This window comes from Leiobunum rupestre, chromosome 3 (assembly GCF_980474605.1).
Source record: "Leiobunum rupestre chromosome 3, qqLeiRupe1.1.hap1, whole genome shotgun sequence".
Taxonomy (NCBI): Eukaryota; Metazoa; Arthropoda; class Arachnida; order Opiliones; family Sclerosomatidae; genus Leiobunum; species Leiobunum rupestre.
Window position 1 is genome coordinate 36,242,993 of NC_143386.1, and position 72,089 is coordinate 36,315,081.

General features: G+C 36.4%; 1 protein-coding gene across 1 annotated transcript; it reads left to right on the plus strand.

Annotated features, from left to right (window-relative positions):
• The first annotated feature begins 7,070 nt into the window (after positions 1-7,070).
• LOC149951610 (solute carrier family 22 member 3-like) lies at positions 7,071-55,883 on the plus strand. Its single transcript, XM_090169619.1, has 7 exons — positions 7,071-7,265; positions 8,775-8,878; positions 9,061-9,215; positions 9,289-9,460; positions 9,833-9,983; positions 10,405-10,502; positions 55,676-55,883. The coding sequence occupies exons 1-7, from the start codon at positions 7,071-7,073 to the stop codon at positions 55,881-55,883; spliced, it is 1,083 nt and encodes a 360-aa protein (XP_090025745.1).
• The last annotated feature ends 16,206 nt before the right edge of the window (positions 55,884-72,089 follow it).

The window sequence follows — 72,089 nt, forward strand, 5'->3', positions numbered from 1 at the left end:
ATCCGAACGCTGACCTTACATTGTAATAGTTGTCGTGACTTGTATAAGACATGACACATTTATAGCCCGACCAACGACCAACTTGCCCTGTAGCAAAAAGAGTCGATTTTGGGTCCTGGTCCAAATACCGACTCTAAAAATCCAAAACGTTTTAGAGATAATTCCGCGTAAGTATGTTTTTGGTCGCTTTAAAAAAATCGGTATGGTGACCCAACATTTTGTACCACTTACCGACTCAATAAGTATTAAACGTTTTTGAGATCATTCCGCTTAAGAAAGTTTTTAAAGTCGGTATGACGACCTTAAATAGCTGTCGTGACTTGAACAAGACATGAGAAATTTATAGCCCAACCAGCGGCCGACTTATATCCGACATTTTATTGGCCAATTAATCGCGCAAAACTGTGAAAGTTTGCGATTTAATAAAACAAATTGAAATATTTTTTTAAAAACTTCTTTTCTGTACTCTATTTTTTCCAAAAAGATCATATATTCAATCTGAAAATGTTTGCTTTTTTAAAAATATCTCAACTCGAGTAGGTTACATTCGTATAATTAAATATGTTAGGTGAGATATTATTAATGAAGATTTATTTGTTACTTTCTCTAAATCCCAAGAAAATATAAAACTCCGCACCCTAGATTTGAGAGCTTTCCTATTAACGGTTATGTAGTGAAGTGATTACCCACTTCCGTGGCCTCCGAAAAATCGGCCTCCATCAGTTATTCTTTGTTTTACTTCCGTTCATGGGACTGCACCAACTTTATATATATATAGCTATATTTACGACCTTACTTGGTAATTTAAAAATATCTAAAAGGAAGTCAGCCCAACGCCGTTAGGCAGTTGGTCCAGTGCCATTTGGTAGTCGGTTTAGAGTCAAACAGTCAAGGTCGGCCGACCGTAGGCGGCTCCTGATGCGGCTAGGACATTTCGACCAGATTCACTTTTAAAATTGATAACTTTACTTTTAGTCGGATATACGTTGTATATTGGCAGGGTGGTGGTTATAATTGTTCCTTGTCTTTTTTTCGATGATTCTACTTGTCCTTGTGATCTTTTATACAATACGTATTTGTACTTATTCCGGTCCATTATCCCATGGACCACGCGAATTTTTTAACGTGGCGGTTTTTATAAATGGTCGTTGGCTTCTTGTCGATAATCCGATACGTCGTATTACTTACGGTCCATTATAAAATGGATAGCTCTACTTTCTAGCGAAACCAGTGGGTTATTTGACGAGGTGGTTGATTTTTTGGTTCTTTGTGTTCATATCATTGATGCTACGTTCCCTGAGTTGAATTCTACGACCCGTTGCTTTTCTATCATTATCTAATGGATAATTCCACTTTCTTAAGAAACCAGTGGGTGTTTCGGCGGGACGGTGGCTATAAATTTTCTTTGTCTTTCTAGCGATGATGTTTGGCTAAAATTTGTCGTTTTCTTCTTCTCGATGATTATAAGTAATTTGGAGATTGTTTCATTTTAAGTTGGTTAAGTCTACATTATTTCGGACTCTGCGGGTATTTCCAATCAAGCCGATTTGGATAAAGAAATTGAAGATAACGAAGAGACCAAGGACAAGATCTAAGATGTAAAGATGAAGCTGCACAGAAATTAAGAGTGGAAAGTGGCTTTCAGCCCAATACTTACCCAATTAACTCAACCAACGCAACACCCAGTACGCATGGTAGTACCGAAAATTAGCATACCTAATTTTACCGGCGACAAATCTAAATGGAAATATTTTTAGGGACCATTCGGGGCGTCACTGCACAACACGCACCTGGCCGCCCCCATCAAATTAACCTTCCCCAAATCATTATTGGGAGGTACCGCCACGCACGTCAATGCCGGCATGAGCGCTACGCCGGACAACTATGAGGCCACGGTGAAGAAGCTTAACAAATGTTTCCCCCAGAAAAAAGACTGGGTCGACGCACAAAAAATAATCTCCGCGATCTATCGCGGATTTATATCGAATCGTCCAAAGACGTAGAAGGGTTGGGCAAGCTCTACAACAAATGCGAAGTAGAGACACGCTGTCTTGAAAACGTAGGAGGTGGACCGGAAAATACGGTGTTTTTATAATTCCGATTCTATTGCGCATGATGCCGAACGATCTTACCCTGGAATTCAGCCGCAAGAAGGAAGACGATTCGAGTGAGGAAGATTAAGAAGTAACGAACCTTCTTGATTTCTTAAGGAATAAATCGAAAGCCACGAATGAGCCTCCACTTACTCCAAACGCAAAGACAAGACTGCCCCCGACGATAAACGATTTGCCAAGGGCTCACCACATTAGTCGTAGGTTCCCAACACTCTAGCATATTGTGCGAAAAAGATCCCAAACTTGTCGATTGCATCGAAGTAAAAGACTTGGCATCGATGAAATACATTTAACGTAAGAAAAACATATTTTTCAAATGCTTGGTTGGGACGCACCGTTCGAAGAATAGTCCTAACGACGTCAAGTGCGCTAGATTCGGAAGATGGCATAATGAAGTTATGCACGAAGATTTCGCCAATTTCGTCAAATCTAGAGAGACCGCAAAAGATAATTCTGCGAAGGATAACCCCTCGAAAGAAAGTAACACAAACGTCACTTCAGTATCTACATCCTGGAACGACGAGTCAAAAAGCATTTAACTTCAAACGGGAACAGCCATTCTAATTTGGACGAGCGGCCGAGAAGTATCAGTTCGCTGCTTCATAGACAGCGGAAGCGAGGTCACCTTTATACGTCAAGACTTTATCAAATCAAAAGGATTAGAAAATGTCCAAGTAAAGACTCATCGAGTCCACGTCTTCGGGATAACCTTGCTAAAAATAATAACGTTCGATAGAATCAAAATATCCTTGAGGAATCCGATTAACGGTATCCAAATTGCCATAGAAGCATTGAAAACGGAAACCATTAGCTCCGCCAATTTAAAGGGATCCGGAGACGAATTTTAAGATAATCTGCACATCGAAGGACTCCAGCTAGCGGACGAAAAAACGGAATAGCTTAGGGAATGCAGTAACGAAGTTGTCATCCTCATCAGTATGGAATATTATTGGCGTATCGCGACCGGAAAGACAAAACGATTAAACGAAGACCTCATGCTTATGGCCACGCTCCTGGGATGGGTGGTTTCCGGCCCAAATTTGACCTCTGCAGTTTCGTGCCTACATTTTTGGATGCAGATTACCACCGTGAAACACGTAGCAATTCAAGGCACAACCGAAAGTAACTAAAACGATAATACGAATGTATACAAACTACTAAAGAACGTTTGGGAACTTGAAACCATAGGTATTAAAGACGCCGATGGAATGTCCCTCTCTAATTCCGAAGAATCGGTCGTAAAGAAGTTTGGAAGACAAATATGTTGAACAACAACCGATATGAAGTTCGATTACCGTGGAAGGACGAACGAGTAAAAGACCTTCCATCAAACTATAAGAACGCCAAAGGAAGACTACATTCGCTTTTTAGACGTTTAAACGAGATCCGACTCTCTTCGTAACATACGAGGAAATCTTCCAAGACTACGCGAAGTATTATACGTGAAGTCTCTTACCTCGAAGAAAAAAAGACGGACACTTTTACCTGCCGCATCAACCTGTGGTGCGAGAAAAGAGATCCACGACAGAAATTACGAATCGTGTTCGATGGATCTTCGCACGAAAAGGATGAAATGATGAAATATTAACCATTCTTAAAGAGGCCAAAGTGGTAATCAACCCTCGCCCCCTTCCGTGCGTAAATAGCGACATGAATGATCCAATCCTATTGATACCGGGACATTTTCTCATAGGAGGCCGTCCAGCGTGCCTGCCAGATCAAAATTTGAAAGACCTTACTAATGAACCCACACGTAAACAATTAACGATGCGTTGGAAACTTCGACAAAGCCTAATGAAACAATTTTGGAACCAATGAAAAGTGCCGACAAAGTGAAAACGACCGCGGATCCAGAATTCAAACGAGGCAATTTCGTCATGTTATCAGACGAAAGGCTCTTAATGGGGTCAGAGTGTGCAATAACTGGTGGCTTTACCGGGGAATCGGGGTTTAGCTCTTGTAACTCGTAAGGGCGGTGGTGCACTGGGAGAGGTTAGCTCTGATAAAACGGTCCTATCTCCACCTCCGACTTCGGTCAGGTATGGGCTGGAAACTGGGTTTCGGCTCAGGCTAACAAAGAGGGTCCAGGCAAGCTGGCCACCTCGGAGGATTGATTAGCATGCTGTGGGGTGACGGGACTCCGTATAAGGCGCAGTGGTCGTTTTTCCCGGCATTTTGGGGCAACATCGGGTGTCCGGTGCCAGGTTATGTCAACCGCTGAACTAAATCGGCAATAAACACCTCGGGTACTCTCCTTGTTAGTAGTAGTACATCGCGGAGGAATCTAAAAATAGATATATAAACGTAGTAATTTTAATTGTAGAACTTTTATTTTAATTGTAAGTTTAATTCAAACGTGAGAAAAACTCATAGCATGACAAATGCCTTTTTCGCGTCCGCTCGGACAAACCAGAAAGGTTAAAAGATTCTAAAAAAAATGCACGCGGAATTTTGTACTAACGCTAAAATCAATAATAAAAGTTATTTCATTCTTATTCTTTAAAAGAGCAGCATTATAATTTTACTCACACGAACGCCAAAAATTAACAAAACTACCATAACAATAAAGGGGTTCTGATCAAAATAAGCGAAAGTCTACAAAAAAGCTGTATTCAGAGCTGAAGCTAAAGCTCTTGCAAAAACGATGTGGAACAAAATACTTCAACACATGAGTGCTGCTAGTAAATCCCTTCAAAATTCAGAATAGTGTCTATCAACTAGCGTTATTAACCCTTTGGGATCTCTGATGATATTTCAAAGATCAGAAATTAGAGATGGTTTCACTAAAACTGAAAAACAAGCTGCAATATTGGTTGACGGTAATTGTAATGACAAAGATCAACAGAAGCGCAAGAAGAAACGCAAAACCTTTTATGATAAAAATGCAGAAAATGCTTAATTTTTGAGTAAACGGGAGAACTTTGTTGTTAATACCGTCGATGTTAATAGCGATACTTTAACCATGGAACTCAAGACCAGAATTTAATCTTATAAAGATGATATTGACCCTGACAATACCAGATATGAACTTCTTAATTTTTTAGTATTTGCTAAGGAAAACCGCCTCCAGTTGCCAACAAAAATGTTTGAGAATTTAGTTGAATAAAATCTACATTTACGAATGTTGAAAATCGGTTAGGTAATTATTATACTATTCGCATCAGGAGAACGTTTTTTCGCTGTAAAGATAATTAAAACGAATTTAATAATCTCCGTTGCTCAAGAGCGACCACATAATTTAGCTTTTTTTCATACAGATTTTAAGTAAACGGAAAAGTTTGGTTTTAACGAAATAATATATTCATTTGTTAAAATAAAACTTACACAGAAACTGATGTAAAGTATTCGAAAAAACGAAGCTAAAAACCAAATACATGTACTAAATAATTTAAATAAACTAATAGAAAATGAATTTGTTTGATAAATTTGATATTCAACTCTTTACTTAAACCATTTTTTACGTTCATAAATAAATCACATTGCGCCTAGGGTCCCAAGAGATATAGACGCGCATCACACTTCTCGTGTAGTAAACGACCTAATTACAATCATATAACTATTAAAACTCAATACAAAACTAAATGAACATATCTATCAAATCATAAGAAGAGTATAGTGAAACAGTTCAACATATCAGCTGTATAAAGGCACATAATATTGGTAAAGATAACATTATAGGTTAAATTAGTTTGCGTTGCCAATTTCAAATTTAAAGTATAAATTTTAAACATTTTAAAATATAAAATGAATCACGACGGATACTTCATGGTTTAAAACATTTTAATCTTAAAATTTATAAAAACGATAGCTTTCGGGTCGAAACCCCTATGTACAATTAACCAATTTGCCGTTTGGACAGGGCCGTGCTTAGGGGGTGGCGAGCCGGGCGGTCGCCCAGGGCCGCTAAAATTTTAACATAGGGATGCATATACCGGAGGGCCGCTACAGCCACATTGTGTCAGTTTCGCCCATGCATTTCGCCCGGGGCCCCGAGACCTCTAAGCACGGCCCTGCGTTTGGAAGTCTATGTATGTATACAAATCTTCCTTTAACTTTATGTACTCACTAGTTAGATTTTCTTTCCGTTTACGGGTGTCTTTTAGTCCTTCTTGAAGAATAAACCTGACTATCCATCGTGTTTCATTTTATAATTTTAGTAATGTAAGTTGAAATTTAATCAAATTAAAATTAAATAAGATGTTCAGTACTTAACGTTACGACTACTTTTCCATTAAGTGTGAAATTTGATTTGCAATTTAACACACTTCAAAACATTATCTAATCTCAGGTTTAAGTTTAATATTAAACTTTATACAGGGTGTTACGGATAAGAGTACCGAAACTTTCTATATGCATTCTATGGGTCTCTATGAGTAAAAAATGTCCAATAAACAGGGGTCCTAAAGCTCGGTTCTAAAGTGCTTCGTTTCAGAGATATGGCATCCCAAAAAACTGCCCCCAAAAACCGGACACAGCCTTAAATCTGGCAAACAATAATTTCCTTGAACCAAATTGTTTTCATTAAACTATCAATTGTTTTTTATCCATGAGGCGAGAAACTTTAATAACAAGTGGCAAAAGTTCATTAATGTCCTTTTAGAAGTAAAATGAGTAAAAACCTGTCTTTGTTTGCCTTGAAGTCGGATCCGAAGTTTCAAGAAGATTAGTCAAGAAATGGAGCCGTGTATAAAGTACAAACGAACAGACAAGCTTAGTATTTTATTTAGAAAGATTGGTTCCACGGCCTGTTAGGTTAAGATAATATAAGTGCACTCCATAGTTATCAATTCAATATGTTTAACGACTATTTCAGTAAACCTTTGGATAATTTGTTAATTATTCTTTAAAGTTGACTCTCATAAGACGCCAACTGATATCACCGAAATAATTGGAGACTTTGGACTATATCAAAAACTTTTCACGCTTTGGATCACCGTATTTGGAATCTTAATAGCTATGACCACAATGTGCATTACCCTGATGACTCCCCAAATGGAATATCAATGTACTGATCCATATTTTGAATACAACCAAAATCAATGCCAAATGACAGTAAGCACAACATCACCGAGCGTAACTCAGACGATACTGTGCCATCATTGGACATACAACGGCAGCGATTTCGAGAAAGATTCGACATTAATTGAAAAGGTTATCTATATTAATCGATAAACCCGTGCTAATAGACGTGAGATATTAAGTTAAATGTCTCTTATTTATGTAAGAATGAATCCAAGTGAGCTTAGGTATATAGTCTTTGTATTTGTAATTTTCTCATCATAGTGGGTTCTACTCTGGAACCAGAGAAATACATCAAAGAAAATAGATAGAAGGTTAATTAAGCCTTAATGATAAAATCAGTAAATAACAAAGATTGTTTCAATCCAGTGAAGATTTATTAAATATTAAAACGATAAATATTGCTTTCGAATTGATAATCTTAAAGCGTTTAATATTTATATTAGAATTGTAGCTTCGAGGAATTTTAAATAATTCAAAATATTATCATCGTGCTCTTCTAGTGTGAAGCGATATCTCTAACATACATAATAGCATGGATTTATTTATATTCAACCATGGTTATAGATCTCCTGTGAAACTAGCGCCATCACGTTCAAAAAAGGCTGAGCTTTTATACACTACCCACAGTGGCGTCACCTGATACGGTCGTCTGCCTAAGATTTCGCGTCCCCAAATATTTTGAGTCCGTTTGATAAGAGTAATTACGAGTAAGAAAAACGCGAAAGTTGCGCGTGATATTAGTTTAAATTAATCTAAAATAAATTTAGTGAGTGAAGAATTAACCCAAAAGGTTATTGCTAGGTTAGGACTTGATAAGGAGCAAGAAGTTTTAAAACCACCAAGGCTCAAACATCTAGACCATTTTGTTTTACGTTCGTTAACAGAAGCGAATGAGAAACCCAGTCTAGACTGTGATACTTAACAATCAAGTATTTTGACTAAATTTGAAATGATATTTCAAAAATTAAAACAGAATTCCTAGCTGTAGCCAAAGACTTCAAATGATGCTTAGCCTAGGCCCGATAAGTTACGTAAATGAACTAATGATAGATTCTTAAAACTATCAGAAGAGGTGGTAAGAATGGCTTTCAAAAGATTCATTTTTAAACTAGTCATATTATTAGTAGAAACGGACATTTTAAAAGCACTTTTTAAACCATTATTTATATTAAAAACGAAACGCAAACATAGACGCCAAATAGACTCATTGTAACTCCAGAGCACGATCGGAATTTTTCGCGTCATTTCCTTTCACCTCCGATAGTCGTTGTGACGTTAAACGGCAGAAAGTCCAGCCTTATATTAAAAATGATGGTACCAGGTATATAACCTACTGTTCTATATTCATGGTTGAATATGAATAAATTCATGAATAGTAGTTTCGGAATTCATTGGAAATTTCTTGCGATATCCTAAAAATATCGACTAGTTCTAAAAATATTATTTATATATGAGAAAATTCAGACCGATATTAATGAACAAAATATTACTTTTTATTACTGACATTTTATTAATTATTGAAGAACAGAAACTTCGGTAAAGGTTATTTGGATAATTTGAAACTCAAGTGGCGATGAAAGGTAAAATTTCGGCTCCATACATACTGGTATATAATGTCCTTTTTTCTTATCTTTACAGTTTGATCTAGTTTGCGAAAGAGAGTGGTATATATCTGTTTCCAGTTCGGCCCACAAATTGGGTGATTTATTAATTGGAATGTCTGCTTCTTACCTTTGCGACAGGTGAACCCACTATTTGTTTCATACAGGGCAGCAGGGTGTAGCCTGGTTTAACTCTGAATGACTTAAATGTGACCGTTTGCATGTGGAGGTGTGTGTGCGAGTGTGTTTTCCGATCTGCACAATTTCTATGTGTAGCGTCAAAAATAGTTCGCCAGTTTTGGACATTTTCCTTCAATTTGTAGATTTGGAAGACGACCAATATGTTTAGTGAGTCTCATTCCCGGGGCAATTGTAGTGCTCATGTTGGTTTTCGCGAAGGACGTCGAGCTCTACATCGTGACAAAGTTCTTCTGCGGATTTACTGGACTGTCAGTTAATTACGTGCTTATGGTTATTTGTAAGTTTATCTTATTCCAAAAGCCTAGCATCGTAAGGACCGTGATTGTTCATGTTTGTGATTTGGTGTTTAGTGATGGAGATTAGCACAGAGAAAAATCGAGGATTCTTTGGCATCTTGGCGGGCACTTTCGGATTCTCGATAGGGTACACTCTGCTGCCGGGTCTCTACTATTACATTCGAAACGAACATCACTTTCACATCTTCTTAGCCTGCTTGTTTGGCATTGTTGTTTTATTTTCCTGGTATGAAGTTTCACATTCCATTATTAAAATATTACTATACAAAAAGAACACTATGCAAAATATTTAATTCGAGCAATTATTTAGAGCTGGTGGCATTATTTGTGAGTCAGAAGAAAGTTTATGACCACACAAAATCGTGGAAGAATCCGAGATCACCTACTTCAAAATTAATTTTGCACGCGAAATAAAATAACACTATAACAGTACGACGAAAAATTATAACATCACTTGCCACAAATCATTTTCGGAAAAATGTTTACATTTCAATCAAAAAGGAATTTACAATACATAATAGTTCATTAGTTGAAGAAAATAAAAGAAAAAGCTTTTGTGTTTCAATTTTTTTTAAATGGGACATTGCTTTTCTTAAAGGCTCGTTCCTGAATCTCCAAGATGGCTGTTAGTGGAACAGAAAAAGGAAAAGTGCTTCAACTTAATCAAATGGATTAGAAAATTGAACCGCCTTCCCATACGCGAAAATCAAATAAATGTTGACCTTGAAGTAATAAACAACGAAATTCAGGTTGGCATTAAGCTTAATTTCATATATTTATATATATTTTAAAATATCATTGTCTTTTGAAGACATTAAAATTTTATTTTCTTCCAAATTCAGCTTAATAAATAAAATACACAATTGCCAATAACTAGGCTTATATTAAGCTTTAGAGAAATAAATGCAGAAAGCTTCTTCATCCAATAAGCCTTTTAAATTATCAACACTAACTATCTCACGAAAATGACTCTCAGAGATTTAGTTACAGGAAATATCACAGTTTAGAGAGCATTCGCATAGAAATACAACAGTATTTCCCTAACTAAAGCTTAGTTTTTCCAACTCGTCGGTCAATTTTATTACAATATTACCCCCGTAACATTAACTCCACACTCAAACCAGAAAATCCTAAATTCTTGTCAAGATATTAATTGTTTGTTTCGAACAGATTCAAGTCAAGAACTCTAATTATGCTGGAATCAGAATTTTTCAAATATTTAGTGGCAAAGAAATGACAAAAAGATCGTTGATTATATTTTTAGGCTGGTAAGTATTATGATTATTTAAAAACTGTATTGTACTTTATACCATGAAAAGGAAAGCTTAAAGCACGTCATGTAAAACTTGAAATTGTAGTTAATATCGATATATTTTTGGCACTAATTAGATCTGTACAGGATAACTCATGGATATTTTTTTAAACGTTTTCAAATTTCAACCATTGTTAAAATAGATGGCTATAGATGCCACTTTTATGTATTTTCGGGGTGTAAAAAAATCGCATATTTCAAATGTAGCGCACTAAAATGCTCTTATTCTTCGTGATGAAATCGGCACTCGACATTTGGACACCGCCTTTAAACACCGAGGACATTTTTAAACAGCGAATTTAGATTAATTACTGAGCGTGGATTTCTTTGTTGGAGTTTTACCTAGTGATATCGTATCGATCTTATTACGCAAATACTTCCAATATACATAGTACTAAATCTCTTCTCAATTGGGCATCTACATATTACAAAATTTATATAATTTGATGAGCACTTTCCAAGATGTTTACCAACTTTCAACTTGCTAAAACGAGGAGGTATTTAAGAGGAATAATGTTATATTTTGTAGGTTCGTTTATTTGGTCATTTTGAAACCTGCTTCCCACGTTGAATATCGGTACAGTCTTAGATATTTTAGGACAAAAGGTATTTCGTCATTTTAAAACATCAGGTTCAATATCGGTACTATCCAATTGGGACCATAGTTATTTGGTCCATTTGAAAGCTCTTTCCAACGTTAAATTTCGGTACTATCCTAATTAAAAGAACGTTTGTAATTTATCATTTTTAAATCTCCTACCCACGTTCAATTTCGGTACTATCGCCGTTATTAAAGGTTCGAAATTATTTGGTAATTTTGAAATCTCTTTCTCGTGTTCGATTCCTGCACTTTCTTAGTTAATAAAGGATCCTAGTTATTTGGTTATTTAGAAACCTCCTTCCCACGTACCATTTCGGTACTATTGTAGTTATTATAGAATTGTAGTTATTTGGTCATTTTGAAATCTCTTTCCCAGTTCAATTTCGGTACTATCTTATGCAATAATAATAAAATAATAATAATCAGCTAGGCTAATAATCTATTATTTAAAAACTGATGACAAACTATCGTCATTGAGAAAATCAGGTGCCCAAGGTATTAATGGGAAGCTTAATTACCTGCGTGATTAATTGAATGAATACGTCCTACAATTAGGTATAACAGAAGCTAAACATCGGCTGAAGAAACCCAATAAGAAAGAAAAGCTCCAAGAACGGTGTTGTGGCTTGGTCTCCTGTCAGGATAGCGAACACTAAACAAATCACTAACTCTATGAGCATATACGATCAGCATCTAAGTAATACAATTCTACTATAAAAGCGCGCTGTTCACGAGAATAAAGTGGCATAATTGATTAGACTCAAAATAGTTCCACAATGGATTTAAAACGGAAAGATTTTATATACTGATTACAAAACCGACTTTTGTACAAAAGCGAACCGAAATGTTTTATTCGTAGGCCAAATAATACAAAATTGAGCCTTAAACTATTGGCCTCAACTAATTTTTGGATGAGTAAAAATATCCTTTTGTTTAAAAAAAAATGAAACATGTAAGCGATTTTTGACATTTACCTACAAAACTCTTAAAATCTATTGTCTTCTATGACGAGTTGACTTTGTTCATCACCTCGTATCTCCTTGAAAAATTGGTCTTTTTCAATGAAACCAACTTTATTATACAATTTTGAAAATTCTCTACAACTTTCGCATTGAAGGTATTCTTCTAGCATCCCCCCTTAAAATAATTTTTGAAAAACTTGAAAATATTTTCCGATTTTTCTGAAAATATTAATGTTAAGCGTTCTCAAATTTAAAATAATACCCTAAAAATTTTTCAACTTTAACTCTTGTAGTTTTAGAGAAAAATATCCAGTCACAGCAGTTCCGGCTACCCTGGTTAATCACTATCTTAAACTTTCTGGCCGTAGAAGTTGAGACTTAAGAGGTCCATTAAACACAATTGTGTAGATTGATATTTAACATTTAAGCTTTAAGATCAAATCTTTTTTTGGGTAATGCTAATTTTCACAAAAAAAGGTTTCTGGTAGGAATACTTTTTCCATTTACGTGTAATTCCATTAATTCAGGTGGTCGGGTAATACTGAGTTCGAGGAAGGTGGCAAGCCCTTCATTCTACGCTCTCTACACTTAAGCCATGGTCACACTATAGGTTAGAACCCAGATAAGGTCGGTTTGAATGCCAGTTTTGGAGAAGATCAAAATGTCTGATTTCGTCAGGAAATAATTTCGTATAATTACCCCAGCATCTTCAGTTCTTGTAAGCAAAATCCCAGCAGCGTTCAAAAACTGCTACAATGAAGGTTCCGAAGATTTGGATCGATTTATCTCCATTTATTAATCTTGATCGAAAACGGGGCTTCGGGTTAATTTTCTTCCTGAAGCGAACTACCTTTCCAGTTTTTGACTGGAACCGCCAATTGTAAATTATTTCAGAAACCAAAATTGGTTTAAAGCCAATCAACTATATACGCCACCAACCACCGTCAAGGAGAATTGTTTTTAAAGAATAAAAATATTTTGTAGGTTATCACACGGCGCGAATGTTTCTGGTAGTTTCGGCCAGATTTTGCATTATGTGCAGCTACAATTTTCTGCATACGTACACGCCAGAGCTGTTTCCGGTGAATTTACGATCCACTGGGGTTGGAATCGCATCCGGAATTGCTTCTGTGGGAACCATTTTGGCGCCCTTTTTAATTCAAGTCGTAAGTGCCAATCCTATTCGATAAAAATAGTATTAAATGTTGAATGGTTTGGTCTTTCAGACTGAGTTTACAAGCCTGTCGGTGACGTTTGGAATATTCGGTATTTCCGCTATAACCATATCGATGGTATCAATTCGGCAAGCACCGGTGTCAAATACCACTGCCAACTTTGATCACGAGTGTGTACAATCGAAGTTGGTCTTACAACTTACAAACACACACATATTTAAAATAAAATTTAATAAGGAAGTATTTTGATAGAAGAAAGTTATGAATCCTAAGTGAAAAGAGACTTAAAACGGTTTTAAAATTCACTATTTATTTAAAAATCCAACGTTTCGGAGGAACTGTTCCTCCTTCTTCAGGGATTTTTACAAGTCTTCACTTCTATGAATCCTAAGCTTAAAAATATGGGTCAGAGAGTTCTCTTATAATTTTGAAAATAAGTAAAATCAAAATTATATTTTTGTGTCACGTTTCCGTTGTCTGTAGTGAATAACAAACGACTAGCCGGATGTGACAATTGTGTCGTCGGTTACGGTTTGCTGAACAACGACGGAATTGGTTTGTGTTAAGGTAGTGTTTTAATAATTTTATTATAAAAAGAAAGATATTAAATCATTCAAAAATTAAAGTTCAGCATTTCGGTAATTATTTTTTCAAAATAAACTTTTTGTTTGAAGATAATATTATGGTTTTGAGGTAATAAACGCATCTAGTCAGTTATATATTTTTATTAAGGTAGAATAGATATTTATGAATAAATCTTAGATGTTGACCAAATTGCATTTTTAAGCAAGGAGTATTCAACCACTGAAATGGAAATATCCCACCTCTGTGTTCTATCGGCTTGTTAGAAATATTGAACGAAAGTGTCCGTTAAGTGGGCCCTGCGTCTTCATTGAAATCTGACGCAGCTTTTTTTAAATTCGAAAATGTCAGCTATTTCTTCCCAAATAGGTTGATAGCTAAAATTCCGACTATTTCTGAATAAACACATTTTAACCTCAATTCGCTTCAACATTTTTCAATTTGGATGATACTTCAAGGCTGGACTGAGTTAAAATATTCGAATCTATAAGTTCTATTTCTGAGAGTTTTCTTTTGTCATTAACCATTTCAAAAATTTTCATCCGGAAACGGGCACTTACATTAAATTAAAAGCGAATCTTTTTCTTTCCTGATATTCGATAAAAAATTGCAGGTATTTCGTCAAATATAACTTGTTTCTTCATTAAAATATGTTACAAAATCGTCTTTCTTTTTTCTTGTTATTCAGGTTGTTAACTAAAAAATGGACCAGGGCGAATATCTCAAAATGTGTTTTAGCTACGATTTTGAAATTTTAGGGTGTTATAGAGCGCTCAGGGGTTCAACCAACTATGAAAATTTCTATGACCTTGAACCATATCTTCAAGGTCGTTCAAAACTTAACTTGAGAACCGTAAGAGTTACGAAGTTGGTTCCAATTAGAAAAGTGTTCCCCGTCTCATTTTATGGCTACCTAGCTTTGACTCGACCTGATTTTCGAAATAGGAAGTTGAGCAATGTTAGGCCAAAATCAAGAAGGTCGTTAAGTTGATAACGTGTGGAAGACGAGTTTTGGGAGCTGAAATTTTCAAACTAATGACCCTCAAACACGATGAGGTTGTCTAATAAATTTCAGTACTCTAACAAGAGTACTTTTAAAGGTATCAGTTGAACACCGTCTTTAACACGTTATCAACTTAACGACCTTCTTGATTTTGGCCTAACATTGCTCAACTTTCTATTTCGTAAATCAGATCGAGTCAAAGCTAGTTAGCCATAAAATGTGACGGGGAACACCTTTCTAATTGGAACCAACTTTGTAGCTCTTACGGTTCTCAAGTTAATTTTCGAACGACCTTGAAGACATGGTTCATGGTCATCGACATTTTCATAGTTGGTTGACCCCCTGAGCGCTCTATAACACCCTAAAATTTCAAAATCGTAGCTAAAACAGAATATGAGATATTCGACCTGGTCCATTTTTTAGTTAACACCCTGTAGAGTCTCAATAGTTCTTTTTATTAAATAACGTGGCATTCTTGTTTAAATGTTGCTCTTACACCTCCGTCTCTTACTTTCAGAAGTCTACGAGCGCGCGCTACAGTCGCGAGGAATTAGGTTTTTATAGCGCACGTGCAAATCGCAGGTGCGAAGAATATTTGAGGTCGGCGTTTGGATAAAAATTAACCGTTTATTTGGATAATATCCATAAACAATAATTATCCAAAAAATAATCAGTTATTTTTGGCTTTTTCCCATATTAAATCGTTTCTATCCAAGGATAATATCCATGGATAAACGGTTAACCGCAATTTTTATGATTAATCGAAATTTTGCCAGTTAATTTATCTGCTCCGCCGATCTCTAAAGAATATTCTAATCATAGATATAGGAAACTTATATAAAGGTCTAGATAAAATATTTCAAAGGGAGTTAATACGGAAGTGACAGCTAGCAGAAACGCGTAATTTCTGCAGGTTATCGTTATAAGGCGCTATCTATCGGCAAGAAAGCTCGTGCTATCGTCGCGAGAGCCATTGTCTCCTGCTTAAAAATTATACTAAAAGTCACCAAACAGATGGTGTCTAAAGACTACAGCCTGCGGAAAGGTCAAGCACTTACTGCTAAAATGCTAAGAGAGCTCCCGCTCTTGGTCACGTGCGTTCCTCGGTGCCTGCTAGGTGTCAATTCCGTATTTTATGTTAGGCTTAGACGCCCCGAAATTTATCTAGACCTTTATATACATTGCTTATATCTATGATTCTATTAAGCTGGTTCTCGTGACGTAAGAGCAACATTTTAACAAGCTGGGCAAGACCGCTCTTTATTTTATAAAATCAACTGTTACATCAGTAATTAATCAATAAACCAGAGTTCTTGAAGTATCGCCACTGCGACAACCGACTCCCAAAACTTCGCTCGTTACTGATTTTATAATTAGCGTTAAGAAGTTAATTAACTTTTTTTTAAATTATCCTATAACACTTTCTCTTTGGTAGACGGGACCCAAAACCACCTGCCCCCTTATTAACATTTATAATAATTATCTCCGTCTATTATTCAGTATTCAATGAAGCCTGACGATCGTTTTGACGCTATTAAATACCAGCGATTCGGTTTCAATAATTTGGACTTAATTTTTTAATAGTCGACCTTGTCAAAAATTATCGTTTTATATTTGAATAGAAAGCTAACAATTATACACATCGTAAATATATTTTAAAAATTATAAAAGGTAACCATTAGGTTGCTATAAAACACAAAAAGCAAAATTTATCTGATATCAATTTTTTTATACAATACCGAGCAAAATGTTTTTAACCGATAAATTATTGACCTTGAAACAATTACTCATTAAAAGTTTTAGCAGAACCAAAAATATATATATTTAACAACTTCAACAATCTTCTGTTATTATTGTTGAAGCTGTGATGTGTCGTTTCCTTGATTTATGAAATGCTTATAAAATACGATAAAATGTATAATTAGAATAAACATGCTTTCCATGTCACCATTTTCAGTATGTGCAATATGGTAAAACATTTATTTAAATACTGTCAACTAACCTTCGTCAAATAATACATTGTTTTAAGGGTGTTCCCGTTCATGTCAACAGTAGGAACAATAGGGGAGTTCTTCTGATAAGTGGCTCCGAGTATACAGCACCACGCATCGGGTAAAAACGGAAACTATATCGATGTAACCGCCACACATTGCACAAAGAAATGAAAAATTCTTCTACTAGTTTAATCGGAGAGCAGGCCCCCCCTGCTCTCCGATAAACCAAATCACACACACACGCGCACACACTCCCTCAGACGCACACCTTTTAACAAAAATATATTACGAGATCAAAGAAGGGGTTGGGGAGTTAAAAACAGGCGAAATCAGTGGTGGCGCCAGGAATTTCCACCAGGGTAGGCAAACCAAATAAATCCCCCCCCCCCAGCCTAAGTTTTTTTCAACGAAATGCTTCAATAAAAAAACTTTTGTTGTACTTGGTGTCTGGAACAAATTTTACAATGAAAGACTCAAATATCTTTTTCATGATACATTTTATCTAAGGAGTGAATGAGATTGGCCTATTTCCTCTTTTAGCGAATTCGTCTACTACCTGCATAGGGTTTTCTCTAAGTACTTTGCAATACTCCCGATTTATTGAGAGTAAACTGAGATTAGGTAATCGATTTTCTGCCATAGTTGTACGGGTGAAGCATTTTATTCGATGTAATGCGCTAAAAGTACGTTCACAAGTTGCACTCGAAACTGGTATACACAATATTACGGTGAAAATGTTTATTAAATCGGGAAATTTAGATTTTGGAATATTTTTGGCCACCGGAATTTGGAATTTTAATGCTTGAATATTAAATAGAAATCGAGAGAGTGACTCACAAAAAGAAATTACTTCTTCCTCATTTAGGAAATGATCGCTGTTTAGGGGCTGAGGCTTTTAGTGATTTATACAAAGACTTATTACTAAGTTAGCCTTTTGCTCATTTCACAATCGAATTTATCATTAATTAAAAAAAACGCCATTTTAAACATTGACCATTTCGATCTCCAGTAGTGCTTTACAGAATCACTGTGTTTTCTGTTAGCAAACCTTTTACGTTTTTTTATTTCAATGGGCCTGTTTTGGTCTGGTATAGTTACAGATAAGCTTTCGCTTAATTTATTCGAATCGTTCCAAATTTTATCAAATTTGTTCTGATTACTCATATCATTTAGTTCACAATTAGTGGCTTCGCACAAATCTACTGCTCTTGAGTATGCTAATTTTCCAATTCTGCAAATATTCTGATAACAAATGGTTTTTGCTAAAATAACTAGCAGAACCAAATTGTTAAAATCAGTTAACTGAGTTATATATCCCTTGCATTCCACGGTGTCGTGAACAGCGAAATAAAAGACGCGAACTTTTCCGACATAAAAACCGGTAAACCTTTTTCCTCTTATTTCAAAACAGAACTGGCCGTTAATTTATTTTTACACGCGCAAAAAATAACACCTTTTTTAACAGCAACCAAAAACTCACTTTCACGCGCGCGTGCGCTATATAAACATTTGAAAACGAATATAGGTACCTGTACTATACAAAATTACGATGTTTACAACCGAACATTCCGCCCGCCTTGAAATAACGAATTTCAAATGAGATAGTAAAAGTCCGAAAAGTTACATTTGCATACATAAATAACCCTTAGTAAACAGTTTGAATACAATTAAAATCAGTCTAGTGGTAACTGGCATAATTTAACTACGGGTCTTTTCAGTGATTTGTCAGATTTTCTGACAGTTACGACGCGAACTTGATTGTCTTGTCCTGGATGAAGTTCAGTGATTCTTGCCATTCTCCACTTGGTTGGAGGTAAATCTTCATCTTTGAGCAAGACCAAGTCGCCGACTCGTAGATTCGGTTTTGGTGTAGTCCACTTTGGACGTTGTTGAAGGCGAGAGAGGAATTCATTTCGCCAACGGTTCCAAAAGTGCTGCAGTACTTATTGGCCCAATTGCCAACGTGACAGGCGGTTGACGTTTTCAGAAGTGAGATCTGGTTCGGGTATTGCGGTGAGCGCATCTCCGATTAGGAAATGTCCAGGTGTCAACGCATTGAAGTCGTTTGGATCCGAGCTTAACGCCGTTAAAGGACGTGAATTTAAGCAAGCTTCGATTTGGCAAAGAAGCGTTTGCATTTCTTCAAAGTTTAGAACCATGGTGCCAAGAACTCGTTTCAGATGATACTTGACGGACTTCACCCCGGCTTCCCAGAGGCCTCCAAGATGTGGCGCTGCAGGCGGGTTGAAGTGCCAATTAATTCCTTCGTCTGCGAGCCATCGTGACACTTGATCGTTGTTGTTTGTAGAGACTATGAATTTGATGAATGTTTTCATCTCTCGATCGGCTCCTGTAAAGTTGGTTCCACAGTCGCTGTAAATGTCGGCGCATTTTCCTCGTCGAGCAACAAAGCGTTTCAATGCTGCCAGAAATGCTTCGGTGGTCATGTCACTGACAAGTTCAAGATGAATTGATCTTGTGGTAAAGCAAGCGAAGACGGCAATGTATCCCTTAAACCTGAGGTGACTTCGTCCCTTCATTAGTTTAAGGGTAAATGGTCCTGCGTAGTCGACTCCACACTTCAAAAATGGCCGAGCAGGATTTACTCTCGCGGGTGGTAAATCGCCCATAAGTTGCTTTACAGTGACTGCCTGCTGTCGTACACATGAAACACATCTTCTGATATGGAAACGTATGGCATCACGAAGACCGACGATCCAATAACGTTTCTGTAAGACAGAAGTTAGTAGTTGAGCTCCTCCGTGAAAATGTTTTTCGTGCTCGTGTTGTATTAGAAGTTCTGTTAATTTGCTCTGTCTCGGTAACAGTGCCGGATGCCTTTGTTCGTATGGTAAGTTGGAGTGGCAAAGTCTGCCACCAACTCTAAGAATCCCATCTTGATCGATGTACGGACGCATCGAAAGGATTTTACTTTTCCGTGGTAATTCCTTGTTTTGTTTAAGGCAAGCTATCTCTTCGTTAAAATGGGATAGCGCCTTATCGTTCTCTTCCTTCGATAAAGGTCCAGTAATCCTCAATTCTGTCGCATTTCGCGAATTGAAGACAAAACGTAGAATGTAGGCGGTGATATGAATGAGTTTTTTAAGCGCTGAAAATTTGGAAAGGAGCGTGAAATCCATTTGATGATGTGTTACTAACGAAATAATTCGTCTTTCCTCGGATAAACATTCATTTGGCTCTGAGAGTTCATGTAGTTCTTGCGTTGTTGCGGCGAAAATAAGGCACTGCGGTCCATGCCACCAGAGACCATGATTTCCCAGTTCGCTAGCGGATATTCCTCGAGAAGCGCAATCTGCAGGGTTGCTGTCTCCTGAAATGTGATGCCATTGCGCTCTCGGTAGTTTCTCGTGGATTTCTGACACTCGATTGGCTACGAACGTTTTCCAACGTTGCGGTGGAGCTTTCAACCAAGCTAGGACGATTGTTGAGTCCGACCAGCAATGAACATCAGCTATATCCAATCTCAATGACTCCCTGATCAGTTGAATCAGAGAAGCCAAAAGTAATGCACCAGATAATTCCAGTCTCGGAAGTGTGATTTGTTTGAGCGGAGCGACTCTTGTTTTCGCAGCGATCAGTTGTATTTTGATTTGTCCGTTGTTATTCACCGTCTTCAGGTATACGGCAGCTGCGTACGCTTTCTCCGATGCGTCACAAAATCCATGCAGGCTAATGTCTGTAGCATTAGCTTGCGAAATGTGCCGTTGAACCGTAATGTTTTCAATTTCTGGTAAATCGGTTCGAAACGACCTCCATTTAGCTTCAAGTGGTTGGGGAAGTTGCTCATCCCAATTCAATTTTAGCTGCCACATTTCCTGTAACATCAGTTTCGCTCGAACGGTTACTGGTGCCAACAGTCCCAGAGGATCGAATATCCTTGCTGTATCCGAAAGAATCGTACGTTTAGTGATTGAACTTCTTGACGCTGGAGAAGTAACCATAAACGAGAAATTATCAGCCGAAGGAGTCCAATATAGGCCGAGAGTCTTGACTGATTCGTCGTTCTCGATGCATAGTGGCTTTTGTAAATCCTTCATGTTGGCTGGTAGTGTATCCAATAATGCAGCTTCATTCGACGCCCATTTCCTTATTTCAAATCCTGCTTGAGATGTAGCTTGAATGATTTCTGACTGAAGTCTTAAAACGTTCTCAATCGATTCGTCTCCTGTCATTAGATCGTCCATGTAGAAGTCATTTTGTAAAGCCGAAGATGCCAACGGAAGTGTCTCTTTCACGTCATGGCCGAGTTGCTTCAAGACTTTAGTTGCTAGGTATGGCGCTGATGCGGTTCCATATGTAACCGTTAGCAAACGGTATTCGAGCAAGGGTTCGTGTGAGTTGTTTCGCCAAACAATTCTTTGAAGATCGGAGTCGTCTGGATGTACTCTAATTTGACGAAACATTTTGGCAAGGTCTGCTTTCATTACAATGCGATGTTGACGAAAGCGAATAAGGAGGTTGACCAAATCATCTTGTTGTTTTGGCCCCACTAGCAGATGATTGTTTAGGGAAACTCCAGTTGTAGATTTGGCAGAGGCGTCGAACACTACACGAACTCTCGTGGTGGTACTGTCTTCTTTGAATACCGCATGATGAGGCACGTAGTAAGATGGATTGGTTTCGATTTTTATTTCATTCGAGGGAATGAGTTCCATATGTCCAAGGGCAATGTATTCCCCCATGAACTTGCGGTACTCCTCATAGAGATTCGGGTTAACACGTAGACGTCGTTCTAAGTGAGAGAATCGACGGATTGCCATTTGTTTAGAATCTCCAAGTTTTGGTGCATCGTTTATCTTTGGTAATCGTACAGTGAATCTTCCTGTAGAGTCACGTGTATGTGATTCTTCAAAGTTCTTTTCACATTGAATTTCTGTTGGAGATAGTATTCTTCGAGGCTGGATGTCTTCTAGCTCCCAAAGATGTTTCAAATCTGCTTCCAATGTACAATGGTGGACCTTTATTTTCGAACTTCTTCCGGCCATCAGCAATGGACCGGAAACTGCCCATCCGAAAAGAGTATTAAAGGCACCTGGAAGACCTTCTTTCCCCTTGCAAATGCCATCTTGTAAGAGCTCTAGATACACGTCAGCACCTAGTAAAATATCCACTTGTCCAGGGCTATGAAAAGTTGGATCAGCAAGTGTTAAGCCTTTCAAGTGTAGACAATTTCCAGGATCGAACGGACTGTTAGGTAAATAATCCGTGACCTTTTTCAGGACGATTGCCTCGACGATGACCTCCGACGTGTTAATGATATTTGACTGAATATTCACCATGACACTGCCTTGAGAGGTGTTCATTCCGGTTGCTCCAATTCCGTCAACTGAGACGTTGAAACGTGTTCGCTTCAATCTTAGTTTCCTCGTGAATTGTTCCGTGATGAAACTGGCTTGAGAACCCGAGTCCAGAAGCGCTCGGGCTGGATAAAGTTGCTCGTCAAGTCCCTTGACTTGGACCATTGCGGTTGCCAAGATAACTTGGGTTGATCCAATTATTTCACGAGATGGGCATGAAACTACACCGGAGGTTGCCTTCGTCTTCGTTAATTCCTTCTCTTGATGTAGAAGTGTGTTATGTCGTGCGTTGCATTTCCTACAATGACCAGATTTGCAGTCATTGCTTTGATGACCGGTTCGTAAGCAATTGAAACACATGGCACTCCTCTTGACCATGTTCCAACGCTCGTCCGAAGATGCATTCAGAAAATTGGTACATTTGTATACAGAGTGTGTTTCGTTGCAAAAGTGACACGTCTCGCTCAGAGCACCATGATGAGCCTTTGTACTCGGTCTCTGATGTAATGGAGGCTTCGACTTGATTGCAGTAGTTGTAGGCGGAGCTGCTGCTAAGGCTCTGGCCCGTTGTTCAAGAAATGTAACGAGATCCTCGAAAGTTGGTCTTTCGGTCCCCCTCAGGGAAAGTTCCCATTGTCGGCGAGATTCTGAATCCAGTTTTTCCTTTACAAGATGAAGTAGTATGGAGTCCCAATGTTGTACTGGTTCTTTGAGAACCTTGAGCGCCCTTATGCATTCGGCGGTGGTATCGATGAGCGTTCGTAAAGCGGATGAAGATTCTTGGATGACGTTAGTTTGACTGAAGAGACGTTTTACGTGTACATCAATGATTTCCCGGGTATTGTTGAACCGATTGTTTAAGATATCCCAAGCTTCCAGATAATTAGCATCAGTTACCGGAATAGATTGAACTAGGAGCGCTGCTTCGTTTCGTAATGATGACTTCAAATACTGAAACTTCTGAGCTCCGGTGAGCGATTCGTTGTTGTGTACGGTGGCCGTGAAGAGATCATGAAATGGAAGCCAATCGACGTAACCACCGCTGAATGATGAAGTTCCAGCTTCGGTAAACGTACATCACTAGCTGGTCTGACTTGTCTCACTGGAATGTTTGCTGCTCTTTCATTCGATTCAGTGACGAGTAGGATTGTCAGATCTTCGAGTCGAGCGATTAGGGGGTTGTATTCATCTTCGTGATCCGCGAAATCGTCGTCGTCGGGATCGATATTTGCAACTACGGCATCGTGAACCTCATCCAAGTCTTTCGAAAGTTTTTCCACCTTGTCTACATACAGCTTCAAGGCGACGTCAGATAGATTCGTTGCTGTTTGACCCACCGCATTTTCAATCCTGGTGATCTGTCCCTTGATAGCTGCTCTTCTCCTCACCAGAACATCCATGATGACTTATGTTGATTCGTTTACGATGGGGATATGATCGATGGTTTAAACGGTTTCCAACGGAGAATCCACGCTAATTTTCACTGTCTCTCACGGAAAGATAGCCGATTCGATGATTAGTTGAGGAACATAATCAAGTTGACGAATGTATCCGGCTCGACGGACCAAAAAATGTCGTGAACAGCGAAATAAAAGACGCGAACTTTTCCGACATAAAAACCGGTAAACCTTTTTCCTCTTATTTCAAAACAGAACTGGCCGTTAATTTATATATAAACATTTGAAAACGAATATAGGTACCTGTACTATACAAAATTACGATGTGTACAACCGAACACACGGTCTCTGCTGGTTTACCATTGTCGACGATATTTTCCAGGGCTAATATAACGGAATCTAATCTACTTCTTAAATAACTAGTTCGTTTTCTTTTACTGGACCACCTATTGGGGCAGCTCTGTGGAATTTTCAAAATTACTTTAAATACAAGTTATATCTGAGAATTTATAAAATATTCCCTTCTAACGTCGTAAGTGTGGAGTTACACTGGAAGTTGAAAATCGCTTGCAGTAATCCAAGCAACTCCCTAACTTCGGAAATACCGAACAGCAATCTATTAATACCAAATTGAGCTTATGAGCCAAACGATGTACGTAATGTATGGACATGGTCCACCAACAGCTTCTTCAATGCGTGCTCGTACTCTCCTTATGTCCCCAAACATAACACTTGCACCATCGTAGCTTTGACCAACGCATTTTCTTAATGTTAGTTCACTGTCTGTTAACATCTTTACGATGGCTGTTGTAATTGATTCGACATGAAACTTATGAAGATCGACAAATCCTAAAAACTTTTCCTTAACTAAGCTTTTAAAAGTATACCTTAAGCACGCACTTAATTGTTATATACCTCCTTTATCTCTTGATTCGTCTGCTATCACAGCTTAATACCCCGCTGAGCTATTTATCTCGGCAAATATCATCCTTTAAACCATAGTGCTACTTATTTCAATAAGTTCATTTTGTACGCTATTATTAATTTATTTCGCGTTATTCGGCATGCTGTCCATTTTCTTTTTAAATCTGGACTAAATTTTTTCACCAATTCTAAAATTTCTTACAAGCTATAGGTGGCGCAATATCCGGAGTTAAAACTGTAAAGAGAGGTGTACCGCGAGGGAGTATACTAGGTTCAACCCTGTTCAATACATACACGAGTGATATTAATCAACACTTGCCCCTAAGTATGTCAAAGGAATATGCCGATGATAATGCACTCTTAAATTCATCGAGGACCTAAGGAATGATCTACAGTGTGAAGCAAAAAGCCTCAAATCTATTCTCACTTCTAGGACACTAATACTTAATGAAAAAAACGGAGTTCATGATCTTCTGTCCAAATGGAAAATCTTTTAATCAAGATTACTATCCCAAGATCAATGGGACTGAAATTAAGAGAGTAAATCACTAAAAATATCTTGGTGTCATTATAGACGATACGCTCTCATGGCATAAATATATTAACCACATCATCAAGAAAACTAACAGCAGACTCGGAATCCTTAGACCACTATATACGTTCTTAGATTCTGACACCTTAAGTTTATTATACAGATCAATGATATAACCAATTTTTTCGTATGGTGATATCTTTTATAACTCAGCAAAGGAGTCTGATTTAAAGAGACTTCAGGTGGCGCATAATAATGGTGTCCGATTTGTGGCTAAAAAGAAAAAGCGTTCATCAGCCACAGAGGCACGCGAACATCTGGAAACGTTAACACTATAGGAACAATATCATTTAAACATTATCACGCTCATGTGCAAAATTTATCATAATAATTGCCCGGAGTACCTCTTCAATCACTTTAAAAAACCATCCGATGTGCATAAATATCAAACCCGCGGTGCAAATCAAAATATTTATGTTGAAAATCCAAAAGCCTCCTTGCACGCAAAAAGTACAAAAACTCGTGGTATAACTTTATGGAACAACTTGACCTCTGAATTAAAAAAAATAAATAATTATAAAAAATTAAGAGATGAACTTAGAAAATATGTTGCAGCAATGAACCAAATACAAACAAATCATGAAGTTTAATTTGAGTGCAGGACCTCTTTGTAAATCAGCTATGCTGAAAGAGATATCCAAATAAAAGCCTACTATTATTATTATTATTTTTAGGCCTATAAAACATTAATACTTTGCTCAAACGCTATTACCCTAGCTGTGTTACATCCGGTTTTTTTAAAGGGCAACGCAAGTGACCATGCAGGGGGGTAAATTATCTTATAGATAAAAAGAACGACTGCTCATGCGCTATCTGTCATAGCCTTTCCCTCTGTAAAAAAAGCAGAACCATATTTGCCGAATTTATTTTGTATAAATGCGCCTCTCGCGGTATTTACGCAAAATCCACGCATTATTTAGTCGCGAAAATGGCCGAGGAAAGTGAAGTCTCCGTGCTTACCAACAAATCGGATCCTAAACTTCTACAAAATAAATGTAATAAAAAAAGTTGGCACGGCGGATTCTGGGAACGAATGATAAAGAGTGATGAGGATGTTCTGAGGAGGTCGTTAGGTAACGCCAGTCTAGAATACGAAGAATTGGAAACGATACTTCTAGAAATCGAGGCTATGGTCAATTCTCGACCCATTTGTTTCATTTATCCCGATTGGGGGGGGAATCAACTCCTTTGACTCCTTCACACTTTTGAGTGGGTAAAAGGTAAACCGCGCTTCCTTCCCAAGGTTTTAAAGAAGATGAACTAGTGCCCGTTCATAAGCAAGACTTCAAGCGACGAGAAAGATATTGGCAAACATTAGTAGATCGATTTTGGGTGCGATGGCAGAAAAATTATCTTTTAGAACTGAGATCAGCCCATCACATGGCAAAACGAAAGAGTTGACCATCAACTACGTTGTGTTAATTGAGGAGGCAAAAATGCCTCGACTTATGTGGAAACTTGCAGTTGTAGAATCTCTAAAGAAGAGTAGAGACAGTGTTGTTCGTTCAGGTTTGGTTAGATTACCCAATCGCAGCCGTATGAGGTGCCCAGTTCAAAAATTATATAATCTAGAATTTTAATGTTGAACTACAACGTAGTTCAAGGCGGAAGTGTAAAATATTTGCAAAATTTTTGTATTATTTTGATTGTATGTTAAATTTTAATTCTAATAATTGTTTAAAAATTGTTGGGTTTTGGATTAGGGATTTTTTCATGTGTTGTTATTGTAAATGCGACTTTTGGAATTGTTGAGGATTGTTTTTTTTTGTTCGCGTCCATCTTTTTTCTCTCTTTTGTAAGTACGTATCTTGTAACTTGCAGTGTCGTCATGTCGCGCGGGGCTTGGTCAGGCGGCCGAAAACTTTTCCACTGCTCTGGAGTGTATCCCTTGTCGTCACTGGCCAAGCCCGAGTTAGGAAATGTTTTAGAGTATAAGGAAGGAAGGGGGGGGGGGGGGTATTTTCTTTTTGGAAGTCATCAAAAATAGAAAGCGAGAAGAGCTCCTTCGTGCGGGCGGAGGGAGAGTAAGAGTAAAGTTTTTTTTTTAATTAAAATTGGTCAAGTTATTTTTAGTAGAATAAGTGTGTCATCACTGCAAACGACGATGTCCGTCATGTTAAGAGTAGGTGTTTCTTTTAAAGTCTGACCAGGGGCGGTTTGGGCAGGTGGGCTGGTGAGAGTTATCTCACGGGGCCGCGACCAAAATTACCCTTTAGTTCGACTTGGGACCGCAAGCCTTCAGTACCCACTTCGCGAAAAAGTCTGACTCTTGTACGCTATAAACGTTAATATTGCTCAGTGTTTCTCTCAGAAACGTTTCCTCGGGGAAGGTAACTAGGCTCAGGGTGGTTTTTACCAGACAAACGTGTGTGTGATGTCCATTGGCAAGCTTTTAACGCCCGGGAGGTGAGATGACTGAAAGAAACCCAGATAATGCTTATTCAAACTAAATACATAATTACCTTCGTTTTCACTCTTTGTACCTGGTATATCTTTTTATCGATGCTTTAAAATATAACTACCAAAACAAGAAAGATACAGATAAGGAAAGTCGCAGATATAGTACCTCAAAAAAAGAGATAACAAAGGGCAATAATTTAGATACATAAGATACATTATTTGCAAACAGATACGAAAAAAAAAGGTATGTGTAAGAGTTTTTTATTTATCTGTGTTTGCCTGAAAATTGGTAGTATCTTTTACCCGCAATTGTATCTTGTTCCTAAAAAAAAGTACCTAAATCGTAGCTAGATCTGTATCTAGATATCGTATATCTAGATATCGCTGAACACTGGTAGTGACGCGTACCATGGCGGAACAAGTCGAGCTTTTCACTTTAGAAGCGCCAAAGATACGAGCTAAAACATCTGTTTTAGACTGCACTTGAACGACCTGTAAGATTTCTGAATGACCGACTGAAATTTTCAAAAAGAGCCACCTAAGATTAGCGTTATGACTCTTTTAACATTTCACTAGAATCCCCTGCCCAATCTATTGCTGGGCAGTTCATATTCCATATTATTATTCCACTTAATTATTGTTTTCGCCTAAACGTCCTATTCCAGTTTCCACCAAAGTTGTTCGAAGCGTACCCCATAGACAAAATATACATAGACTGTAAGGCTCTATGAAGCTCAATGTTTTTGTTATTTCGCTAGCCGCCTTGTTTTCGAGGCGTGAATATTGACAAACAAGACATCGGGTACCAAGGGTTATATCCAGGTAGAAACGGTGTGTAGATTGTTGACATCAAATTCATTTGTAATAGAAAACAAATACTAAATAAAGATTTAGTTTTATCAATTTAAAATGTTGAAAATCGATAAAATGTAGGTAATTGTTTGTCTTTCATTATTCTTTTCTGACAGACAATCATAGTAAACTCCTTCAATGTTAGCTCTAGCACATTTCTGGTTCCAAAATTATAAAATGTATAGTACCACATGGTCAGCTTGTTTATTTCACCCCTTTTGAAATTATTCAAAATTTCAAAGATTTTTTTAAACAAAGGTGGTTAAATTTGGGTAAATATCACATTTTAGGTAAATTACCAATTTTGGGTAAATGTCCCATTTTGGGTAAATTACCAATTTTGGGTAAATTACCAATTTTGGGTAAATTACCAATTTTGGGTAAATGTCCCATTTTGGGTAAATTACCAATTTTGGGTAAATTACCAATTTTGGGTAAATTACCAATTTTGGGTAAATGTCCCATTTTGGGTAAATGTCCCATTTTGGGTAAATGTCCCATTTTGGGTAAATGTCCCATTTTGGGTAAATATCTAAATTAGCGTATTTAAATTTGAGTAATAATTTGGGTAAGTAGGTAAATTTGTGTTACTATTTTGATTCAGGTAAGTAGGTAAATTTGTGTTACTATTTTGATTCAGGTAAGTATGTAAATTTTGGAAAATACTTTAATTCAGGTAAATACTTTAATTCAGGTAAATACTTTAATTCAGGTAAATACTTTAATTCAGGTAAATACTTTAATTCAGGTAAATACTTTAATTCAGGTAAATACTTTAATTCAGGTAAATACTTTAATTCAGGTAAATACTTTAATTCAGGTAAATACTTTAATTCAGGTAAATACTTTAATTCAGGTAAATACTTTAATTCAGGTAAAAACTTTAATTCAGGTAAATACTTTAATTCAGGTAAATACTTTAATTCAGGTAAATACTTTAATTCAGGTAAATACTTTAATTCAGGTAAATACTTTAATTCAGGTAAATACTTTAATTCAGGTAAATACTTTAATTCAGGTAAATACTTTAATTCAGGTAAATACTTTAATTCAGGTAAATACTTTAATTCAGGTAAATACTTTAATTCAGGTAAATACTTTAATTCAGGTAAATACTTTAATTCAGGTAAATACTTTAATTCAGGTAAATACTTTAATTCAGGTAAATACTTTAATTCAGGTAAATACTTTAATTCAAGTAAATACTTTAATTCAGGTAAATACTTTAATTCAGGTAAATACTTTAATTCAGGTAAATACTTTAATTCAGGTAAATACTTTAATTCAGGTAAATACTTTAATTCAGGTAAATACTTTAATTCAGGTAAATACTTTAATTCAGGTAAATACTTTAATTCAGGTAAATACTTTAATTCAGGTAAATACTTTAATTCAGGTAAATACTTTAATTCAGGTAAATACTTTAATTCAGGTAAATACTTTAATTCAGGTAAATACTTTAATTCAGGTAAATACTTTAATTCAGGTAAATACTTTAATTCAGGTAAATACTTTAATTCAGGTAAATACTTTAATTCAGGTAAATACTTTAATTCAGGTAAATACTTTAATTCAGGTAAATACTTTAATTCAGGTAAATACTTTAATTCAGGTAAATACTTTAATTCAGGTAAATACTTTAATTCAGGTAAATACTTTAATTCAGGTAAATACTTTAATTCAGGTAAATACTTTAATTCAGGTAAATACTTTAATTCAGGTAAATACTTTAATTCAGGTAAATACTTTAATTCAGGTAAATACTTTAATTCAGGTAAATACTTTAATTCAGGTAAATACTTTAATTCAGGTAAATACTTTAATTCAGGTAAATACTTTAATTCAGGTAAATACTTTAATTCAGGTAAATACTTTAATTCAGGTAAATACTTTAATTCAGGTAAATACTTTAATTCAGGTAAATACTTTAATTCAGGTAAATACTTTAATTCAGGTAAATACTTTAATTCAGGTAAATACTTTAATTCGGATAAATATTTTAATTCAGGTAAATACTTAAATTGAATTTAGGTAAGAATTCGGGTGGGTATTTAAATTTGGGTAAATATCAGAATTCGGGTAAATATCTAAATTTGGGGTCATTATATGACAAATCGACCAAATGTTTTGGAATTTCCCACCCTACCTTTTTAAATTTTGATACAAATTAGTCTTAGGGTAAAAATCTAAATTAAAATGGGATAATTGGGTAAATTCACTATACATATCTAAATTCAGGTAAATTGGGTAAATTCATATGAGATGTCTAAATTTGGGTAGATTGATCAGGTACTGTAAATTGGTAAATTCATATCTAATTTCTAAATTAGATATTTACCCTAAATTAAATATTTTACACGTACTTAATAAAGCGTTTCGAATTAAATAATCTGTTAAAATTTTATCCAATTTACAGAACCTGATAAATCTACCCAAATTTAGATATTTGATATGAATTTACCCATTTTACCTGAATTTAGATATTAATAGTAAAATTACCCAATTTACCCATTTTATTTTAGATTTTTACCCAAATTTAATCGGCTTTAACGCCCAGTATAACCCTTATGACTAATTTTAATCCACCTTGTCTAAAAAGGTAGGGTAGAAAATTCCAAAACCTTGGGTCAATTAGTCGTGGAATGACCCTAAATTTAGAATTTTACCAAAATTTAGATATTTACCCGAATTCAGATATGTACCCAAATTTAAATACTTACCTAAATTTAAATACTTATCTAAATTCCATTTAAATATTTAAATTTAAATATTTATCAAAATTTAAATATTTACCCAAATTATTACCCAAATTTCTATATTTATCCAAAATTGGTCATTTATCCAAAATTGGTCATTTATCCAAAATTGGTCATTTATCCGAAATTGGTCATTTATCCAAAATTGGTCATTTATCCGAAATTGGTCATTTATCCAAAATTGGTCATTTATCCAAAATTGGTCATTTATCCGAAATTGGTCATTTATCCAAAATTGGTCATTTATCCGAAATTGGTCATTTATCCAAAATTGGTCATTTATCCAAAATTGGTCATTTATCCAAAATTGGTCATTTATCCAAAATTGGTCATTTATCCAAAATTGGTCATTTATCCAAAATTGGTCATTTATCCAAAATTGGTCATTTATCCAAAATTGGTCATTTATCCAAAATTGGTCATTTATCCAAAATTGGTCATTTATCCAAAATTGGTCATTTATCCAAAATTGGTCATTTATCCAAAATTGGTCATTTATCCAAAATTGGTCATTTATCCAAAATTGGTCATTTATCCAAAATTGGTCATTTATCCAAAATTGGTCATTTATCCAAAATTGGTCATTTATCCAAAATTGGTCATTTATCCAAAATTGGTCATTTATCCAAAATTGGTCATTTATCCAAAATTGGTCATTTATCCAAAATTGGTCATTTATCCAAAATTGGTCATTTATCCAAAATTGGTCATTTATCCAAAATTGGTCATTTATCCAAAATTGGTCATTTATCCAAAATTGGTCATTTATCCAAAATTGGTCATTTATCCAAAATTGGTCATTTATCCAAAATTGGTCATTTATCCAAAATTGGTCATTTATCCAAAATTGGTCATTTATCCAAAATTGGTCATTTATCCAAAATTGGTCATTTATCCAAAATTGGTCATTTATCCAAAATTGGTCATTTATCCAAAATTGGTCATTTATCCAAAATTGGTCATTTATCCAAAATTGGTCATTTATCCGAAATTGGTCATTTATCCAAAATTGGTCATTTATCCAAAATTGGTCATTTATCCAAAATTGGTCATTTATCCAAAATTGGTCATTTATCCAAAATTGGTCATTTATCCAAAATTGGTCATTTATCCAAAATTGGTCATTTATCCAAAATTGGTCATTTATCCAAAATTGGTCATTTATCCAAAATTGGTCATTTATCCAAAATTGGTCATTTATCCAAAATTGGTCATTTATCCAAAATTGGTCATTTATCCAAAATTGGTCATTTATCCAAAATTGGTCATTTATCCAAAATTGGTCATTTATCCAAAATTGGTCATTTATCCAAAATTGGTCATTTATCCAAAATTGGTCATTTATGCAAAATTGGTCATTTATGCAAAATTGGTCATTTATCCAAAATTGGTCATTTATCCAAAATTGGTCATTTATGCAAAATTGGTCATTTATCCAAAATTGGTCATTTATCCAAAATTGGTCATTTATCCAAAATTGGTCATTTATCCAAAATTGGTCATTTATCCAAAATTGGTCATTTATCCAAAATTGGTCATTTATCCAAAATTGGTCATTTATCCGAAATGAGTCATTTACCCAAAATGAGACATTTACTCAAAATGAGACATTTATCCAAAATGAGTCATTTACCCAAAATGAGTCATTTACCCAAAATGAGACATTTACTCAAAATGAGACATTTATCCAAAATGAGACATTTACTCAAAATGAGACATTTACCCAAAATGAGACATTTACCCAAAATGAGACATTTACCCAAAATGAGACATTTACCCAAAATGAGACATTTACCCAAAATGAGACATTTACCCAAAATGAGACATTTACCCAAAATGAGACATTTACCCAAAATGAGACATTTACCCAAAATGAGACATTTACCCAAAATGAGACATTTACCCAAAATGAGACATTTACCCAAAATGAGACATTTACCCAAAATGAGACATTTACCCAAAATGAGACATTTACCCAAAATGAGACATTTACCCAAAATGAGACATTTACCCAAAATGAGACATTTACCCAAAATGAGACATTTACCCAAAATGAGACATTTACCCAAAATGAGACATTTACCCAAAATGAGACATTTACCCAAAATGAGACATTTACCCAAAATGAGACATTTACCCAAAATGAGACATTTACCCAAAATGAGACATTTACCCAAAATGAGACATTTACCCAAAATGAGACATTTACCCAAAATGAGACATTTACCCAAAATGAGACATTTACCCAAAATGAGACATTTACCCAAAATGAGACATTTACCCAAAATGAGACATTTACCCAAAATGAGACATTTACCCAAAATGAGACATTTACCCAAAATGAGACATTTACCCAAAATGAGACATTTACCCAAAATGAGACATTTACCCAAAATGAGACATTTACCCAAAATGAGACATTTACCCAAAATGAGACATTTACCCAAAATGAGACATTTACCCAAAATGAGACATTTACCCAAAATGAGACATTTACCCAAAATGAGACATTTACCCAAAATGAGACATTTACCCAAAATGAGACATTTACCCAAAATGAGACATTTACCCAAAATGAGACATTTACCCAAAATGAGACATTTACCCAAAATGAGACATTTACCCAAAATGAGACATTTACCCAAAATGAGACATTTACCCAAAATGAGACATTTACCCAAAATGAGACATTTACCCAAAATGAGACATTTACCCAAAATGAGACATTTACCCAAAATGAGACATTTACCCAAAATGAGACATTTACCCAAAATGAGACATTTACCCAAAATGAGACATTTACCCAAAATGAGACATTTACCCAAAATGAGACATTTACCCAAAATGAGACATTTACCCAAAATGAGACATTTACCCAAAATGAGACATTTACCCAAAATGAGACATTTACCCAAAATGAGACATTTACCCAAAATGAGACATTTACCCAAAATGAGACATTTACCCAAAATGAGACATTTACCCAAAATGAGACATTTACCCAAAATGAGACATTTACCCAAAATGAGACATTTACCCAAAATGAGACATTTACCCAAAATGAGACATTTACCCAAAATGAGACATTTACCCAAAATGAGACATTTACCCAAAATGAGACATTTACCCAAAATGAGACATTTACCCAAAATGAGACATTTACCCAAAATGAGACATTTACCCAAAATGAGACATTTACCCAAAATGAGACATTTACCCAAAATGAGACATTTACCCAAAATGAGACATTTACCCAAAATGAGACATTTACCCAAAATGAGACATTTACCCAAAATGAGACATTTACCCAAAATGAGACATTTACCCAAAATGAGACATTTACCCAAAATGAGACATTTACCCAAAATGAGACATTTACCCAAAATGAGACATTTACCCAAAATGAGACATTTACCCAAAATGAGACATTTACCCAAAATGAGACATTTACCCAAAATGAGACATTTACCCAAAATGAGACATTTACCCAAAATGAGACATTTACCCAAAATGAGACATTTACCCAAAATGAGACATTTACCCAAAATGAGACATTTACCCAAAATGAGACATTTACCCAAAATGAGACATTTACCCAAAATGAGACATTTACCCAAAATGAGACATTTACCCAAAATGAGACATTTACCCAAAATGAGACATTTACCCTAAATGAGACATTTACCCAAAATGAGACATTTACCCAAAATGAGACATTTACCCAAAATGAGACATTTACCCAAAATGAGACATTTACCCAAAATGAGACATTTACCCAAAATGAGACATTTACCCAAAATGAGACATTTACCCAAAATGAGACATTTACCCAAAATGAGACATTTACCCAAAATGAGACATTTACCCAAAATGAGACATTTACCCAAAATGAGACATTTACCCAAAATGAGACATTTACCCAAAATGAGACATTTACCCAAAATGAGACATTTACCCAAAATGAGACATTTACCCAAAATGAGACATTTACCCAAAATGAGACATTTACCCAAAATGAGACATTTACCCAAAATGAGACATTTACCCAAAATGAGACATTTACCCAAAATGAGACATTTACCCAAAATGAGACATTTACCCAAAATGAGACATTTACCCAAAATGAGACATTTACCCAAAATGAGACATTTACCCAAAATGAGACATTTACCCAAAATGAGACATTTACCCAAAATGAGACATTTACCCAAAATGAGACATTTACCCAAAATGAGACATTTACCCAAAATGAGACATTTACCCAAAATGAGACATTTACCCAAAATGAGACATTTACCCAAAATGAGACATTTACCCAAAATGAGACATTTACCCAAAATGAGACATTTACCCAAAATGAGACATTTACCCAAAATGAGACATTTACCCAAAATGAGACATTTACCCAAAATGAGACATTTACCCAAAATGAGACATTTACCCAAAATGAGACATTTACCTAAAATGAGACATTTACCTAAAATGAGACATTTACCCAAAATGAGACATTTACCCAAAATGAGACATTTACCCAAAATGAGACATTTACCCAAAATGAGACATTTACCCAAAATGAGACATTTACCCAAAATGAGACATTTACCTAAAATGAGACATTTACCCAAAATGAGACATTTACCCAAAATGAGACATTTACCCAAAATGAGACATTTACCCAAAATGAGACATTTACCCAAAATGAGACATTTACCCAAAATGAGACATTTACCCAAAATGAGACATTTACCCAAAATGAGACATTTACCCAAAATGAGACATTTACCCAAAATGAGACATTTACCCAAAATGAGACATTTACCCAAAATGAGACATTTACCCAAAATGAGACATTTACCCAAAATGAGACATTTACCCAAAATGAGACATTTACCCAAAATGAGACATTTACCCAAAATGAGACATTTACCCAAAATTGGTCATTTACCCAAAATTGGTCATTTACCCAAAATGAGACATTTACCCAAAATGAGACATTTACCCAAAATTGGTCATTTACCCAAAATTGGTCATTTACCCAAAATTGGTCATTTACCCAAAATTGGTCATTTACCCAAAATGAGACATTTACCCAAAATGAGACATTTACCCAAAATGAGACATTTACCCAAAATGAGACATTTACCCAAAATGAGACATTTACCCAAAATGAGACATTTACCCAAAATGAGACATTTACCCAAAATGAGACATTTACCCAAAATGAGACATTTACCCAAAATGAGACATTTACCCAAAATGAGACATTTACCCAAAATGAGACATTTACCCAAAATGAGACATTTACCCAAAATGAGACATTTACCCAAAATGAGACATTTACCCAAAATGAGACATTTACCCAAAATGAGACATTTACCCAAAATGAGACATTTACCCAAAATGAGACATTTACCCAAAATGAGACATTTACCCAAAATGAGACATTTACCCAAAATGAGACATTTACCCAAAATGAGACATTTACCCAAAATGAGACATTTACCCAAAATGAGACATTTACCCAAAATGAGACATTTACCCAAAATGAGACATTTACCCAAAATGAGACATTTACCCAAAATGAGACATTTACCCAAAATTGGTCATTTACCCAAAATTGGTCATTTACCCAAAATTGGTCATTTACCCAAAATGAGACATTTACCCAAAATGAGACATTTACCCAAAATGAGACATTTACCCAAAATTGGTCATTTACCCAAAATTGGTCATTTACCCAAAATTGGTCATTTACCCAAAATTGGTCATTTACCCAAAATTGGTCATTTACCCAAAATTGGTCATTTACCCAAAATTGGTCATTTACCCAAAATTGGTCATTTACCCAAAATTGGTCATTTACCCAAAATTGGTCATTTACCCAAAATTGGTCATTTACCTTAAATTGGTCATTTACCCAAAATTGGTCATTTACCCAAAATTGGTCATTTACCCAAAATTGGTCATTTACCCAAAATTGGTCATTTACCCAAAATTGGTCATTTACCCAAAATTGGTCATTTACCCAAAATTGGTCATTTACCCAAAATTGGTCATTTACCCAAAATTGGTCATTTACCCAAAATTGGTCATTTACCCAAAATTGGTCATTTACCCAAAATTGGTCATTTACCCAAAATTGGTCATTTACCCAAAATTGGTCATTTACCCAAAATTGGTCATTTACCCAAATTTGGTCATTTACCCAAAATTGGTCATTTACCCAAAATTGGTCATTTACCCAAAATTGGTCATTTACCCAAAATTGGTCATTTACCCAAAATTGGTCATTTACCCAAAATTGGTCATTTACCCAAAATTGGTCATTTACCCAAAATTGGTCATTTACCCAAAATTGGTCATTTACCCAAAATTGGTCATTTACCCAAAATTGGTCATTTACCCAAAATTGGTCATTTACCCAAAATTGGTCATTTACCCAAAATTGGTCATTTACCCAAAATTGGTCATTTACCCAAAATTGGTCATTTACCCAAAATTGGTCATTTACCCAAAATTGGTCATTTACCCAAAATTGGTCATTTACCCAAAATTGGTCATTTACCCAAAATTGGTCATTTACCCAAAATTGGTCATTTACCCAAAATTGGTCATTTACCCAAAATTGGTCATTTACCCAAAATTGGTCATTTACCCAAAATTGGTCATTTACCCAAAATTGGTCATTTACCCAAAATTGGTCATTTACCCAAAATTGGTCATTTACCCAAAATTGGTCATTTACCCAAAATTGGTCATTTACCCAAAATTGGTCATTTACCCAAAATTGGTCATTTACCCAAAATTGGTCATTTACCCAAAATTGGTCATTTACCCAAAATTGGTCATTTACCCAAAATTGGTCATTTACTCAAAATGTGATATTTACCCAAATTTAACCACCTTTATTTAAAAAAATCTTTGAAATTTTGAGTAATTTACAAAGAGAAATATAAAATATTAGTTGTCAAAAACGTTTTCGGTTGCCATAGTAAATCTAAGGCCCATCGCATTTTTTCACTTTGGGTTTTTTTAAGTTACATGAAGGTCTACTTAATTCCTAAATATAAACAAAATCGATGAGTTACACCTCGGGTAGTCTTCTTGTCAGTACATTGACTAAATGGCGCTATTGGTCCAATGACAAGCAGCCAATGTTTATCCCAGAAATTTAAAAAAAATTCGTGCCAGACTTACGACGTTAGTATCTACATAATAAAATTCTAAGCCCCTTTCGTCGCATTTTATTCTGATTTTCATTCGCGACTCTAACGTGGCATCGCCGCAGGTACCCGGAGGTACACACCGAAGGTATGCCTAGCGCTTCGACTTAATACTAGGTCATTGAGTATATTTCAGAAATCGGGTCTAACGTGACGTCGCCGAAGGTAATTTCTATGTGTATAACCCGTGGTCGTTGTGTTTCGCCTTAATACTAGGTCATTTGAGTATCTACATATAATAAAACTCTAAGCCCCTTTCGTCGCATTTTTTGCTGAATTTCATTCGTGACTCTAACGTGGCAGAGCCGCAGGTGCCAGGAGGTACACACCGAAGGTATACCTAGCGCTTCGCCTTAATACTAGGTCATTGAGTTTGTTTTTGGAATTTTGGATCGGATTTCGCACTGGCTCGAATTTCGCATTGTAAATCGGGACTCAAGGACGAGCGTATTTTTATTTGTTCGTCATGAGAGTAAATCAGGCATTGGAAACAGGGGTTTAAAGGAGTACAGAGGGTTTAAAGGAGTACAGAGTTTTTGAGTTATATTTGCAGGGAAAAGGGTACCACGGAAATTATCCCATGGGAAAAGGGGAGGGGAGTACCAAGGTAATTATCACATGGGACAAAGGGGGAGGGGGTCCCGCGGTTATTATCACATGGGAAAAGGGTGGAGGGGGTACCACGGTAATTTTAACATGGGGAAAAGGGTGGAGGGGATATCACGGTATTTATCACATGGGAAGAGGGGGAAGGGAGTACCCCGGTCATTTTCACATAGGTAAAGGGGGAGGGAGTAGCAAGGTAATGATCACATGGGAAAAGGGGGGAGGGAGTAGCCAGGTAGTTATCACATGGGAAAAGGGGGGGTACTACGGTAATTATCACATGGGACAAAGGGGATGGGGGTCCCGCGGTTATTATCACATGGGAAAAGGGTGGAGGGGGTACCACGGTAATTTTAACATGGGGAAAAGGGTGGAGGGGATATCACGGTATTTATCACATGGGAAGAGGGGGAAGGGAGTACCCCGGTCATTTTCACATAGGTAAAGGGGGAGGGAGTAGCAAGGTAGTTATCACATGGGAAAAGGGGGGGTACTACGGTAATTATCACGTGGGAAAAAGGGGAGGAAGGGCCTTACTGGGGTGGTTCTACTATGGGTAAATGAGTACCATGGCATTTATCCCCTAGGAAAAAGGGGGTAGAGGCCGTACTGGGGGTGGGCGGAGGTTCGACTATGGGGTAAAGGGTACCACGGAAATTGTCGCGTGGAAAAAAAGGGTGAGGGTCCTTACTGCGGTGGTTCGACTATGGAGAAAAGGGTGCCATGGTAATTCTCGCATGGGAAAAAGGGGGAGGTGGCCTTACTGCGGTGGTTCGAAAGGTGGGCTTCTCAGCTAGTCTACATAATAAAACTCTAAGCCCCTTTCGTCGCATTTTTTTCTGACTTTCATTCGCGACTCTAACGTTGCATCGCCGCAGGTACACGGAGGTACACACCGAAGGTATGCCTAGCGCTTCGCCTTAATACAAGGTCATTGAGTATATTTCAAAAATCGGGTCTAACGTGACATCGCCGAAGGTAATTTCTCTGTGTATAACCCGTGGTCATTGCGCTTCGCCTTAATACTAGGTCATTGAGTATATTTTTGTCATTGAGTTGGTTTTTGGAATTTCGGATCGGATTTTGCACTGGCTCAAATTTCGCACTTTAAATCGGGACTCAAGGACGAGCGTATTTTTATTTGTTCGTCAAGAGAGTAAATCAGGCATTGGAAACAGGGGGTTTAAAGGAGTACAGAGGGGTTTGGGACGCCTGCGAGTTTTTGAGTTATTTTTGCGGGGAAAAGGGTTCCACAGAAATTCTCGCATGGGAAAAGGGGAGGGGAGTACCACGGTAACTCTCACATGGGAAAAGAGGGGAGGGGAAACCACGGTAATTATAACATGGGGAAAAGGGTGGAGGGGAAACCACGGTAGTTATCTCATGGGAAAAGAGTGAGGGGGTACCACGGTTATTATCACATCCATGGGAAAAGGGGGCGGGAGTACCAAGGTAATTATCACATAGGGAAAAGGGTGGAGGGGTACCATGGTAGTTATCTCATGGGAAAAGAGTGAGGGGGTACCACGGTTATTATCACATCCATGGGAAAAGGGGGCGGGAGTACCAAGGTAATTATCACATGGGGAAAAGGGTGGAGGGGTACCATGGTAGTTATCTCATGGGAAAAGAGTGAGGGGGTACCACGGTTATTATCACATCCATGGGAAAAGGGGGCGGGAGTACCAAGGTAATTATCACATGGGGAAAAGGGTGGAGGGGTACCATGGTAGTTATCTCATGGGAAAAGAGTGAGGGGGTACCACGGTTATTATCACATCCATGGGAAAAGGGGGCGGGAGTACCAAGGTAATAATCACATGGGAAAAGGGGGGAGGGGTACCATGGTAATTATCACATGGGAAAAGGGGGAGGGGTACCACGGTAATTATCACATGGGGAAAAATGGGAGGAAGGGCCTTACTGCGGTGGTTCTACTACGGGGAAAAGAGTACCATGGAAATTATCCCCGGGGAAAAAGGGGGAGGAGGCCTTACTGGGGGGGGAGGTTCGACTATGGGGTAAAGGGTACCAGGGTTATTCTCGCATGGGAAAAAGGGGGAGGCGGCTTTACTGCGGTGTTTCAAATATGGGGAAAATGGTGCCTCGAAACACACCACTAGCTGAGGGCCCGCGGGCTTCTCAGCTAGTTATATATATGCCTGTTGAAAAATTGCGTCATTTACACGACTTTTGGTGCCTAAACTACCCAAATGTTTGATATAAATTTCCTAAAATAAAGACATTTGAATCCCAGTTTAAGAATTTCTTTAAATCATATTTCCACTAAATAAAGAAAAATTAAAAACCACTTTGTTTACGTAATACAAATTTTAATTAAAAACAAATTAAAATCGACGACTAGTTTCGCTCTCTATACAGAGGCATCATCAGGTCTGGTCAGGAGAATACAAATTCCAAATGAAGTAAACTACGTTTCGCGATAAAAACATACAAAAGAGGGGGGAAATAAATATACATAGAAATGATCACGTGTCAAGTGTAGAGTTATATAGATTTTTAAACCAGAAATCAGCTAATAGGAAACCCCGGCCGTTGTCTCTATTGAGACATTGGTAAATTTTTCGTTTTTTTAATATTTTTAAAGATTCGTTTATATTTAATTTAAAGTAATTATCAGTAGTTACAATATTGGTGGCTTTTTTATATTAATAGAGTGATTGGGGTTATCGGTGGCGTGTTCAGCAAGAGCGGAAGAGTGGATTTTTTTATTTTTAATATCGGTGTTATGCTCATTAAAACGGAATTTTAAGTTTCTTATTGATTGTCCTATATAAACCATGCCACAAGAACACGAAATTTCATAAATCCCGTATTTTTGTAGAATGTCAATTTTATCTTTGTTGCTACCTAAAAAATTTTGAATTTTATTAATGGGTTTGAAAATGGGGGTAATACCATTGTTGCTGAACACGTCACCGATCCGTTCACAAGTATTTTTAATAAAGGGGAGAACAATATTTGGTTTATTTTTAATAATTAAAGTTAAGTTAGTATTCTGATTAATTTTGTTGTTATTAATGATTCTGTCGAAACCCCGGTTAAGGGAGGCACAATTATAACCTCTATCGATGGCTATAGCTTTAATCATGTTTATTTCATTGTTTAGATATGTAGAATTGGAACAGATATTGAGGGCACGTACTAAATAAGTATAGAAAGCCGTGAGTTTTTGATTTATCGGGTGGCAAGATTCGGCGTGAGGGGGCATGGAAACAGAAAACGATTTTCTAAAAACAAAGGTTTCGATGGTTAAATTATTGTTTACAATTAGAATGTCTTGAAAGGGTAAAGTCTTGTTGGTTTCCAACTCTACAGTGTATTGAATATGGGTATCGACTGAATTGAGGTAGTCGAGAAAAATAGGGACTGTTTCTATACCGTGTCGCCAAATCGCGAGTATGTCGTCTACATATCGTTTCCAGAAATAGATTAGAAATGGGGAGTGTGTGAGTGGTACAGGTTTCTAGTTTATTCAGATAGAGGTCACATAGCAGAGGGGAGAGTGGACTGCCCATAGCCAGGGCCGTCTTTACATACTGTTGGGCCCCTGGCACTTTTAATTTTGGGGGCCCCCTCGAGTGTTGTAAAAATGGGGGGTACCCCTTCATTTTTAGGAATAGCACCCCCGTTGTATAGTAAAAAGTGGTGGGGGCCGCTAAATTCACCTTTTAAACTGCATCCCTTAAATCTAGAACTTTCCTAAAATATTCGCCTCTAGGAAAGTACGGTGTATAAAGTGATTTCAGTATCACGTGACATAACGTCACCTATGCTTTTTCCCATAGAGAAAAAATCCCGAACAAAATGGCGGCCATAGCCAAGGCTACGAAAAAAATATATTTGTATATTATATACTCCATAAAATAAAACCACATATCTATAATTTTTACAATAAAAATATGTTAAGTAATATTTATCTCAGTCACTTTATCTGATTTTGCTTCTTTAAAGATGTAACAGAAGTTTTCAAATTAATCAGCCTAAGCTCCAGAGAAGGGGCAATGTGTTTAAAGGGATGGTGAAACGCTGATATAACCTATAATAATAATAAATAATAATTATTATAATAATAATACGCGAAATAGGCTTGTATTTGAAAAAGGCCGCGATTTGTTGTAGCGGCCAACGAATGACGCCCGTATAATCCGCGAACGACAGCCAATGAACCGCAAGTTTCTCGGGGTCGTTACAGAAAATTTTCTGTACTCCGAATTTCTCCATCGGCTATCGGCTAATAATTTACAGGAAATTTTCGAGCTGAAATGTAGCTAGCCCTAGACCCCATTATATGAAATAAAGTTTAATTAAACGCAGGCGGCAGACAGTGAGACTGAAACGATGGCATAGTCCTAACAAGCAACAAAGTCGGCCTAGCACCTAGGAATTGAAATAAATGTAGAAAAGTTAAAAACCAAAATAATTCTTATAAACTTTTATATTTCAAAATTAATTACGTTCGTGAAACGCACTGGACAAAAACGATTATCCCATAGTGCTCAAACTATGTAAAAATATTTGTGTATGATACCGACTCAAGTTATTACATTCCTTTGGAAGCTTATAAAAACCAACTCTTGAAATCCCACGACCACACAAATCGGTTCCATAATCAGCGTGGGAAATAAGACGGTGACAGTGGGAAAATGACCAGTTTATTAATTAAATCGGAGGTGGGTTAGTGGACCACTTAATTAATTCGAGGTAAATATTTTGAAATTGGTAGGTCCAAATGTTATATTATTAGTCTTTGGATTTGACGGTCTGTGTAACGGCGGCTGCGGCATGTTAGTACATTCGAATTAGAATTCACTGGGGCTGTGCGAGTAGTGGTTTTAGGCAATCGAGTCGGGTATCTAGTACAAATTTTTTTTCATCGAGTATTCGAGTCAAGTAATATTGAATTGGGATATATAAGACTAGTAAACTAGCCTAATTATAGTTATTAATAGTAAAATAACAATATAATTTTATTAAATTATCAATGTACCGTCTGTCCGTATATTGCTTAGGAAGTTAAGACTCCTATAAGTTCTAACGCCAGCCGACATCCGAAACTAAGACTTAATTGTTTGAAGAAACTCGCGCAGGCACAGTACGTATTAAAAACCCTGATCCATCCCCAAGGTCAATCAAAGTATTTGTGGTTTCTATGTCTTGTAGGTACCGTTTATTATTTTCACCCCTAAAAGTGGCAAACACCATCTTTGAACTTACAGCAGCTTAATCGAGTTATCGGGCACCCGACTATGCAATTTTTGGTACTCGATAATCGACGAGTATTTTCCAATTACTTATTCGAGGTCCAGTTCGAGTACTCGACTTCACATGACGAGTAATCGCACAGCCCTAAAATTCAAGCTATTAAAAACGGTTAAGAGTTAAAACACGCTATTCTAATGTAGCAGACGACGTGCACTGGTCGTGGTTCAGTTTATTTATTCTAGGCCAGGTGGGTCACTGGTCACCTGTCCACTTTCAAAAGAACCCTTAATTCCCACCCCGTCCATAATGCTATAAAACTTACTTAGAGAAACATTGCAGTTGTACAGCTAATTCAAATCATTTTGGCCTACTAATATATAAAAATAGGCTGAGTCCGAAAAACTGTTGGTCATGGCAAGAATGTATTTATTTGTACTCAGGGAGAATGAATATGTCGAAACTATCGGCGAACACCTTGAGGCCCTAACCCCGTCACGCTAAGGGGGGGGGGGGGGGGGGTAGGTGGTCTTATTTTTTTGCATCCTAGCAGCAGCGTCGAAAAACGTAATTTTTAAGAACCAATGAGATTGCAGTATTATTTGATTTTATTAAAGCAGAGGAGCATACCGGGGGCGCTAACGGGTGGAATTGGAGAAACGCTAAAAATTATCTCGACATATTCATTCTCCCTGAGTAAAAATAAATACATTCTTGGTGATGGAAAACAAATTATCGAGGGTAGAAATCAGCTTAGACTATAAATGCGGCGACGTTGTCCGCCCGTCGTAATAAAACATCTGAGTGAAATACAAAAATCGGGCGAAGATATACCTTCGTTTAGTCATTATTTCAAAGATAAATTTTTAATATTGAATGGTTTTGTATTAGGCCTGAGGGGCAGGGCCGGATTAACCAATAGACCGACTAGGCCTGGGCCTAGGGCACCAAGTCTTCAAGGGGCACCAACCCTACAAGGGCACGAAGAAGTTTCGAAAAAATTAAATTTAAATTTACTTTTCAGAAAAAAAATTATTCCGGAGTAATAGGTGATTATGAAAAAGAATTGCGCGCAGAGGCTCACGGGAGTTGGTTATTTTTTGACAAAGCGTCGGCTGCTTAAATTCGTCTGCACCTACCGAGGCCCGCGGCCGTCCGCGTTTAGTAAAAAGCACCAACCATGGATTGATTGTTTGAAAAGTTAGTATTTTTTAAAATTATTTAAAACACATAAAGTTAACAAATTTATTATATATTTTTTTATTTCTTATAGTTCTAGACCAAGTATTGATAAAGAAACAAGCCCAATTTTAATAGAAGACACAAGGTTATATTTACATACATGTTTCCATTATTCCTGAAAATGAATTAAAATCAATTTGGATAGAATTTAAAAATATTTCATTTAATAAATCAATTACCTTAATTTAACGACTTTGCAAACTTCTCTCAAAACGAAAAGGAAAAATTGAACAATGAAATAATAGAAATCTCGCTAACCCTTGCCCAACTAGCCAGACAAATTTACAAAAAGGGCCAATTTTGATACTTTCAACTTGGTAGTACTTAACCAAATCACGTGACCACCGATATTTTTCATAATCACCTATTTTTGTAAATGCGTCACATTTTCAATACCATGTAAAGCAATATCATTAATTAACGTCACTAAAAGTCTACATTTTCCATCCATATGTCAATTACAAATGGCGGGAGCGCCTCGCTCGCTCGCCACGGAAAGGGGCACCAAAATTAGCTTGGCCTAGGGCCCCACAAGGTCTTAATCCGGGCCTGCTGAGGGGCCCCTTTTGAACTCGGGGCCCTGGGCCAGGGCCCAACGGGCCCAATGGGAAAGACGGCACTGCCCATAGCGAGTCCGACATTTTGTCTGTAGAATTGGCCGTTTTTTTTAAAAAATGGGTTAAATACGCATATTTTTACCAAGTTCAATAAATCATCTATCTCTAAATAGTTCAACCCTGATTCTACGAGTCTTACACGGAGGATGTCAATCGCGCCATCTACAGGGACATTGGTAAACATACTAACATTGTCAAACGAAAAAAAATATCATTGGGTTCTAATTTAAGTTTATTAAGGTCGGTAATTATTTCTTGAGAGTTATTGACTGTGTATTGATGGCTTTTTGTTAAAAACGATAGCATCTTTGAAGTGTATTGGGCAATTTTGTGAGTCGAGGAGCCAATGCTGTCTACTATGGGTCTAAATTTAAGCGGGTTTTTATGCATTTTAGGTAGAACGTACATTCTCGGTGAGGTATAATGGGTTGGAATGAGTCTTTTTGGTTTTTTCGTCCCATGTTAAGCAGTTTTTACCGTAGTTTTCACTTTCTCGTGAAAAGTCTGGGAAGGGTCTTTTTTGATTGGTGTTTAGGTTTTTTCCTCAGTAATAGAGTTTGGATACCACGGTCAAGGACGGTCTTATCTAATAGGACTATGCAGCCTCCTTTATTGGCACGAGTGATTACAAGTTCTTTATTGTTTTTTAATTCAGATAGAGCTTCTTTAAGTGGTAAAGTTAGGTTCGATCGCCGTATGGGGGGGTTCGATAAAATGTTCATGCATTTAGATTTAATTTTATTTTTAAGGTTAGTGTCATGTAGTTGGTTACGGCCAACTTCGATGTCTGTAATAAGGTCGTCTCTATTTATGGTGTTTTTTGACACCGAAAATTAAGACCCCGCTTTAAGACTTCAGTTTGTGCATTTGTGAGGGGAAAGCTAGATTTATTAATTATTTTAGGGTTATTGATGAGGTTGCGGTGGTTATCGCTTAAGGTGGAATTAACATCTATTGGTATAGGTGCTTTTTTAAATACGGCTGGAGTTCTAAACTTATCTTCTAGTCCTTGGTTCACGATCTTTTGTTGAGTGAAGATATTTTCCCATGTATTGTTGGAGGTCCATAGATGTGCAAAACTTGTGGTTGTTGTTGATGCATGTGTGTAGTTGGGATCACACTGTATATGTAGATAGTAGACCGAACTTTCCAAGATTGCTATGTCACGTCTTTTTCTTTGGATCACACTTCTTAGGTTTTTTGTTTTAGTATAGGCTACATACTTCTTTGAGCGAAAGTCATTGAGGCTGCATTTGACTGATATGAAGTTAGGTATAAAGGAGTTGTTTTTACACTTGACGAGAAAATTAAGTTGAGTTAGTTCCTTCAATAATTTGAAACGTAGTCACCAAAACCGGTTAACCGTTGTTCCCGTGGGAGGATGCATGATAATGATCTAAGACGGTTACTTACGTATAAGGTAAATAAAGAAAAATTAAAAACCACTTTGTTTACGTAATACAAATTTTAATTAAAAACAAATTAAAATCGACGACTAGTTTCGCTCTCTATACAGAGGCATCATCAGGTCTGGTCAGGAGAATACAAATTCCAAATGAAGTAAACTACGTTTCGCGATAAAAACATACAAAAGAGGGGGGAAATAAATATACATAGAAATGATCACGTGTCAAGTGTAGAGTTATATAGATTTTTAAACCAGAAATCAGCTAATAGGAAACCCCGGCCGTTGTCTCTATTGAGACATTGGTCAATTTTTCGTTTTTTTAATATTTTTAAAGATTCGTTTATATTTAATTTAAAGTAATTATCAGTAGTTACAATATTGGTGGCGTTTTTTATATTAATAGAGTGATTGGGGTTATCGGTGGCGTGTTCAGCAAGAGCCGAATCTTGCCACCCGATAAATTAAAAACTCACGGCTTTCTATACTTATTTAGTACGTGCCCTCAATATCTGTTCCAATTCTACATATCTAAACAATGAAATAAACATGATTAAAGCTATAGCCATCGATAGAGGTTATAATTGTGCCTCCCTTAACCGGGGTTTCGACAGAATCATTAATAACAACAAAATTAATCAGAATACTAACTTAACTTTAACTATTAAAAATAAACCATATATTGTTTTCCTATTTATTAAAAATACTTGTGAACGGATCGGTGACGTGTTCAGCAACAATGGTATTACCCCCATTTTCAAACCCATTAATAAAATTCAAAATTTTTTAGGTAGCAACAAAGATAAAATTAACATTCTACAAAAATACGGGATTTATGAAATTCCGTGTTCTTGTGGCATGGTTTATATAGGACAATCAATAAGTAACTTAAAATTCCGTTTTAATGAACATAACAACGATATTAAAAATAAACAAGTTGGCAAACCAAAGTATACCTCTCCTCGGAAGAATGGTCCCTAGTGGTATTAATTTCTCGACACAAACCCCAAAGATATCTCCGCAATTCAGCGTTATTTACAAAAAACGTATTCTCGGTTCAAACCCTGCCCGGTATAAAATTTTAATTTTAATTTAAATAATTGAGACGAAACAATCGAGTTTAATTTATTCAGAATATTATAAATTAAGTAGTTACAACAGCGAGTTAGACTTACTAAAACAATGCACAATTGAATTTAACCCTTTTTACAGTACATATTTATCAGTTGAATATAATACTAAGCAAATTTTAATGAAAGAAATATCTACAGATGGTATTTGTATTTTTCTCGCTTACGAAATACTTGCCGCATCTTTAACGCTCATTTTATTTCAACGCTCGTAGACTTCCAGTTGACGTTGTGACACATACCGCATGAAAAAGACCAATGCCGTCCAATTTCCAATATCATATAATGACTCGCACACCCAGGAAATCCTTGACTGCGTTAGAAATCGTAGATATCCAAATATCCACACCAAATATATTTACAAGAAGCAAAAACCTTACCATCAACAAAGCACAGAGAGCCACTTGACTAACCGCCAGCTCTTAAAGCAATTAACGTTAAATTATCTCCTTTGAATTAACACAACTATATATAGGTCGTAAAAATACCCGTAAATAAATATCAAAAAAACTAACAAAGTGGACCACCCACAGGGTCTACCCTTTAACCCTCTTATCTCGGCTGACTGCGCTAAAACAAGATTTAACCTTTAAAAGAACCAGATTAGGCCTTCATAAATTCATTAATAAAAACAGACTTTATTACCTATTATGCTTACGATGCGTGTCTTAATTTCAGTGAACCTAAGGAGCTATCGGTGGTTCTGTGGTAGAGCGCTCGACTGCCAAGCCAAATGGTCTGGGTTCGAAACCTGGGTGGCGCATTTGTTTTTAATCAATAGAGAAACGCTAAATTAGAATTTTTTCGATGCAATAAATTCAATTTCAATTCTATTTCAATTAAACCAAAATTTCGTACTCTATTAAATACGCTTCCGATAAAGCTGAAGGTCTAATTTTCAATAAGGCGAAACAAGTGTCGGTGGTTCTGTGGTAGAACATCCGCCTGTCAAACAGGAGGTCTCGGGTTCAAATCCCGCCCGATGCGATCGCAAATTGATACTAAGACGAATACCGTGTACAACTGGTGGAAACCCTGCCATTGGACGTTGAGAAATGGCATTACATTCAGCACTCGGTCCGTCCCAAAGTCATTAAGAAGAAGTTGAAGAGAAAACGCCCATATAAACACAACAGACTCAACATGCACAACCATCAGCACACAAATACAACAAATTCAACACTCACAACCTACGTATAAACTCTACAAAAACGTAATACACCGAACCGTCACGACGGTGAGCGAAAAAACACCATCCAAACCAAAACGCAAATGAATCAGCTAACGCTCACCGTCACACGGTGGTTTTGCCAACCCTTCGAGAAACTGCGACCGCAGAGATCTCGAGAAACTGCGTACGCAGTGATTACACTTTGCACCGAAAATGCGAACGCGTTCGCAGGCCTGACAGACCCACAGACCCACAGACCCACAGACAGACACGGTGGTTGTATAACCCCTCCTAGGGGACTTTGTCCCCTCGGAGAGGTAACAAGTTGGCAAGCCAAAATATACCTCTCCTCGGAAGCATTGTCCCTAGTGGTATTAATTTCTCGAGATGACCCTTTAAGTTATATCTCCCCAATTCAGAGTTATTTACTAATAACGTAATCCCGGTTCAATCCCGCCCGGTATAAAATTTTAATTTGAATTAAAATAATTGAAACGAAACAACCGATATTAATTTGTTCAGAATATTATAAATTAAGTAGTTACAACAGTGAGTTAGACGAACTAGAACAACGCACAATTGTATTTAACCCTATTTACAGAATAATTTTATCAGTTAAATGTAATACGAAGCAAACGTTAATAAAAGAAATATCTACAGAGGGTATTTGTATTTTTATCGCTTACGATATAACAACACAGAAAACCTTCTTTAAACCACTTCACACGAAAAAATGATAATTAAAGCCAACAATACCGCCCAAAAGCTCAACACAATCAAAATTAAAATACAACTAGCGGTATTAATTTCTCGAGATTCAGAGTTATTTACTAATAACGTAATCCCGGTTCAATCCCGCCCGGTATAAAATTTTAATTTGAATTAAAATAATTGAGACGAAACAACTGAGATTAATTTATTCAGAATATTATAAATTAAGTAGTTACAACAGTGAGTTAGACGTACTAAAACAATGCACAATTGACTTTAACCCTATTTACGGTACAAGTTTAGCAGTTAAATATAATACGAAGCCAATTTTAATGAAAGAAATATCTACAGAGGGTATTTGTATTTTTGTCGCTTACGAAATACTTGCCGCATAGTTAACGCTCATTTTATTTCAACGTTCGCCCGATCAAGATACCGTAGATATCTGGTAGTGGACGACTCGTAGACTGTCGGAACCATCCTGTTGACGTTGTGACACATACCGCATGAAAAAGACCAAAACCGTCCAATTTCCAATATCATATAATGACTCGCACAACCAGGATATCAATGACTGCATTAGGAATCGTAGATGTCCAAATATCCACACCACCAAAAATCTTTTTAACAAGAAGCAAAAAACTTACCATTCACAAAGCACAGAAAGCCACTTGACTAAACGTATATCAATAAATGACCGTAGAGGGAATAGTTAGGGTTCTTTATAAATAAACACAAACGAACCCAATTGATGAACTGCATTAAACATCTTAATCAGCCGAGAAAACGTTTAAAATAAATTACGACCGAGTTGAAAACCATACCAACTTGATGTTAATAAATGAATTATTAAGCTTGAAAACCAATACGCTAAACCTAATAGATAAGAATATACGACTGAAAAAACTAAATAAATTACAAAAAACTAACGGGTTCTACCCTTTATCTTATCTGCTGACTGCGCTAAAACAAGATTTGACCATTAAATTTTTTGAAAATGCGACGTATACACTTTGAAGGTTCCGGCAAAAATTATCCTATTCCCTACGTAAAGGTTCTCAAAACATTAATACACAAAAAATAAGTAAAAAGGTTCCTCCAAAAAATGAACCATTTTGCGGAAGAAGTAAATAATTTTAAAAGAATAAAAGATAAAACAAATATACAACCGCAAAAATAAAACGTCAAATAATAGAAGAAAAAAATCTTTAACTCCATTCATTAAAAAAACCCTAAACAAAAGTACCAAATTGAAATAAAGCAACTTATTATATTAAACAAGATTAAGTCTTTATAATTTTTTCGTAAAAAAACCACATTAGGCCTTCACAATTTCATTCGTAAAAAAATTCAAGACTTTGTTAACTATTATGCTTACAATGAGTGTCTTATTTGCAGTATAGCTTGAAGTTATCGTTGGTTCTGTGGTAGAGCGCTCGACTGCCTAACTGAACGGCCCGGGTTCGAAACCTGGGTGACGCATTTGTTTTTAATCAAATGAGAAATCGCTAAATTAGAATTTCTTCGATGCAATAATTTAAATCTTCCACGAAATCTTGCTCTATTTCAATTAAACCAAAATTTGATACTCTATTAAATACGCTTTCGATAAAGCTGAAGGTCTAATTTTCAATGAAACGTAATAAGTGTCGGTGGTTCTGTGGTAGAACGTCCGCCTGTCAAACAGGCGGTCTCGGGTTCGAAACCCGCCCGATGCGATCGCAAATTGATACTAAGACGAATACCGTGAACAATTGGTGGAAACCCTGCCATTGGATATTGAGAGGTAGCATTACACTCAGCACTCGGTCCGTCCCAAAAGTCAATAAGAAAGAGTTGGAGAGATACCACCCGTACATACACACCACAAACTCAACACCCACAAACGTCATAACAATAACACAACATTACCACCCTACACATAAACATTACAATAGCGAAATATCCCCTCGGAGAGGTAAAAATTCACTCTTTCGCTCTTGCTGAACACGCCACCGATAACCCCAATCACTCTATTAATATAAAAAACGCCACCAATATTGTAACTACTGATAATTACTTTAAATTAAATATATACGAATCTTTAAAAATATTAAATGTCTCAATAGAGACAACAGCCCGGGTTTCCTATTAGCTGATTTCTGGTTTAAAAATCTATATAACTCTACACTTGACACGTGATCATTTCTATGTATATTTATTTTCCCCCTCTTTTGTATGTTTTTATCGCGAAACGTAGTTTACTTCATTTGGAATTTGTATTCTCCTGACCAGACCTGATGATGCCTCTGTATAGAGAGCGAAACTAGTCGTCGATTTTAATTTGTTTTTAATTAAAATTTGTATTACGTAAACAAAGTGGTTTTTAATTTTTCTTTATTTACCTTATACGTAAGTAACCGTCTTAGATCATTATATCTCCACAAATTTCAATAATTTAAAGGAATTATGTTCGTCGTGTTTTGCCTACCTATTTTACCTTTGATACTTTCCGTCTATCTAACGATAGGAAATCACATGGCCTCAACAGCTTTTGTATTGGTTTGCCCACCCGGGTATCCTGAGGGGGGTGGTGGCCACTCTTTAACATAGGATGGTAAATTATATATCAAACGATAGGAAATCACATGGCCTCAACAGCTTTTGTATTGCTTTGCCCACCCGCGTACCCTGAGGGTGAGTGGCGCCCGAGTTTTAATCCTTCGACTTAGGATGGTATTTTATATATCTAACGATAGGTAATCACATGACCTCCACAGCTTTGGTATTGGTTTGCCCACCCGCGTATCCTGAGGGTGGGCAGCATCCACTCTTTAACTTAGGATGGCAATTTATATATCAAACGATAGGAAATCACATGGCCTACACAGCTTTTGTATTAGTTTGCCTACCTGTGTCTACTAAGGGTGTATAGGTTTGCCCACCCGAATACGCCGATGTGGAACTAATATTACGGCCTGGGCCGACTTGTTTTCGTACCTCCTAAAACCCTTTTCTTAACAGTGTAGTTTGAAGCTTATCTCTTGCGACCACTCGCGTTAGGCTTAAGAAGCTACGATCCCGTCGTTGATCGAAACCGGATTTCACAGGCAAGCTGATATTTCGATTTTTCGCCCTCAGATCACAACTTTGATGTCTTGGGAGAAATCGCTGTTAACTCACAGCCTCTGTACGACTCTAACTATTAAGTTGCTAATATATTATAATCTTATGGTTAAACTGAGAAATCGCGTCTAACTATGTTTCCTAAATTATAGTAATTATTTCGTTAAATAAAATATGAAAATGTGAACACCTACGTTATGTTTATCAACAAACAACAAATAAAGAGTACTTTTAAAAAGTAACGAGTTATTGACTTCGTTGGTTATGGTGAGTAACCGCGGGAGCTTCTAGTCAATGATAAAATTAAAATATTTCGCGCTACGGCTGCGATTGGATGAAATACTTTAGGGATACTTTTGGTGTAATATAGAAAAGAATCAAGGAAGTTTTTTGCGAAGCCACAACAACTTTCATATGGAAAATGATTCGTCTACATCGAAGATGGAAAGCAGAGTGTGCAGTCATTAGTCGTTTTAGTCTACAGTTACATTATCCTTAGCAATCAGTTGTTGTTTCTTCTACTGGTCTAAGCCAGCATTCAAACCCACTTAAGGTCCGCTTTGACCGTGGCCTTTATAAAAACACTAATAAGTACACTGTTGTGCGTGTTTTACGTCGATCTAGTAACGCCTGTACGCTGTGGGCTCGTTGAATTCGCCGTGAAGCTTCACTGTAATAGAAACCGTTTAATAATTGCAGATTTAAATGACGCTAAAGTCATCTTGTCACGGAGTATAGAGGCTCCGAGTTCAATGCGAGAGGCATATACCTCTATTACTGAGTAAGGTTAATATTTATACACTGTTCAAAATAGTGCTCCGCAGATCCGGATCCAAGGTCGGAGCCTGAGCCTATATCGGCTCCAAGGAGGTGTCGGAGACGGAGCCGGAGCAAAAACTCGGCTCCCCTAAAAAGACGGAGCCGGATGCAAAATCCTAGAGCCGGAGCCGGAACCGGAGCCTGAGCTAGGAGCCAGCTCCGATTGCACTAATTATTTTTAAGCGCATGTAAATATTAAGATAACACTAATATTTATGTGAAAGAATACACTATTCTGTTTCAAAAGCTAATCAAAGCGTTAAATAAACTTCACAGCATCTTTATTCATCAATATTAGTAATAATATTTTATTTTATTTTATTTTTACACAAGATAGAAAACAAAATTAACAGTGGAGTGTACCACTGCTACTGCTAGGACTTAAATAATTAGTATTTACCAAATTATCAGTGAAGTCTGCTACTACTAGGACTCGTAAATTCATAACAAAAAGGGAGAGTCCATTATTTACGGGAGGCGATTTTGGTGATTTTTCCACCCCCCTCCCCCCTTGGTGAGATGTCGTGAGATTTGGCTCACCCCCTCCCTCCCTCCTAATATCACCTGAGATTTTTCAAATAGCGTATTTATAGTGTAAATACGTTAATCTGTGTTTGATTGCGTTGGATTTATTTAAAAAAACATAATTTGCTTAATTATTTATATTTAAGACTAGTTAAGACTAGTATTATAGACAGAACGGAGTCTAGAATCACAGTGAGAAAATCGAACAATAAAATACTTAAATTTTAAGTATTAAGGAACTATTAAAATTCGTAAAAGAATATTCATTCTAATTCAGTCCACGGGGACTCATGTATGGTCTCAAGAGTGACTACTGGAACCAACATGTCCATGTGATTTTCAGTAAAATCATCTGCTCCTTCAACCTCGCTCTGATTTAGCCACTTTAAACCGTTGTCGCTTGCACACAGAAGCTCAGTAACTCGACATGTCACAATCCGTAAAGATCACACTTTGCAGGCCGCTGGTGCAGATGGTGCTCTGTGGAACGCACGCCGGTGCTCCGCAGCTCTTGTGACGTATGAAAAGTAGATACCGCATGAACTGCAGCATCTCTTTTTCTGATCACCACGTATACACATGGGCAATAGAGGTCACGGGGCATGCTGATGAAGGTGTGCAAGGGTTGAATTACTTAATTTAACCCAGTTTTATCGCAATTTAACACTGTTTCTTAAAGAAAAAAATACGTGATATTTGCCGAAACTCCCCTCTCCTCCACGTGAGATTGGGTGAGATTCAGCTCGATCCCCTCCCTCCACTAAATGCCTCACGTAATTTATGGACGCTCCCAAAGCTTAGACATAAGAAATTACCATAAAAGTATTGGAGCTGGCTCAGGAGCCGGTTCCTTTAATTCGGAGCTGGCTCCTGGAGCCGGTTTAAAACACTTGGAGCCGGAGCCGTGGCTCCAGATCCGGCTCCAGCTTTCACCGGAACTAAAGCCGGAGCCGACTGGAGCCGATAGGGTTAACGTCGGAGCTGGAGCCGGACCTGGAGCCTGAGCCATGCGGAGCACTAGTTCAAAATTACCGAACTTCGTGTTAAATTACCGTAAAGTAGGAAGTCAATACGCCCAAGTAAGTTAACCTCAATTTCTATTAATAGGCTAACTGAAGTAAGAAGTCAATATGTCCAAAGTAGGTTATCCTACATTTCAATGAATAGGCTTACTGTTGTATTAAGTCAAAACGTAAGTTAACCTAATTTTTAATTAATTGATTAATGGCGAAATCTAATAATTCTTATTATGATTTGATAAAGGCTAAAACTAAAACTCCTCCAACCCAAATGGCCTCACTATTTTCTCATATGGTGGTCTTTGGCCGCGTTAGGGAAAGTTGTAGTTGGAAGTCAATATATAGAAAGAAAGTAAACCTTAATTTCAATTATTTAAAAGCGAAATCTAATTTTTTATTAAGATTTGATAAAGGCCAAAACTGAAACTCCACCAACCCAACGACCTCCGTATCTTCTCGGATGGCATTCTTTTGCAGCATTAGGGATATTTGTAATAGGTTCTTATACTTTGTAATTTTCTACGAATAATTATTAATCATTAAGTTGAATTCAGTTACTTAACGAACAGTCTATTAGTCAAGTTGACGAATTCATTTATTCAAAAGGAAGTCAATACACATAAATAAGTTAACCAAAATTTTAACTATTTAATCTATGGCAAAATTTAATATTTATTATGATTTTATAAAGGCTGAAACTCAAACTCCTTTAACTGAAAAAGCCTCATCATCTAACTTAATTATCGAAAACAATGATGATGAAGAACCACCAAGCCGAACTCAAGAAGAAGAAAATCCAGAGCCATTACATAATAGCAAATAGCATTGCCAGTGGCGTATCAAAATGTGGAACTATTGTCAGTTTCTTTATGCAGAATAGTGAAGATTCTTCATGTACCAGTTCAATTTATATCGTTTTTAATTTAGATAGATAATTACTGTTAATTAAACACATTTCTTTTATATACTTTTGAGTGTTTTTCTTAACTTCCCGATTAAAGACAAAAAGCTCGATCAACTACATGCTGTCACAACAGGATATTAAGGTTATGTATGAAAATTACATTAAAAGCAATTAGAAGTTTCATGTTGGAAAAGTAAATATAACGTTATTTGTACTTTATATTTCACGGGCCTAGAACAGCTTTTTACTTGCTTAGTTTTACAGGAAAAAAATAACCTGTAATTTTACAGGAACCTTCCTTGTAATTTTCTGCCAGGTAAATTCCTGTAAAATTAACAGCAATTTTAAACAGTGTACAGTCGCCTTATTTAATTTTAATCAGATTTTATCATGCGACGGTGTCCTATTAAAACATGCGTTTATACTTCTATATATACACCTATGTGTTACTACAACTTTGAAAAAAAACAAGCTCGCGTTTTTAGTAATTGGTTTTTTTTCGTCGACTGTTATTTAATGTTATTATAGCCAGATGTCCTTGCAGCACCAATGGCAAGTGAGTGTACTGGAAAATTAAAGTTTACTTATACCCAGCTAGGCGCGCCGGTGATAGCATTGTGCACGTCTCATTTGAAAATCAACAGCCTCACTATGTCAGGTAAGATTTTGTTTGTTAATATCAGGTTGGCGTTATTTACCAATTTGTTCCGGTAGCCTAGTTGACCAATAAAACTACTCAATCAAACATTATGGGATCCATCTATTTACTTGTTGCTTATTGTACAACGAGGTTAGAATAACATTAATATTAATGAAATCTATTTAAATATATGAACAACTGGGTTGCTCTTCAAGTAAATTTTATACTAGTTACACTGATGAGCGATATATGTCAACATTATTAATATCTCGCTAAATATTTGATTTTGGTATTCGCAGAACTTTAACTTGTAATTTTTGTATACGGTTTTTATTGAAACTGCGTTGTTATTTAATAAATCATTTTTTTGACTTGCATAAAACTGCTGTAGGAATTCTAGTCGAAAGGTTTGATTTGGGTAATCCGTCCAAGGACTGCCTAGGGCATTGTTTTATTGAAACGTCTTTGCTTTGTAAATGTATCGTTCATCTTGTAATCAATCATTTTAATAAGTTTTGCCCAGAACCTAAATGAAGTCAAGGTGTCGCATCTGATTATTTCTTAATTCCCATTTCCAAAAACGATTAAGCAACAAAACATTTTAATTTTCTAGTTTTTATTCCATATACCTGGTTCTTAACTAATTTGATGTTTAAGGTAATCGTGGTGACGACTCATATATAATAGTGATCTAAATTTGATTTTACTTCATGTACACATAATTATTGTAAAAGTTTCGAAATAACAAAATAACTGTTTTTAATTTATTCACATTATGCCACATTCACCGTAAAGTCTTAAATTGCAGTGAATTGTGCACTCGATAGAAGTATTTCTATCGCCCTAGCCCCTCTCAAAGTAGTTCCAATATTGGTAGCTCTCTCCAATGGTTTAAACATTTTTAGCGCTGCTTATAGTCGTTATCCTTAAAGTTGTTTAGATCTTCCGTATAGAGACGCGTTATAGGCCATATTCCCAAAACAAAACAATGATATTTGCAGTGATCTAAACGTTTTCGGAGAGCTTAGCTTTGGATCATCATTTCGGCGATTTTTCGACATATGGACCCTGTAGGGTACACCTTTGTATTGTTTTGTACGCGCGCAGTAAACACAGAAAAACTAGGTAATTGTAGTGTTTGGAGACATATGATGAGCGTGTGACACTAGTATGGGAATTAAGGGAAGCAATAAGGAAGAACCCAAACCGGGAAGATATTCGGTTTTAATTGAAGGAAAGCTAGTTCCCCGAAATAGGGGTACCCACAAAATAATACTTGGATTCAGTGTCAGTGCCAAAAATAGGTACACGAGGAATGTGTTAAATTTTAACTTTCATTGGTTAATCGCAAAAAATATATAGGTAAGTGAAGTGTGCACTAGTAAACAGGTGCGTAAACCATTATCAATCACCCAGGATGACAATATGACAGGTATTGTCATAGAAGCCACCCATGTAACTTGAAACTTGCACGCACGACTAACAATTTGCAAAAGGCGACAAATACAATACAATTTGAGTTCGTCCTTTCAACCCAGAGGCACGATGGATATTGAACATTTCTCAATGTCAAACTTAATAACTGCGATGGACGCGGCTATGGAAAGGTTGTGGATTGGAAGTGGGGAGAATGGCAGAGCTCAACATGTTTGAAAATTGACTATTTAACGTCGTGGCAAATGCAAACAAAGGAAGAGTTGGAAACAAGGTTTCACCGACATTTGAGTACACATCATCGCCCCGATGAATTCAGTATATCTTGAATATTAAATCTAATTTTGAGATCATTTGCAATCAAATTGAACATAAACTTAATAATAGTAATACAATTAGGGGAATTTCGTCGAAAATTACCATTCCTTCAACCACCCTGTATATTAAGAACAATATCTCACTCAACCCATCATTTAATATAATCAGAGCACTAGGGATGCACCGATATGGGTACAGTCGATAAATCGGCTAATCGTGGCCGATAAATCGACCGATATTAACAAAGTGATTCTTCATAACAGTAGTGTATATGATAAAATCATTATAAAAGACGGTTCAGTGCACTGTCATACCTTTTTATTATAATTTTTCATTAAAAGAAGTTTGCAAGAGCAAATTCGAATATGTCTCTTTTCATTTTACGTAATACATATTTTCTAACACAAATCGAATAGTTAGTTCATCGTCAATTTTGTTATTTCTAATTTTTTCCTGAAAATATTTTTCTTATACCGGTATAAATCGATATATCGGTACATCCCAATACTCAGTAAAGACCAATAATATTGAAATATCGTTAGAGATATAAGATTGATAAATCACAAAACTGGAGCTGCCCTAGCTAGCCAGGATTTGTTCCTCCAATTGAGAAAATATTAAATTATCTTGTGTTTAACGTTTCTTAGCAATTGATATATCATTATCCTTTTTAAATTGATCGGTAACCGTTAACCGTTGAAGAGTTATGCAATGTATGGCGCTGGTACTGGTCAAAATTTTCGAAAATAACACTAAAATGGGCGTATGACCAACGTCTAGACCCCAGATCAACAATATTAATATTGGGATATCGAGGGCCGCCAATGCACTATCGTTGACGTATCATTTATCATTTTATGTTATGTACCTGCGAAAGATTAGTCGCTATACGATCCGCTAGGTGTGGTACAAATTTACTCGGTTCTGATAGGGGAAAGCAGAAGGAAACACTACGACCTTGGTATCGGTTCCGATGATGAAATCTAGCCTATTTCCTGCGCGCCATCTACATAATTCGTTAAATCTAATAAAATTTAAATATTTATTACAAACAAAATAGTGAAATAAGTTAAATGTTGTGATAGAAAATTTATATGGTTATAAAACATAAAATTAAATTTAAATTAATAAAGTTTTAAATATTAATTATATTAGAAAATCACAATCATGTAGACATAGAAAATTTTATAACGATCTCAATGTTTTGAGAAAACATTTACAGTCCAATAGGGGGATTGAAAGTCCGTGAAAATCATACGTGGGTGACATCCTAGTCCATTTTATTGGCGGCGCAGGTTATTTTTCTTCGAGATATACTGTTCAATTACCGATAGGTCGTTTTACTATATGGCCAATTCATTGTGGGTCACGGTATTCTGGAACAACATTTTGCCTCACCACTACGATGGCTATAACAAATCATTCGCTGTCCATTATCTATTGAGAAACTGTAGGTTTGTCGGATCAAGGGTGTAATTTTACTGGGCGGTGGATGTAATTATTTACATTGTTATCGATGATTATACGTGTTCGTTAGATGGATTCTACGGTGAATTATGAGTATTGGTCCATAAAAACTTGTCGAGGTTAACGGTAATAGTTAGTGTAGGGAGCTGTTGGCTCGATCTCGTGGCATGCAGGGCTTGCCACCACCCTCCTACGCATTGTAACCCGGCCACCTGAATTAATGGCTTCAAAAGTCACTTGATGACTTAGGCCTAAGGTGGTGCCTTGGGTATTAGCCTAGCTGATTTTATTATTATTCAATGGATAATTCTACTTTTTGGTGAAACCAGTGGATACTTTACGTGGTGCTAGCTGTAACTGCTCCTTGGCTTCTGGTCGATGAATTATTCGTGTTCTTGACATGGATTCTACGATGAATTGCAATGGTCCCACTCCCTTTTGAAATGGATAACTTTACTTTAGTCGGAAATAGGTGGCATATAGGTCGTTTTAATTTTTCATTGTCTTATTGTCGATTATTCTACGTATCCTCAAGGGATCTTTTATACAATACGTGTTAATTCTTATTCCGGTCCATTATCCGATGGACAACTCTAAATCATCTCGGAACCAGTAGATCTTTTGACGTGATGGTGATTATAAATGGTCGTTTGGTTCTTGTCGATGCAAAACCATTGGTAATTGGACGGAGTGGTTGATGTAAATTTTCTTCGAATTCATACCAATGATGCTGCGTTCCCTGAAATGAATTCAACGATTCGTTGTATTGGTTCATTATTTAATGGATAATGCTACTATCTGGCGGAACCGGTGGGTATTTGGCCGGGATGGTGGATAACAATTTTCCTTGCATTCCTGCGATTATGCTACGTGTCCTTCTACGATGAATTCTAATAGTCCTTTTCCCTTTTGTAATAGAAAACTAAATAATGTTTGGCTAAAATTGGTCGTTTTCTTCTTCTCGATTATTATAAGTATTTCGGAGATTCCGTTTCATTTTTAGATGGATTAGTCTACATTTCTCGAACTCTGTGGGTATTTCGGTGCGACGAAGGGTTATAATAATACTAATCAGCTGGGCTTAAACCAAGGCACTACCTTAGGACTAAGTCATCAACGACTTTCAAAGCCATTTATTCAGGTAGACGGGTTACAGTACGTAGGAGGGTGGTGGCAAGCCCTTTATTCCACGCGAGCCAACAGCTCCCTAAAAAACCCCTTAGACTAGTGGGGAGAGAACTTTGCAAACAAAACGCCGAAGGAGTTGATCCGAGTTTTCACCCAGTGCCACAAGCTGGGATCAAACCCCACTTCTCTTGCTGCGAGGCGAAAGTGCTAACCAATCCGCCACCCCTAACCGATTACTCAACTGGTCCTTCGGATATAAACTACCATCACGAGATGTACCCAAAAACCCCAATTCCAGATCAACTAAAAACCTGCAATGTGCTACATCTAATTGATGCTGTTCCCTCAGTAACTCTTTTACCGCTGCCTCACCATCATGTCCATAGGTAAAAACTATAGTCCATTTTAAATGAAGGAAACCTCGGATATAAGAGGGACTAGATTGGCTTTTTCGTTCATGTAGTTGGCCGCAATTTGAAAAAATTTCCAAAGACGATGACGCATGACATCTTTCTTTGCAATCTGCTACATCGCAGCCCCGTCCCCGTCGTCTTGTTAACCACAGTTGAGTCGGTGGCTTGCAATGTTGCGAATAGTTGCGCTACGCCTTAGCGTGGCTCTTTATTAATTAAAATATTAAATAATAAAATGAATGCTATTACATTGGTCATGTAGCCATATCGTGGTGAAATGGCCAACCAAACATAAAAAGTCATTACCTGCTACCACTATCAAAGGCTTGTCTACACTAGTATTTTTACCTCTCCGAGGGGACAAAGTCCCCTAGGAGGGGTTATACAACCACCTTGTCTGTCTGTGGGTCTGTCTGTCAGGCCTGCGAACGCGTTCGCATTTTCGGTGCAAAGTGTAATCACTGCGTACGCAGTTTCTCGAGATCTCTGCGTTCGCAGTTTCTCGAAGGGTTGGCAAAACCACCGTGTGACGGTGAGCGTTAACGGATTCATTTGCGGTTTGGTTTGGATGGTGTTTTTTCGCTCACCGTCGTGACGGTTAGGTGTATTACGTTTTTGTAATGTTTATGCGTAGGTTGTGAGTGTTGAATTTGTTGTGTTTGTGTTCTGATGGTTGTGCCTGTTGAGTCTGTTGTGTTTATATGGGCGTTTTCTCTCCAACTTCTTCTTAATGACTTTGGGACGGACCGAGTGCTGAGTGTAATGCTACCTCTCAACGTCCAATGGCAGGGTTTCCACCAGTTGTACACGGTATTCGTCGTAGTATCAATTTGCGATCGCATCGGGCGGGATGTGAACACGAGAGCTCCTGCTTGACAGGTGGACGTTCTACCACAGAACCACCGACACTTGTTACGCCTTATTGAAAATTAGACCTTCAGCTTTATCGGAAGCGTATTTAATAGAGTACGAAATTTTGGTATAATTGAAATAGAAATTATTGCATCGAAGAAATTCTAATTTAGCGTTTCTCTTTTGATTAAAACCAAATGCGCCACCCAGGTTTCGAACCCAGACCATTCGGCTTGGCAGTCGAGCGCTCTACCACAGAACCACCGACAGCGGCTTAGGTTCACTGAAATTAAGACACGCATCGTAAGCATAATAAGTAATAAAGTCTTTTTTTATTAATGAATTTATGAAGGCCTAATCTGGTTTTTTTAAAGGTTAAATCTTGTTTTAGCGCAGTCAGCCGAGATAAGAGGGTTAAAGGGTAGACCCTGTGGGTGGTCCACTTTGTTAGTTTTTTTGTTATTTATTTACGGGTATTCTTAACGACCTATATATAGTTGTGTTAATTCAAAGGAGACAATTTAACGTTAATTGCTTTAAGAGCTGGCGGTTAGTCAAGTGGCTCTCTGTGCTTTGTTGATGGTAAGGTTTTTGCTTCTTGTAAATATATTTGGTGTGGATATTTGGATATCTAAGATTTCTAACGCAGTCTATGATTTCCTGGGTGTGCGAGTCATTATATGATATTTGAAATTGGACGGCATTGGTCTTTTTCATGCGGTATGTGTCACAACGTCAATTGGAAGTCTACGAGCGTTGAAATAAAATGAGCGTTAAAGATGCGGCAAGTATTTCGTAAGCGAGAGAAATACAAATACCATCTGTAGATATTTCTTTCATTAAAATTGGCTTAGTATTATATTCAACTGATAAACATGTACTAATTCAATTGTGCATTGTTTTAGTAAGTCTAACTCGCTGTTGTAACTACTTAATTTATAATATTCTGAATAAATTCAACTCGATTGTTTCGTCTCAATTATTAAAATTAAAATTTTATACCGGGCTGGGTTTGAACCGAGAATACGTTTTTCGTAAATAACTCTGAATTGCGGAGATATCTTTGGGGGTCGTGTCGAGAAATTAATACCACTAGGGACCATTCTTCCGAGGAGAGGTATATTTTGGCTTGCCAACTTGTTACATTTTGTATCTTAGGTAACAGGAATTTTTGCAGTCCGTAAATTAAAATTAAATGGGTTTTTGGGAATATTTTTTTATATTTTCGGTTTTTAAAAAAAAAACTTATGTGATTATCGGAAAATCGATATACGATAAACCTAAGTTTCAGACTTGAAGTAAAAACCTAACGGTTTTATTTTTGTCTAAAACCCTGAAATTTAGTTTCAATTTTAACGAACTAAAAGGGGAATTCATAAAACGTTGAACGCCAAATTATTGCGTCTGACTTTAACACAATTAAATAGAAGTCATGCGCAAATTATTTTCCAATCGAGCAAAAATCGCGTACAGAAAGTAAAAATGTTCTACGTGCGACGAAGACCATCTGCACGTGCTGTGGTCGTAACGACCTAGAATGCCCCCTGGTGGTTTAATGTCAAGTCGGGCAGTCTTGAACAAATTTTTTCGAACAAAGCGCAACATTTTGACTTAGAATTCGCCTCAGAACATTTTTCATTCGAAATTGGCGTTAAACCAAGGACTTTTTTCATTAGAAAACGAAGGGTGGGGTATCAGTTATTATTTAATATTAAAATAAATACTTATTCAATTTAATCCAATTTAACTTTGACCTTCTCCAGAGCAACAGGGCTACTTGGAAATATTATTAGAAGTTTTAATTAATAAGCAATATGTAAGAAGTATACCGTTTTTCGTTATAATTTAAAGATATTTTAACTTTTTTAGCTAGTGATCTTTGACCTTTTTATAAAATCGACCTTTTAAGAGCTTATAAAGAAGGATAAGACAATTTGAAGAAGAATGATACCTCATATGTTGAGTTTGGGTATATAGTTTTTGAATTATAAGCGAATATAAAATGGCGGCCATTTTCCAAGATGGCGGTGAAAGTTGGCACTGCAGACTTTAGGACTTTGCGGAAATTGTATAAGACCATAACCTCTTTCGATTATGAAAATTTTAGGTATGGCATATTTTTTTCCACGTAAAAAACATGGAAGCCGTACTAAAAACATAGGCACTGCGATTGCGCAGAAACGCCTGCTCAGACGCTAAATTCAAATGGGACCATTCTTGTCAAAAACGTGCTCAGCATTAATTTTGTAATTGACAGTATAGCTGTAAAAGTAATAATAACGAAGATATTGGTGAAAAACCATTTTTGCCAGGCATTCTCCCGCCAAAATAAAGTTCCATACACCCCAATGATGGGGACTTTTGACACAACTTTTATAGACACTAAATAAAGGTGTATGCAAAAATTCAGCCCGGGGGAATTTTTTCCGAAGTGAAATCCTAAAGTTACTGGACTATAAGTATACTTTGCGAAGTTAGCGTGTATGCCAAGCTGTCTGCTGCTATCTGTTGAAAACGAACTTCAGCATTTAAAAAGCAAAATTTTGCGGAGAGCATTTATTGATTTATGAATTTGCGTCGTAAACAATATTTTGCGTTGGACGCATTTTTTTCAGTCTCCCACTAGTCGTTTTCACAGGGTTTCACCTTATTCCTAATAGTTGAATAGTTATTTCAAGTACAGCGGCGGCTAAGTACCATGTAAAAATAGTCCGAACAAATCTCTATGGGATTGTGAGTAAAAAGGACTGAACAGACAGTGAAGAAACCTAAAAGTAAAACTAAGAAAACTCTTAGTATAGAGATAATCAATGGACTGCAAGAGGAACAAAGAGGTTATTGGAAGAAAATCTTCTTCAAGAAACAGTAACGAAAATGCACCAGATAGTGTATTTTTTGGAACTACGCAAGAATTTGAAAACATATGAAAACACTTTATTAACAGCTAATCAAGATTGTCCTAGATAAAGTGGAGAACCATTATAGCACGCGTATTTAAAATACCACAGAAGCTAAAAACTGAAGAGAAGAGTTGGTTGGGGCTGAAACGGGACGGAAAAGAAGGGAGGTGGTATTGGCATTAGGTACCGTCCAAAACTAACTATTAAAATCATTCGAAGATGCAGATAACAATGTGGTTCTGTTTCGATGCAAAACAAGATAGTGTTTGCCTTGGTATAGGGGGCACCCGGCGAAACCTATAACTATAAGATTTACTCCTGCCTAGAAAAAGATACCATTGGCTTAAAGTTGGAAGAAATACATGTATTTCTCAGGTTAATGGGCATTGGAAATTTGAACTTTGTGTGTGAGTGCTCTAATAAACAGAAAGGCCTTTAACCTCTAAAGACTGTTGATTTTGTTTTATGTAACGAAGTACGTATTGGCGCTATATTAAGAGTTTAAATCGATGAAACTGGACTTGAGTGCGGGGCGAGTGATCTTTACAGCGTGCTCACCGCCCATAAACTAACCTCTTCATCACAAATAAAAACTACAGATTCGATACAAAGCCAGAAGAGGGAACCATAAGGACTTCAACGTTGAGACCGTCCGGCGAAAATTTACTACGCCAGTGAAAAAACATGAAGTTTCACTGAAGAAAAAACGATTAAATAAAAAGTTGAAAATACTCTCTTCTCTTCAACAACAGAAAAAAATATTATTAAGCTACTCCATAAAGGGAAGTCAAGTTGATCAGCTTTGTTTCGTGATGTGATACGAACTTCCCAATGGTCAAATTAAGGAACGACTTTGGTCGTTCATTTACATTTATTCACAGCATACCGGCCATTTCGAACAGGGGATAGTTGAAACTCTTAACAAGGACGAAAAGGAATTTTCGTGGTATGAATAGTGTAGCGTTGTGCATCAAGCAAAACGGGCCATTAAGTGAAAATTGTCCTTGTTGACGTACATTTTCTCAAACATTCTGGCAGCTTTTGCTTTTCTACGACCCCCCAATTTCCCTGCCCAACAATTAAGTCACAAAACAAATAATATCTTACATACAGATTGTATATCACAGAATTATTTCTTTCTTCGTTCTTGTAGTACTCTTTTTAAGTGACTCATGTTAGGAAAATATTTATAAATACTTAAGGCAAAAGCAGAAACTCACAACACTTTTATATTATTTATTGAAATGATCTCAGACTAAGCCAAGAAAGACAAAATATATAGTACAATCGGCGCAAGGATGCCTCAGATCGTTTCCGGTCATTCCACCGCGCGAAATTTGAATTTGGCCATTTTACGGTCAAATTCGAATTTTGCTCTTTTTGTCGTCTAGAGACCGAAATTGGAATCATTATTTTTTAATTTCATAATTGTGGTGGCGAGCAAATTTAAAAGATAAGGCATTCCTATCATTCTTAAATTTAAAATAGTATGTATAATTATTTATTTTTGTAAATTTATTTCTACGTCTTACCAGTTAAATCAGCAGTTTCTTTTAAAATAGTTACCACGCTTTCTTGGGGGTAACGTTGTTTTAATGAGCTATAGACGTTTAAAATTATATTTTTCTCTGTACTTGTTAACAATAAACCTTTATCAGGCTTTTTATAGTAACCTCTTGGGCTATTTAAAATATTTGGAGCTTCAATTATCGAACCTTCTTTAGCTGTATTCAGTAATTATATTCGTGACAACATGAAATTAAAAAATAGATTCCAATTTCGGTTCCTAGATGGCGCGAAAAAACGATGAAATTCACGAAATTTTAAATTGACCGTAAAGTGGTCAAATTTAAATTACGCGCGGTCAACTGGCCGGAAATGATCTGAGGTATCCTTGCGCCAACTGTACTATATATTTTGTCTTTTTTAGCCCGAAACTCACTTATAACTTATGAAACCACACGCATACTTATGTTTTCGCTTATGCGAGCAGACGAGAGAGATCTTGACAGTTCTGAAATTTCCTCCGGTGGTTAGATGGCGTTACCGTCAGCGTAAAAAACTATATTATCTCCATCTCTCTCCAACGTTTCCTTCCCCCGTCATTTTGCCCTGCCATATACGCCGGTTAATTGGGCAAACATACACACAGACACGTATAGCGCGGGACTATAATATATAGCTACGCTACGCTACACTATTCATAAAAAGTGGGATATAGACATTAAAAAATGCAGACGACAACGCTACGATAATACGTAAAATATGTCAGGACTTAGAAAAATATAATAGATTGCAATCTCGAATTAAGCAATACAACCCTAGCGCCGAATATGTTCCTTGTTTTAATTACAGTTTAAATTTTGTTTTGTAATTCTGCTGCAAATTACTCGCGAACTGCGATTTATTATTTTGAATTTATTCAAAATATGTGCACATGGTTTTCTACATCTACGCACAGATGTGATACTCTATAAAAAAACCTTTCAAAAGAAGGCGTGCACTGTATAAAAGCCCGCCAATACAAGTGGTTACTAAAAAGCTACGATAACATTAAAGGGGCTCTGATTGAAATAAGCGAAAGTCTACGAAAAAGCTGTATTCAGAACTGAAGCTTAAGCTATTGCAAAAAAGATGTGGAACAAAATACTTCAACGTATGAATGCTGCTAATGAATCTCTTTAAAATTCAGAATTGTGTTTATCAACTAGCGTTTACCTTTTGTGATCTCTGAAGATATTTATAAGAACAGATATCAAAGATGGTTTAACTAAAATTGAAAAAGAAGCTTCGGTATTGGTGGACGGTAATTGTAATGACAAAGATCAACAGAAGCGCAAGAAGAAACACAAAACGTTTTATGATGAAAAGGCATAAAATGAAATAATTTTGACTAGACGAGAAAACTTTGCTGTTAATACCGTCAATGTTAATAGCGATACTTTAATCAGGAAAATCTAGACCAGAATTAAGGCTTATACCAAAATAAACAGCAGATTTTTATTTTTTTGATCATTCATCCGAACTTGAAGTAAATGTTATGATAATTGAGCTCGTTTAAATAAAAAGAAACGATATTGACACTGACAATACCAGAGATTGACTTTATTTTTTTAGTCTTTGCTAAGAAAAAACCTTCTCCAGTCGCCTAAAAATTATTATTAAATTTTATATAGATTTTCCCCCCTTTTTAAAAATTATTGTAAAAATCTAATTTTTAACAATTTAAATATGTATATTTACCACCCGATACTTGTGGTCTACTTTTTTAATTTTTTTTTATAAATGTGTATTAAACCATATAGTCTTATGTTCTATAGAAAGATAAAAATGTTATATTTATAAAATATGAAGCGATGTCCTTACAAACAAACTCAATTCCAATATATATTCTTTAAAAATGTTCAGCAGGGCGTATAGCTCGGTGGTTTTGAAAGGTTTTACAGCTTAATGGAAAAAGGCAAAACATATAATTAAAGTGAAAAACAGTTTCTCATAAAATATTGACAAGCAGATCCACAGCCTTGAGCAAGCGACATGAAGCTGTTCTAGGTTGTTACCCACTGTTTTGATGGACTGTACAACCACTCATACCACCTTAATGCAGCTCCAAACTACGATACACAAAAACAGGGGCTAGAGGACCAAAGCACTTAAAAAACCTCCTTCGGGTTATCGGTAGGGGGCCCAAACCACCTAAAAACCCTTAATTTTGAGTCTCCAGCCGGGAGTTCAGCTAAGATGTTTCAATTTTTAATTTTTAAATCATTGAATAGTAAAAAAGCGTAACCAGGAAACGCGGCCGGGAGGCACACCCTTTCTCCTTCCGTACCAAACAGCGGCCAAGGTGCGCACGCAGTGCGACCCTCATGTGCTGACAAGGCGAGGGAGAGAGAAAAAGGGTGAAGCCGAAAGAGACATGACCTATACCCACTCGCACGAGGTTGACAGCAGAAGGAATTACAGCGTTACCTACGTTTATTTTTGTGTATTTACTATAACCATGGAATACCGGTATGGTATCATGAGGTGAACCCTTCAAAAATCTGCCTTTGTTTGCCTTGAAGTCGGATCCGAAGTTTCAAGAAGATTAGTCAAGAAATGGAGCCGTGTATAAAGTACATACCAGCTGACAAACTTAGAATTTTATTGGAAAAGATTGGTTACACGGCCTGTTAGGTTAAGCTTAAATAAGTACACTTCATAGTTGCCCATCCAATATGTTTTAATTTACCGGGTTATTAATTTTGATGTTTTTAACGATTATTTTAGTAAAGCTTTTGATAATTTGTTAATTATTCTTTAAAGTTGACTCTCATAAGACGCCAGCCGATATCACCGAAATAATTGGAGACTTTGGACTACATCAAAAACTTTTCACTCTTTGGATCACCGTGTATGGAATCTTAATAGCTATGACCACAATGTGCATTACCCTGATGACTCCCCAAATGGAATATCAATGTACTGATCCAGATTTTGAATACAACCAAAATCAATGCCAAATGACAGTAAACACAACATCACCGAGCGTAACTCAGATGAAACTGTGCTATCATTGGACATACAACCGCAGTGATTTCGAGAAAGACTCAACATTAATTGAAAAGGTTCATTTATATTAATCAATCGACCTTTCCTAATCGAAAAAAATGGTTTTTATGTTCGACGTGAGTTATTGAGTTAAATGTCTCTTAGTTATGTTAGAATGGATCCAAGTGAGCTTAGCTATATGGTCTTTGTACTTGTAATTATCTCATCGTAGCGGGCTCTACTCTGGAACCAGAGAAATACATCAAGGACAATAGATATACATTTAAGGTTAATAAGGTCTAAATGATAAAATTAATAAATTACAAAGCTTGTTTGGTTATCATTGCTTTAGAATATTAACTTCGAGGGATTTTCAATAATATCAAGATATTATTATCGCGCTCTTTCTAGTGACAAGCGATATGTTTAATGTACCAAATAGAAATAATAGTTTAGGAAATTTATTGCGATATACATAGGAATTAGTCTCCTAAAAATATCGACTATTTCTAAAAATATAATTTACATATGAGAAAATTCAGAGCGAAATTAGTTAAAATATAATTATTCTACTAATAATTGAGAAGCAATCACTAGAGGTCTTTATAATTTAAATTTTATTAATTTTTAAGAACAGAAACTTGGCTAACTTTAGGTAATTTTGATAATTTGAAAATAAAGTGGCTATGAATTGTGAAATCTCTGCTCCGTACATACTGGTATATTATTTGCTGTTTTCTGAACTTTACAGTTTGATCTAGTTTGCGAAAGAGAGTGGTATATATCTGTGGCCAGTTCAGCCCACAAATTTGGTGATGTTTTAACTGGAATGTCTGCTTCTTACCTTTGCGACAGGTAAACACTATATTTGTTTCTTACTGGGCAGCAGGGTGTAGCCTGGTTTGACTCTAAACGGCTTTAATGTGACCGTTTGCAGTAAAAAACTTGAATGGTTATACATGTGTGTGCGAGTGTGTTTTCCGATCTGCACAGTTTCTATGTGTAGCGTCAAAAATTGTTCGCCAGTTTTTGGACATTTTTCTTCAATTTGTAGATTTGGAAGACGACCAATATGTTTAGTTAGTCTCATTCCCGGGGCAATTGGAGTGCTCATGTTTGTTTTCGTGAAGAACGTCGAGCTCTACATCGTGGCCAAGTTCTTTTGCGGATTTACCGGACTGTCAGTTAATTATGTGCTTATGGTTATTCGTAAGTTTATCTTATTCCAAAAGCTTATAATCGTAAGTAACATGTTTATAGACGTTTCTGATTTGGTGTTTAGTGATGGAGATTAGCACAGAGAAAAATCGAGGATTCTTTGGCATCTTGGCGGGCACTTTCGGATTCTCGATAGGGTACACTCTGCTGCCGGGTCTCTACTATTACATTCGAAACGAACATCACTTTCACATCTTCTTAGCCTGCTTATTTTGCTTTGTTGTTTTATTTTCCTGGTAAGAAGTTTCTCATTCCATTATTAAAATATACTATACAAAAAGAACACTACGCAAAATATTTAATTTGGGCAATTATTTAAAGCTGGTGGCATTATTTTTACGTCAAAAAAGTTTAATACCACACACGAAATCATGGAAGAATCAT

What these genes read in the sequence shown, in the direction of transcription:
- LOC149951610 (XM_090169619.1), top strand. Translation starts at nt 7,071, where the DNA reads ATGACCACAATGTGCATTACCCTGATGACTCCCCAAATGGAATATCAA. An exon ending in ATTCGACATTAATTGAAAAG is followed by an intron (nt 7,266 to 8,774) that starts GTTATCTATATT and finishes TTATCTTTACAG; the next exon opens with TTTGATCTAGTTTGCGAAAG. An exon ending in ATTGTTGTTTTATTTTCCTG is followed by an intron (nt 9,461 to 9,832) that starts GTATGAAGTTTC and finishes CTTTTCTTAAAG; the next exon opens with GCTCGTTCCTGAATCTCCAA.